Here is a 69,706-nt window from a genome sequence, read left to right as displayed (position 1 = left end):
CTACATGGACTTATGTTTCAACAATCCAGCTAGCAGCTGTTGTGGGGGTAAAAGACCAACACAAGCCCAACAACAACCAGCTCACAGAATGCTGCAAAAGCCCAGGTTCTTTTGATCTGCTTTACTAAGGAAAGCAACGTTAAGGTGTTAACAAGTCTACTTTAATTCAGCATACAAATATCATTCACTTAATTGAGGGGAAAAAGCCAGCACCCTGAACTTCGGAGCAAATACAAATTACAAACATCAACAGACAGACCAAATATAATTCATAGTTACCAACATCTAAGTTCAGCCCAGCAGCTCATAACAAGGGCTGGCCCAGAGTCACGCGCGCCACCATGGCTGTGGGTAAGAGCTCCGAAAAAGAGTAAGCCAACCCCTGGTTTTATATCTTTTTCAGGGTCAAGGGTGAGTCACGTGACCTGAAATCATCACAAAGAAGCGACTTAAACCCATGTGGTCTAAAAACCTCTGATGTCCCAAGCATGCCACTCAAACCCATGTAAACTAGGCCCTCCTCTGAGGCAAGGAGGTCACCAAGGACTCCCAGTCTGATCAAGGAAACAAAGGCCAAACTCTTCAAGGGCACTTGGTTGAACTGAGTGCTAAGAGCCCGTTTTGATTGCTAACACAATTTACAAGTGAATTCGAACAAGCACTTAAAGAACAATGAGCTGCTCCATCTATATAAATTGTCTGTAAAAGCACAAATAGAAAGCCCTTCACCAGACTCTTCCTATGAGACAAATTTCACCCAGAGAGCTAACCAAGCAAGAAATGCGGAAGGGGAAGAAATTATTTAATGTCATTAACATTGATGGAAAAAACATGAAGTTAAATAATAGCAAAGAAAACACAACAAGAAGCTAACATTGACATGGCATCTACTATGTGCCAGGCACTGTGCTGTGTGCTTTTATAATCATTATCTTGTTTGATCCTCATAACAACCAAGGTAGGTAGGTGCTGTTATTTACCCATGTTACAGATGAGGAAACTGAGGCAAACAAGGATGAACTGACTTGTCCAGGGTCCCACAGCTAGTCAGTGTTTGAGGCTGCATTTGAACTCAGGTTTTCCTGACTCCCAAGTCCTGAGCTCTGTGTCGACTGAGCCACCCATCTGCCCCCTAAAGCAATATCGTCCAAAAGATTACTATGATCGGGTTAAGTTTATGGCAGGAATGGAGGAATTGCTCAAAATTATCCAAACTATAAACATAATAGGTCATATTAATAACAAAAACAGAAAAAAATGTAAGATTATATCAGAAAACCTTTGTAAATACACACTGATGTCAAAATACAAAAAAAAGAATAAATTAAGCTATTTTACATAGATTAGATAGTTGTGCAGTCATGTTTCAGTCATGTCTGTCTCTTTGTGACCCAGTTGGGGTTTACTTGGCAGATCATTTTACAGATGAGGAAACTGAGGCAAATAGGTTTAAGTGACTTGCCCAGGGTCACATAACTAGTAAGCATCTGAGGTTGGATTTGAACTCAGGTTTTCCTTACTCCAGGCCTGGTGCTCTATCCACTGCACCACCTAGCTACCTCAATACACACACACACAGAAAAGCATGTATGTGTGCATATGCATATATATTTATGTGTGCATATATATATATACACACATTTATATATATGTATACACACATAGTGATAAACATTATCTAAAAATTAAGCTTTTCCACTAAGTGGTGAAATAAAGATATGATTGTCTCCACTATGATTTTATCTTTCTAAACATTTCTGGAAATGCCAGTGTGTGGGTGGAGGTTGGAAATAATCAATAGCTTCTTGCCAATTAAAGTAACTAACAAGATGTTCTAGCCCTGTTAGCTTTATTAGGTGAGAAGATCTCCGTTGAATCAACTGAACTTATTGGATCAGTCAATCCAAAGATGTTAAACTAGCTGCACGAAATCTTTAATCAGTTTGGAAGGGATGAAAGTGAGGATGCCCCACAGGAAGTGTCCCGGGCTTGGTTGGGAAACTCAGTCCTACTTGGGGGGCCTGGATAAAATAAGCTGGCCCAGAATTGGGATCCTGGCTCAGGGGCAGAGGCAGATTTAGCCAGGCCCCAAGAGGGAACTGCTCAGAACTGGAGGAGAGAGCCTGTTTCCTCTCTGCCTCTCCCAGCTTTACCAGAGGAAGACCTTGTGCACTTCAGAAGGTAGGAAGATTCTGGATTTCTCCCAAGTTTCTCAGAATGGTAGCACCTGCACCAGGAGCCAGGGATAAACTAGACATTCCGAGGGAGCACCGCTTCAGGATTCTACAATGGGAACTTCACAAGGATCCCATAAAGAGGAAAAAAAGATTTCCAATAATCATTACCCTTCACCATATGAACCCACTCTACCTTAGCCTCTGTATGTACCTGTGGGAGATTGTGCTCCCAGTTTGCAGGGAATGCTTTTGTATCAACTGTTCTTAACTACCTTAATTAACCAACTTAGTACTTCTAAAGGATGATTAAGTCGACAAGCTTTTATTAAGCACCTACTATATGCCAGGCACTGCACTAATCACTGTGGACATAAAGAAAGGGGACAGAGACCTCATCGCTGTTCTCAAAGAGCTCACAATCTAAGAGGGAAGCAACAAGAAAACAATTGTGTCCCAACAAGATAGAGACAGAATAAATTGGAGATAATCTCAGAGGGAAGGCGCCAAGATGGAGGATGGCTGGGAAAGGCTCCTTGCGGGGGAAGACATTTTAGCTGAGAACTCAAAGAAGTGAGAAGAGAGAGCTGAAGAAAGGAGAATGCTCCAGGCGTGAGGGATGGCAGTGAGAATGCCTGGAGATGAGACGTAGACAGCTGGCTGTCAGGAACAGCTCAGAGGCCGGTGTCATAGGATTATCTGGAGGGGAGAGTAAGGTGTAAAAAAGACTGGGAAGGTAGGAGGGGGTCAGGACTGAGAGGCCTTACAAGTCAAACAGAAGATTTTCTGTTTGATTGGGGAGGTAATGAGTCACCTGAATTCCTCAAATGGGAGAGTGACCTGGTCAGACCTGGGCTGCAGGAAGATCTATTCCATGGCCCAGTGGAAGATGCTTGAAGCAGGGAGGCCAACCAGCAGATAATCCAGGCGTGAGGTGATGAGGCCCTGCCCCATGGTGCTGGCAGTGTCGTGAAGGAAAGGGTTGAACATAAAAGATGTTATGAAGGTAACATCAACAGGACTTGGCAAGTTATTGGATGGGGGGTAAGTGGGGCAGGCAGGGCAGAGTTCAGCATGACATCTAAGTTATAAGCCTGGGTAACTGGGGAGGGGGAGGGGTAGTGTCCTCAACAGAAATGGGAAATTTGGAAGGAGGAGGGTTTAAGGAGAAAGATAGTGAGTTGAGTGTTAAGCACTTTGAGTTTAAGACAACTACAGGACATCCAGTTCAAAATGTCTAATAGAATACATTTCACATGACTTCACATGTTTAATGGGTCTCATATTGCTTGCTTTCTCAATGGGTGGGAGAGGGGGTGGGGGAGAGAATTTGGAACTCTAAATTTTAAAATGAAGGTAAAAAAAATGACCAGTAGGTAGTTGGAGATGCAATGCTGGAGGTGAAGAAGAAGCTAGGGCTGGACAAATAGATCTGGGAATTATCTGCAAAACAGTATAGCTGGAGAAGAGAGGAGGAGCCAGAAGAAAGCCTTGGGAGTCACCCACTGTTAGCTAGTGTGACCTGAAGATCCAGCAAAGGAGAATGAGGAGTGAGGTTAGGCTAGTAGGGGGAGAAGCAAGAGAAAACAACCTCATGAAAACCTAGGGACTATCAAAGAGAAGAAAATGATTGACTTTGTCAATGGCTGCCAAGGGGGACAATAATTAAGTCAGCCTGGCTAATTGATATCACTGAGGGAGCACGCTGATGGGGGTTCATGAGCAATTAGAAAGACACCTTTATCCTCTCAGAGTTGCACCTAAAGCCCTGAGGAGAAAAGTACCCAGATACTCTCTGAGGACCCAGTCTGCCAGTATGAACAGGAGTTTGGGAAAGTAGCCCTAGAGCCTGTGCTAAACTAGGCTTAGTGATAAAATAAACAAAACAAAACAACAAAGAAAGAAAGAATAATCATACGCAGAGGAGGCAAAATTACCTCTATTTGTGGATATGTTTTATGTAGAGAATCCAAGAAATTCAATGAAAAAAATTAAAGCAACTAAATAACTTTAGTAAAGTAACAAGTTATAAAATTAATCCACCAAAATTACTAGTATTTCTATATATTAACAAAAACCAGGAGAAATATAAAAGAAATTCCATTTGAAACAACTACAAAATGCATAAAATATCTGGGTGTAAACTCATCAGAGCATGCTCTATACCCATATAAATATGACTAAAAATACTCTTTACAGAAGTAATAAAGTAAAACCTAAAACAAATGAATGGCTATTCACCACTTATAGTTATGTTGTGTCTATTTAATAAAAAAATATCTAAGTTGGTTTATAGACCGTGCCAGCCAATCAAACTGCCAAAGAGTTATTTTATAGAACTAAACAGGATAATAACAAAATTCATCTGGGGGAGCAACATATCAAATAAACATATGGGTAATGATTTTTTTAAAGTAGAAACTCTAGAATAATTAAATCTCAAGCTATCTTATAAAACAGTATTCATCAAATTATTCAGTAGTGATTAAAAAATAGAAAACTTGAACAATGGAATAAACTAGGTAAGCAAGACCCAGAAGGTATTAAACATAGTAGCCTAATGCTACAAGAAATGATGAAGGAGATAGTGTCATTAAAGTCTTCATTGAGGAAGACTTACATGAATAGATGCAAATAGAAGTGAGCAAAACCAGAAAAACACGTGTACACAGTAACAGGAACCTTGAGCAATGATCAACTGGGAATGACTTAGCTCTTTTCAGTAATACCATGATCCAAGACAATTCCAAAGGGCTCATGATGAAAAATGCTCTCTGCCTCCAAAGAAAGAGCTGAGATGGAGTCTGAATGCAAATCTGAACATATATTTTTTTTTGCTTATTTTTCTGGTGTTTATTTTTTTGTCTGTGTTTTCTTTTACAACATGACTAATATGGAAATGTTACCATTGATATAATGCTTGCCTTTTCAAAATGTGGAGGAGGAAAGGTTAAGAGAATTTGGAACTCAAAATTTAAAAAAAAAATTAATATTAAAGATTGGGGTTTTTTACATGTAATTGGGAAACATTTAGTGAAGTAAAAACACTTTAAACATAGTAGACTAATGTTCAATAAGCCCAGAAACACAAATGACAAGGGGAAAATGCTTTGTCTGATAAAAACTGCTTGGAAAACTGGAAATTAGTTTGGCAGAAAGTGGGTTTAGACCAGCATTTACACCACGTATCACAATAAGCTCCCAAAAAGAGGGCAACTCATTAAAAAGACAACAAAAACAACAACTAGAAGATGGAAGGAACTACCTTTCACATCTCTGGTTAGGGGGAACTTAACTAAACAATAAACAGAGGTGCTCAAAAAAGATAAAAGGGAAACTTTTTTTTTCAGTGTTACATATTTTATTTTTTCCACTTAATAGTATTATATTATTTTCCAATTACATACAAATATAGTTTTCAACATTCACTTTTATAAGATTTTGAATTCCAAATTTTTCTCCCTCCTTACCTCCCATTCCCCACTTCCCAAGATGGCAAAGCAATCTGATACAGGCTATACATGTATAATCATATTAATTTCCACATTAGTCATGTTGTGAAGAAGAATCAGAACAAAAGGGGAAAACCTAGAGAAAGAAAAACAGACAAACAAAAAAAGAAAATAGTATGCTTCAATTTACATTTAGACTCCATAGTTCTTTCTCTGGATGTGGATAGCGCTTTCCATCATGAGTCTTTTGGAACTGTCTTTGATCATTGTACTGCTGAGAAGAGTTAAGTCTGTCAAAGCTGATCATCACAAAATGTTGCTGTTACTGTGTGCAATGTTCTCCTGCTATAAATATTTTTGTACATGTGGATCATTTTCCTTTTTTTATGATCTCTTTAGGGTAAAGACCTAGTGGTGGTATTGCTGGATCAGAGGATATACACAGTTTTATAAACCTTTGGGCATAGCTCCAAATTGCTCTCCAGAATGGTTGGATCAGTTCACAACTCCATCAACAATGCAGTAGTGTTTGATTTTTCTCACAACCTCTCCAACATTTATCATTTTCCTTTTCTGTCATATTAGCCAATCTGATAGGTGTGAGGTGAGCTCAGATTTGTTTTAATTTGCATTTCTCAATTAATAGTGATTTAGAGCATTTTTTCATGTGAATATAGATTCAATTTCTTCATCTGAAGACTGTCTGTTTATATCCTTTGACCATTTATCAATTGTCTTCTTATAAATTTGACTCAGTTCTCTATACATGGCATTCCTGAAGTCTGGACACATAAGCAAAAATGCATATTTTCAAGAAATGAAATGAATGAAATTTTCAACAACATTTTATTTGATTGGAATATTAACAAATAATATCTTCAATATGATTTCCATTATTTGTGATGCAAAGGTTAATGCGCTTTGCAAGATTCACATGAACTCAATGCAATAACTCCACATTGCCATCAATTTTAGCACATTCACTCTATGCATTCAATCAAGTGTGTTGCAGCTGTGATTTTCATTAAGCACACCTTCTCCTTTAGCATACCCCAGAAAAAGAAGTCAAGGGGGCTAAGGTCTGTTAATATGCCAATGTTCCTATGTGTCCAGACTTTAGGGACACCCTTTATATTTGAGGCCTTCATCAGAAACACTGGCTGTAAAAATTGTTTCCCAGCTTTCTGCTTTCCTTCTAATCTTGGTTGCATTGGTTTTGCTTCTGCAAAACCTTTTTAAGTTTAATGTAATCAAAATTATCCACTTTGTATTTTATAATGTCCTTTATCTCTTCTTTGGCCATAAATTCTTCCCTTGTCTAAAGCTCTAAACTATTCCTTGCTCTCCTAATTTGCTTATGGTATCACCCTTCATGTCTAAATTGTGTACTCATTTTGACCTAATCTTGGTATATGGTGTGAGATATTCATCTATCCCTAGTTTCTGTCACACTATTTTCCAGTTTTCTCAGCAGTTTTTGTAAGATAGTGAGTTCTTATCCCAGAAGCTGGAGTCTTTGGGTTTATCAAACAGTAGATTACTATGATAATTCACTACTGTGTCTTACGTACCTCACCTATTCCACTGATCCACCAGTCAGTTTCTTAGCCAGTATTAAATAGTTTTGATGATTGATGATGATATGAGTTTTGATGGTATTTATAATATAGTTTTAGATATAGTATGCCTAGGCTACCTTCCTTTGCATTTTTTTTTCATTTATTCCCTTGATACTTGACCTTTTTTTCTTCCAGATGAATTTTGTTATTTTTTTTAGCTCTATAAAATAATTTTTGGTAGTTTGATTAAAATGGCACTGAATAAGCAAATTAATTTAGGTAGAATTGTCATTTTTATTATATTAGCTCAGCCTATCCATGAGCAATTGATACTTTCCAATTATTTAGATGTGACTTTGTGTGAAAAGTGTTTTATAATTGTGTTCATATATTTTATATTGTCTGCAGTTATTTTAAATGGAATTTCTCTATCTCTTGCTACTGGGCTTTGTTGGTAATAGATAGAAATGCTGATGGTTCATGTGGGTTTATTTTATATCCTGCAACTTTGCTAAAGCTGTTAGTTATTTCAAGTAGTTTTTTAGTTGATTGTCTAAGTATACCATCATATCATCTGCAAAGAGTACTTTCGTTTCCTCATTGCCTATTCTAATTCCTTCAATGTCTTCTTCTCTTATTGCTAAAGCTAACATTCCTAGTACAATATTAAATAATAGTGGTGATAATGGGCATCCTTGTTTCACCCCTGATCTTACTTGGAAAGCTGCTCAGTTATCCCCATTACATATAATGTTTGCTGATGGTTTTAGATAGATATCACTTATTTTAAGGAAAACTCCATTACTATGCTCTCTGATGTTTTTAATAGGAATGGATGCTGTATTTTGTCAAAAGCTTTTTTGGCATCTATTGAGAAATCATGTGATTTGTTGGTTTTGTTATTGATGTGGCCAATTATGCTAATAGTTTTCCTGATGCTGAACCAGCCCTGCATTCCTAGTATAAATCCCACCTGGTCGTAGTGTATTATCCTCATGACAAATTGTTGTGATCTCTTTGCTAATATTTTATTTAAAATTTTTACATCAATATTCATTAGAGAAATTGGTCTGTAATTTTCTTTCTCTATTTTGGCTCTTCTTGGTTTAGGTATCAGCACTATATTGGTGTCATAAAAGGAATTTTGTAGGACTCTGCCTATTTTTCCAAATAGTTTATATAGTGTTGTAATTAATTGTTCTTTAAATGTTTGGTAGAGTTCACTTGTAAATCCATCTGGCCCTGGAGATTTTTTTCTTAGGGAGTTCATCGATGGCTTGTTAATTTTTTTCTAAAATGGGGTATTTTATTTCCTCTTCTGTTAGTCTGGGCAATTTACATTTTTGTAAATATTCACCCATTTCACTTAGATTGTCAGATTTATTGGCATACATTTGGGCAAAATAGCTCCTAATTATTGCATTAATTTCCTCTTCATTGGTGAATTCAGCCTTTTCATTTTTGATAGTGGTAACTTGGCTTTTTTTTTTAAATCAAATTAACCAAAGGTTTATCTATTTTCTTGTTTTTTCCCCTCATAAAACCAGCTCTTAGTTTTATTTATTAGTTCAATAGTTTTCTTTCAATCTTATTAATCTTTCTTTTGGTTTTCAGAATTTCTGTTTTGGTATTTAATTGCGATTTTTCTAGCTTTTCCAGTTGCATGCCCAATTCATTGGTCTCTTCTTTCTCTATTTTATTCATATCAGCATTCAGAGATATAAAGTTTCTCCCAACAAGTGATTTGGCTGCATCCCATAAATTCTGGTTTGTTGTTTCATTATTGTCATTCTTTTTGAGGACCTATTGATTGTTTCTACGATTTGTTGTTTGACCCACTGTAAGGTCCAGAGTTTCCTTGGCTGGGGAACCCTGTGTCTCCCTCATAACTGTAGGGTGAGTTTTGATACCAAAGGAAGAGGTCAAGGAGCACAAGACTGGATATAGAAGTTTAATCAATCTTTATAATTACTTACAAAACAGGGGCAATCTGGGGCAGCTGCCAGAGAGTTCAGTGGATCCCCCCAAAAGAAAATCCCCATGGTGATTATAGAAAACAGACAAAGGGCAGAGGAGCTAGAGAGTGCATCACTACTGACAGGTGGACATTTTGGGTTTTCTGCTTAGTAATGAGCTTGGGCATTAAGCCAATGTTATGCCCAAACAAAAGTCCTGGTTACATATGGGTCATGATATTCTTGCTATGGCTTTCATAGGTCATAGTATCTAAGTTTTGACTCATTGTCTAAATTATGATTCAGTATCTAAGTTATGATTTTTAACAGGTCATCATATTTCAGCTTCCACTTTTCACAGCATTTAAGTTTTTATGGCTTTTCCCAGATCAGGACCACCACACCCACTCATTCTTTGGGATTAGATTATTTAATTGCCAATTAATTTTAAATCTATGTTTCCATGGCTCTTTAGTACACATTTTTATTGCATCATGATCTGAAAAGAATGCATCTATTTCTGCCTTTGGTTGTGAGATTTTTAATGCCCTAATACACAGTTGATTTTTTGTGTATGTGCCATGTTATCTCTGAGAAAAAAGGTATGTTCCTTTCTATTCCTATTCAGTTTTCTCCAGAGGTCTATAATATCTAACTTCTCTAAAATTCTATTCACCTCCTTAACTTCTTTCTTGTTTATTTTGTGATTAGATTTATCTAGTTCTGAGAAGGGGAGGTTGAAGTCCCCCACTAGTATAGTTTTATTGTCTATTTCTTCCTGTAACTCACTTAACTTCTCTAAGAATTTGGATGCTATACCACTTACTGCATATATGTTTAGTATTGATATTACTTTATTGTCTATGGTACCTTTTAAAAAGGTACCTTTCCTTGCTTGTCTCTTTTAATTACATCTATTTTTTGCTTTTGCTGAGATCAGGATTGCTACCCCTGCTTTTAACTTCAGCTGAAAAGTAATATATTCTGCTCTGGCCTTGGATCTTTACTCTGTTGTGTATCTCTCTGCTTCAAATATGTAAACAACATATTGTAAGAGTATGGTTTTTAATCCACTCAGCTATCTGCTTCCATTTTATGGGAGAATTCATCCCATTCACATTCATAGTTATGATTGCTGTGTATTTCCCCCCATCCTATTTTTACCTGTTCATACTTTTCTCTCCCTTTTCACCCTGTCCCTCCTCACCAGTGTTTTGCTTCTGACTACCACTTCCCTCAATCTGCCCTTTTATCAACCCCCCTCACTTTTCTTTCCCCTCTCCTCCTACTTCCCTATAAAGTAAGATAGATTTCTATACCCAACTGAGTGTGTTATCCCTCTTTGAGCCAAATCCGATGAGAGTAAGGTTCAAACAATGCTCACCCCTTCCCTTTTTTCCCTCTACTATAAAGGTCTTTTATGCTTCTTCGTGTGATGTAATTTACCCCATTCTGCCTCCTCCTTTCCTCTTCTCACAGTACAATCTTTTTTTTTTTCACCCCTTTTTTTTACATCATCACATCAAGGTCAACTTATACCCACACCCTCGGTCTATGTATACTCCTAACTGCCCTAATAGAGTTAGAGTTCTCAAGAGTTACAAGTATCATCCTCCCATGGAGGGATGAAAAGTTTAATGTCATTGAATAACGTCTGTTTTTTCTTATTTACCTTTTCATGCTTCTCAGTTAAGTTTTAAAGTCTTGTATTTCATCGAATATCCATATTTTTTCCCTGAAAGATTATACTCAATTTTGCTAGGTAGTTGATCCTTGGTTGAAATCCAAGATGTTTTGCCTCCCAGAGTACTTTATTCCCCAGTCCTTTAATGTAGAAGCTCCTGTGTAATCCTGACTGTGGCTCCTTGATATTTGAATTGTTTCTTTCTGGCTGCTTGCAGTGTTTTCTCCTTGACCTGATTGGGATTTTTCATTTTGGGATTTCTTTCAGGAGGTGATCGGTAGGTTATTTCAATGAATATTTTACCCTCTGGTTCTAGGCTATCAGGGCAGTTTTCCTTGATAATTTCTTGAAAGATGCTGTGCAGGCTCTTTTTTTTGATCATGGCTTTTAGGTAACCCACTAATTCTTACATTCTCTCTCCTGGATCTATTTTCCAGATCAGTTGTTTTTCCAATGAGGTAGTTTACATTTTCTTCTAATTTTTCATTCCTTAGATTTTGTTTGACCGATTCTTGATGTCTCAGAGTCATTAGCTTCCACTTGCCCAATTCTAATTTTTAAGGAATTATTTTCTTTAGTTAGCTTTTGTACCTCCTTTTCCCTTTGGCCAATCCTTTTATTTTTTTTCATTTTTTTTTTTTTTGGCAGGGCAATAGGGGTTAAGTGACTTGCCCGAGGTCACACAGCTAGTACATGTGTCAAGTGTCTGAGGCCAGATTTGAACTCAGGTCCTCCTGAGTCTGGGGCCAGTGCTCTACTCACTGCGCCACCTAGCTGCCCCTCAATCCTATTTTTAAAGGAGTTGTTTTCTTCAGTAGATTTTTTTCTATTTGGCCAATTGTATTTTTCTAGGAATTTCTTCAGTCAATTTTTGTCTTTCCTTTTCCAACTTGTTGACTGTCTCTTGCATTCTCATTTCTTTCCCCAATTTTTCTTCTCCCTCACTTACTTGATTTTTAAAATCCTTTTTGAGCTCTTCTAAGAAGACTTTTTGGTCTTACGACCAATTCATATTCCCCTTTGAGGCTTCACATGTAGGCATTTCAACATTGTTGTCCTCTTCTGAGTTTATGTTTTGATCTTCCCTGTTGCTATAGTAGCTGTGAAGGCTCTTTTTCCCCCCTCCTTTTTTAGGCTATTTTGTGACTTTTAAAGTTGAGCTGTTCCTGGGACACAAGGGCCATTGTCCCAAGCTTCTTGTGCCTGGTCATGGGTTTTCTGTGCCAGGGCCTCTGGGGACTGGGGCTTGCCCACTGCACTGAGGTAGCCCAGCCTAGTGACACCTGTTGTGCTCTGTGTTCTGCAGCTGGCAATTTGCCTGCTGCACTAGGGCTGGAGGCCTCACACTGGTCTGCCAAGCCAGGACCAAGGGGCCTTGGTTGCTGATCTTTGCTGTGGCTAAGAGCCTCCTGCTGGGCTGGGCTCCCCTTGTACCCAAGTGAGACAGATCTTTCCTGAAGTCCTTCTAAGTTATCTTGGGCTGGAAAATTGTTTCACTCTGTCTTTTGTAGGTTCTATCACTCCAGAATCCATTTAGAGGCTTGATATAATGTTGTTTCCAAAGGAAACTGGGGGGAGCTCAGGCAATTTCTGGATTTTTCTCCACTACTTTGGCTCTGCCTTAAAATAGAAACTTTCATAAGTTTCTTTTCATGTCTTTTCGTGAACAAAATCGGACAGTTAGTGACACAGTGGATAGAATGCTGGGTCTGAAATGAGGAAAACCTGCATTAAAATCCAGCCTCAAACACTTACTGTGAGACACTGGTCAAGTCATTTAACCTCTCCCTGCCTGTTTCCTTAGTTATAAAATGAGGATAATAACGGCAGCTACCTTCTAGTGTTATCATTGGGGGTCAGATGAGATATTTGGAAAGGAGTTAGCGTAGTCCTGGCATGCAGTAGGAGCTTAATAATGTCTGTTTCCTTCTTCCTTTACCACCCTCCCCTTCCATGCAGCCAGGATGAGAAAGGGAATTATTGACTGGGAAAAAAAATTTTTTCCCAGTAAACATCCTTAAGAAGAGAATTGATCTAGCTGTACCAAATCTCAAACTGTTATAAAGCGGTAATTATCGAAACAATCTGGTCCCGGCTAAGAAACAGTACTGGACCAGTGAAACAGATTAGATACACATTCCATTACAGTAAAATAACCATGGTAGTCTAAAGAGTGATAAACTCAAGAAGCCAAGCTTTTGGAACACAAACTCATCACCTGACAAAGCTGTTGGGAAAACTGGACATCGGTAAGGCAGAAACTAGGCATAGACCAACACCTCAAACTGTATGCCAAGATAAGGACAAAACAGGCACATGATTTACACATAAAGAGTGCTAGCATAAGCAAATTAGGAGAGCATAGAAAATTTGTCAGATCTACAGGGTGTCCATAAAGTCTGGACACATAGGAAAATTGACAGCAATGTGGAGTTATCACACCAAGTTCATGTGAATCTGGCAAAGCGCATCAACCTTTGCATCACAAATGACGGAAATAATATTGAAGATGTTATTTGTTAATAGTCTAATTAAGTCAAATGGGGTTGAAAATTTCATTCATTTCATTTCTTGAAAATATGCATTTTTGCCTATGTGTCCAGACTTCAGGAACACCCTGTATGAATAAGGGAAGAATTTAGAACCAAAGAAAATATAGAGCACATTACAGAATGTAAAATAGATAATTTTGATTATGTAAAATTAAAGTTTTTGCACAAACAAAACCAATGCAACCAAAATTAAAAGCAGAAAACTGGGTAAAAATTTTTGCATAAGTATCACTGATAAAGGCCTCATTTCTCAAATACATAGAAAACTTGAGTCAAATTCATAAAAATACAAGTCATTCCCCAATTGATAAATGGACAAAGGACATGAACAGGCAGTTTTCAAATAAAGAAATCAAAGCTATCCATGGTCATATGAAAAAGTGCTCTAAATCACTATTGATTAAAGAAATGCAAATTAAAACAACTTTGGGGTACCACCTCACACCTACCAGATTGGCTAATATGACAGAAAAGGAGAATGATAAATGTTGGAGGGGATGTAGGAAAACTGGGACACTAATGCTCTGTTGGTGGAGTTGTGAACTGATCCAACCATTCTGGAGAGCAATTTGGAACTGTGCCCAAAGTGCAATAAACTGCGCATATCCTTGGACCCAGCAATACCACTACTAGGTCTGTATCCCAAAGAGAGCATAAGAAAGGGAAAAGGACCCACACGTACAAAAATATTTAAAACAGCTCTATTTGAGGTGGCCAATTGGAAATTGAGGGGCTGCCCATCAATTGGGGAATGGCTGAATGTGGTGCATGGTTGTGATGGAATATGATTGTGCTGTAAGAAATGATAAACAGGATGATTTCAGAAAAACCTGCAAGTCTTAAATGAAATGGGCAGAGCCAGAATAACACTGTACACTACGTTTGGTAATCGGCTGTGAAAGACTTAGCTCTTCTCAGCAATGCACTTGAAGACAAGCCCAAAGAACGACGCAGCGCACTGTCTCCAGAGAAGGAGCTGTTGTTTGAATAGATTGAAGCGTGCTGTTTTTCACTTTCTTCTTAAAAATCTGTCTCCTTGTAAACGTTTTACATGATTACACATGTATAACCTCTGATTGCTCAGCCTCTCAAGGAGCGGGGAGGAGAGGGAAGGGGGTACGGATGGAATTTGGAACTCAAAACCTAAAAAAAACCCTATAAATGTTAAAATTGCTTTAACATGTAATGTGTGATATATATTTATATAAGAATTCATACACCTAAGTAAGAAAAACAGCCTTTCCCTAAAACTGGTCAAAGGAAATGAACAAGCAGTTTTCAAAATCACCAAGAATAAATGCACAACCCTGAGGTTTTATCTGCTACCCATCAGAAGATGAACAAGTCAAAGAATGAAAGTGGTCAAAGCTGGGGGCGGGGGGTGTGACTCTGGGAATACAAGCTCACAGATGTTTATCTGGTGGAATTATGAATTTGTCCCAACTGTTCTAAAAATGATCTGGAATCATGCCAGAAAAGTCATAATGAAGTTGTTCACACCCTCTGCCCTGGCAAGATGCCCAGTTGAGTCCACCCTTGCCACGTCCCACACTCCCGCAGCCCTTGGTGGGCCCTGGGACCCCTGTGGCAATGCCTTTGGTAATAATCCCTTGGCTGCCTGGGATGAGGGGAAGGGTGTCCCACTACCAGACTTCATGGAGGGCCCTTGGTTCCAGGCACCCTTGTCCTGAATTGTCCCACTCTTAGCACCCTGGACCAGGTGTACTCCGTGACCCTTGGTAGATGGAGCATTAACTCCTTGACAGTTTCCCCAAGGTCAAGGCCCCATGACCAAAGCAGGTGGAAGCCAGCTCAGTCCTGAGGGGCACAAAGGAGAGGAGGTGGTTGTGAAACTTGGGGGACAGTAAAGTGCAGGAGAGGGAAGGGCCCTGGAGAGGCAATACAGGAGGAACTGGGCAGCCAGAGATGACAGACAGAGCCAGTGGGGCCCCCTCACCCCATCCCCTCTGCCCAGCAGCCCGGGGCTACCTCCATGCAGAATTAGTGCTGCTGTTTGTTAGTCAAAGGGAGGACTGAGGAGACTGGCTGGAAATGACCGGACTTCTGGACGACGGAGCTGGTAAATGCAGAGAGGAGGCCCCATGAGAGTGGCCAACGTGTCTCCCTGTTGGTCTGAAGGTAAAGATGGGAGTGCCTCAGAGAGGCCGACGGGCAAAGGCCGTGGAAGGGAAGGTATCCTGGGAGGAGCTGAGGCGCTGGACTAAGGGCTCCCGATTAAAAAGCAGTATACTGAGTCAATTAAGTTAGCCAGGTGGTGCAGTGGATACAGCTTTGGACCTCAGTTCACTTATTAGGTGGATGACCCTGGGCAAGTCACTTCTGTGTTTCCCCATCTGTAAATTGGGCCTGAGCTCACTTATCTCCCACGGTTGTGAGGCTCAGATGAGGTGTCTGCACAGTGCAATCATCGTCATCATTCTCTCTCCTCCTCTGCCTGAAGCTGGGAGGCCAAAGCGGGGAGTGGGCAGAGGAGGGAGTGCCTGCTGCACCCCAGAGGGCTCGGCTGCCCTGTTCTGAGAAGGAGCCGCCACAAGACGGAGGCATTAACTCCAAAACCATTTATTTCAGCTGCTTTGTGGGGTGACTGCCCAGCCCCCGCCCAGCCCTCTGATCTCATCCCGGTCTTGGCCGACCTCTGGGTCCTGCTGCTCTTCTGTCCCCTGCCAGCTTGGGGCTCTGGCTTTGTGGGATCAGCTTCACAGCCTTTCCTGTTCCCGGTGGAGAGTGCTATGAATCACAGGCTGCTGGGGGCAGGGGGCTTGGGCTGCTGTACTGGTCACTGGGAGAAGCCTCAGGAGTATCTGGACAGTCCTCTGCCTGGGCCACCCCAGCAACGGGGGGAGGGAGGGGAGGCGGGCTCTCTGGGGAAGAGCCCCCTGTGGCAGCAGCTGTTGAGCCGTTGGGATGCTCAACCCTCTCGAATAAAATCAGCATCTCACAGTGCAGGGTCTGCGGGAACAGGTCCACGGCCACAGCCCGGACTGGGCGGAAGGGAGAGCCCTTCACCCTGTTGGAGGGGGCTCGACAAAGGCTTAGGGAGAGAAGAGGGGCGTCAGTGTCCAGCTCGGATTCCTCCCCTCCCTGCATCCGGTCCTGCTGCCCAGCTCGGTGGCTTCGGGTGGGGTGGCCTCAGGACAAAGGACCCAAGCATGTGGGATGGTCGGGACAGCCAGGGAGGCTCTGGGAGTCCAGGAACCCCAGAGGGACTCTTACAGCCCCTCATTTGACAGAGGAGGCCCAGAGAGGACCCTGGCTGGTAAGAGACTGGGAAGAGCTGCCTCCATCAGGCAACTCAGGTCACAGGGCCTCAGCATGTGGGTGTGAAGGGCTGAGCATTAGCAAACCCCAAACCTGCTTTCAGTCATAAATTCTTGGGTCCTGTAGGACAAATTTGGAGATCTTCCTGATCTGAGCCCCTTTTGGGGAGAGGACAGAATGGCCCAATTGTGTGTGTGTTGGGGGGGGGGGGCGGCTAGAGCTTTCCTCAGGCCCTGCCCTGCCTTTCTGAGGGTCTGCTTCAACGATGGGGGAGGCCCTCCCTAGCCCTGAGGGCCCCATGCTCTCATCCCCACCCCCAGGAGGGGCCCAAGCAGAACTCACTCCACAAAGTTGGTCATGGCCGCCCGGGGGTTACAGGAGACGTAGATGAGTTTCTTCAGGTGCTCGGCTCTCCGGATGGCCAGGATGACTTTGGAGTCTGAACAGAGGGGACAGAGGTCAGTGAGGAGGAAGGGCAGCAGCAGGTCTGACCAGAGGCCAAGCTAAATTCCCAGGGTGGCCTTCCTTCCCACCTCTGCCCCTCAGGCCTTCCCCACCAGGCACTGCGCACTCCACATGCCCGCCTCAAGCCCTTGTCACTCACGCAGTCCTGCTCGGGGTGGATCCACAATGGCAGTCAGCCTCTGCGAGGCCAAGGAGCTCATGATGTTGGGGACCAGATCCTCAGCCTTGCCACAGTGAAACTCGATGTTGTCCAGAGCTGCAGGGTGAGTAGAAACCCCAAGAGCTAGACCCCAGCTTGCCTGGCTGTGTGGGCAGCTATCCCACCCTACTCCAAAGGCTGCCAGGGCAGGCTGGTAGGCAGCTCCAACGGTCAGCTCCGGAACTGCTGGACCCCGAAGACAGCAGGGCCACAATCTCCATTTCCCAAGTCACAGGCCACATTCAGGGGCCCAGAGGGGGCCCCTCTTCTTGCCTGGTGGCCCAGGCCACTTTGGCCACTCACAGGGTCTCCTTTTCTTTCCCTGGAGCTTAGCCTAACCTGCCCTGTCCCCAGTGCTCCTGGTCCTGCTCTTCGCAGGCCACCCTGCGGGTCTAATCCTGTTCTATATGACCACAAGGGCACCTTGTGTCCCTGGCGCGTGTGCAAACACACACAGACACACGCCCAGATCCCGCTAGGAGCCAAAGAGGCCCCACTCCAGCCTAGAGGCGACCCTGGGAGAATGGATGGTCCTCAAGCCCCAGGCCCCTCCCCCACCAGGGCTGTTAGACCAACCATTCATCTTGGCATTCACTCGGGCATCTTCCACAGCTTCCTGACACAGCTCGATGCCAATCACTTTCTTCACTTTCTAGAAAGGGGGAGAAAAGAACTCAGGATCACTTGCAAGCCTACCTGGGGACCCAAGAACCCTTCCACTGAGGTCAGTCAGTCCCATGGTCATGATTAGTGACTGGCCCAGGGCTACACAGCCAGCATGAGTCAGACTGGGGACCTGAACCCCTGTTGTCCTGCCTCTCAAGCTGGTTTTCTCTCCCCAGAACACCCCATTTCTCTGCCAGGGCCGGTGAGAAATGTTAGGCTCCAGGTAGTGCTCATGACCATTGGTCAGACATTCGTGGCCTTTCACTCTCCCACAAGGGGCCTGTGGGCCTCTCCCCTCCCTTGCTGCCACAGCCCAACCCCCCCCTCCTATGATCATTGAGGCCAACTAAACAATGACTGTGAGCCCTGGAGGAGATGCCCTTTGGGGTCTCAGAGGAGAGAGGCTTGAGCTCACCTGGGCCAGGGAGAGGCTAATGGTGCCGGTCCCACAGCAGATGTCCAGCACGGTGCTCTCCTTGTCCAGCTGGGCCCAGTCCCGAATGGTTGTGTAGAGGACCTCGGCAGCTGGTGTATTCACCTGAGGAACCACAGCTGGGATGAGTCTCCTTGGGACGCCTACCAGAACCCAGAGCACCCCCACACCTGAGGGGCCCCAAGGATTCCCGGCTGCCTCCACAGAGCCACCTGGAGAGCTGGCGAGGCCTCGCTCAGCCTCATGACCACAAAACAGGGAAAGGACCCAAAGAGGCCCCCAGGGCACGGGGAGGTCCCTATACGGAGTTCTGGAACAAGATGTGCGAAAACAACCCAGAACCAATATGTCTGGGTGAACCCTAGGAGACCATGATGTGGAGCTGCTCAGAAACAACCCAGCCCAGTGCCCCCTCCTTACTGAGCAGAGGAATGAGGCCCAGAGAGAGGCAACACCTACTATGTGCTAAGTCCCGGACAAAGAAGGGCAAAAGGCAGCCCCTGCCCTCAAGAAGCTCCCAGGCTAACCAAGGAGACAAGAAAAGCTGGAAAGGGATGGGGAGGTGACCCGAGGGGGTGTGAGCTCCAGAGCTGAGCTCATCTGAAGGTAATGCCAGTGGACAGACATCTCCAACTCAACATGGACCAACTGGAACCACCTTACCTCTGAACCCTCTCCCCTCCCCCCCCACCTTCCCATCCTCCCAGTCCCAACACAGGAGTCATCCTGGACTCCTCACTCTCAACCCCCACATTCAATATGGCCCCAAGGCCTGTCGATTCCACCTCTGCGACGGTCTCTCAAATATGCCGTCTACCGTTCTGAACCTTATCACCTCACGCTGGACCACTGCTAGAGCCTGTAGGGAGGGTCTGCTGCCTCCAGTCCTCTCCCCCACCCCCGACCATCCTTCCTTCAGCCACCAAAGGGAACTTGCTAGAGCTCATGTCTGATCGTGCCATCACTTCCCTACTCCATGAACTGCTGTGGCTCCCTATTATAGCCTCCAGGAGCAAATACAAAGTGCTATTTGGCCTTCAAAGCCCTCCCTAAGCTGCCCCCTTCTCCATTTCCTCCCCCTCACTCCCCACCACATACTCTTTGATCCAGTAACCCTGGCCTCCTGGCTGTTCCATCTTTGCGTCTCTGCATGGTTGGCGGACCCACCTAACACGGATGCTCTTCCCCACCTCCCACTCTCCCTCACAGGGGGAAGGAAAGGAAATAGGAGAGCTCACAACAAATACAGACAAGTGAAATACATTTCCACATTGGCCACATCCAAAAACACCTCTCTTGGGTCAGCGCATCTAGAACATCACTGCTCCATAGGAGGTGGGCAGTGGTCCTTAATAGTAGGTTTGTTTTTACAGAATTGCCTTTTCTTCTCTAATGAACATCTCTACCTCCCTTTACTTTCTCTCTCTTTTTTTTTTTGGAAGGGGGAAGGCAGGGCAATTGGGCTTAAGTGACTTGTCCAAGGTCACACATCTAGTGAGTGTCAAGTGTCTGAGGCCACACTTGAACTCAGGTCCTCCTGACTCCAGGGCTGGTGCTCTACTCACTGTGCCACCTAGCTTCCCCTACTTTCTCCTTTTAAGATCATGACCCCTGCTGACACTGCAGCTTTTAAGGGACACCTGTATCATTCCCTTCCCATCCCCTCCCCATGGAAATGTGAATGTTTCAGCTTTACATTTTCTGATTGTGTCCTGGTTTTAACCTTTTGTTTCTCTTTATTTCCTGTATCTGTATTTCAGTTTCTACACAGCTTCAGTCCTTCCATCAGGAATACCTGGAAGTCCTCTTATTTCATTAAAGGTTCTGACGCCAAAAGGATTAAACTAAGTTTGGAGGGATACATTATTCTTAGTTATAAAGACTTCATCTTTTGCTTTCTAGATAATCACACTCCATGCTCTCTGTTCCTCAAGGTAGTAAGTGCTAAATCTTGTGTGACCCTGACTCTGGTTCCTTTCTATGTAACCACTGTCTTTTTGGTTGCTTGCAGTACTTCTTCTTTGACCTGGAAGATCCAGATTTTGAGTACGACATTCGTAGTTTTCACTAGTGGGTTTCTTTCAGGTGGTCACTAGTGGAATCATTCTACTTTTTACTCTGATCCCTGATTCTAAGAGATCTAGACAGTTTTCTCTCAAGATTTCTTGGAATGGAATATCCTGGTGTTTTTTCTTCATGGCTTTTGGGCAGGCCACTGAGTCTCAAATTCTCTCTCCTTGATCTATTTTCCAGGTCAGTTGTTTTTGACATGAGATACATGATACTTTCTCCTATTTTTTTCAGTCTTTTGACTTTGTATTTACATTTTTTTATTTTCCCGTGGAGCCATTGATTTCTATTTGATCTATTTTAATTCTGGGGTACTTGGGTAAGTCTTTCTAAGTTTCTCCTCCACAGCTCTCATTTCTTTTCCAGTTCTTCCCTCCACCATTCTCCTTTCACTTAGGCCATTTAAAAATTCTCCCATCACTTTGTCTAGGAATTCTGTTTGATCTAGTGGGAAGTCTGTGTCTTTCTCTGAGGCTCTGCGCTGAAGCGTTAGAATTACTCCCCTCTGGATGATGCAGACTTCATAACAACCTGGAAAAACCTACATGACATAATGCTGAGTGAGCGGAGCAGAGCCAGGAGAACGTTGTGCACAGCCACAGATATATGGATTCCGTGAGGACCAACCCTGACAAACTGCGCTTTTCTCAGCAACCTAAGGGGCAAGGACAACTCCAGGGGACTCACGATGGAGAATGCTATCTTCATCGAGACAAAGAACTGCGAAGTTTGAATACAGACTGAGGCACACTACATGCTCGCCTTTTCTGCTTCTCTTTTGTTTTTGTTTTTGGGTTGTTTTTTTTTTTTGGTTCTGTTTCTTCTTTCTCATAATTCATTCCATTGGTCAAAATTCTTCTCCACGACTTGACTAGTGCATAAATTAATTCAATGCGAAGTTATACATGACAGTTATATGAGACTTCATGCCGTCTTGGGGAGGGAGGGGGGAGGGAGGGGAGAAAAACTGGAACTCAAAACTATGTAGAACCGTGCGTGGTAAACTAAAAATAAATAAAGAAATTTATTAAAAAAAAAAAAAAAGAATTACTCCCCTCTTCTGAATCTGAGTCTCAGACACTTACTGGCTATGCAGGCTTGTGTGTCACTTGGACAAGTCACTTAACCCCCACCTGCCTTAGTTTCCTCAACTGTAAAATGGGGATAATGATGGCATCTAAGTCTCAGGGTTGTTGCGAAGACTGCGCTCAGCACAAGCCATAGAACTATTCATCCCCTCCCCTTTCCTCTGCCCTTGGGCTCTCCTTCCCTTCCCCCCCACCTCTGAGCCTCTGCCAGCCCTCTTCTCCATTTAAAGAATCCTCCTGAAACACCAACCCAAGTGCAGCCCTTCACACACTGAGGAGATCCGGCTCTCACATCCTCCAAAGGCTTTGCCAGCCACGGTGGGCAGCGGGCCCAGGCCCCTCGGAGGAGGAGGCCAAATGCTTCCCTGTACCTCACAGAGAGCCCTTGGTTTCTCTCTCTGATGACTCTGGGCGAGTGTGGGAGAGCTAGTGGGGCCTCAGGGGCCACCGAGTCCAACCCTCACAGAACTTCCTTTCCCACATCCCCGCCTCTGTCCTTGTCTCTCCCCAGCTCTGCAGCATAGTAAGAACTTCACAAATCCTCCCCAAACTTAACCATTTTCTTGTCTGTCCCTTGCCATCCTGTCACATCTGCTGGAGGTCAGCCCTCTCCTAAAGCTTCCCTCCAAGGACAGGCCACGTAGGATGGCAGAGAGAGGAGCAGGAGACCTGGGCACTAATCCCAGCTTGGATGCTTCCTGGCTATGTGGTCCCAGGCCAGTGCCTTCCACTCCCAAAGCTATACTTTCCTTATCCTAAAAGCAGGAATAAGGATGTGTGTGCCATCCGCCTCATAGGTCTGCTGTGGGGAAAATGCCAAGTAGTTGCGAGTCGTTCTTAGTTGTGAGGTTCTAACCTGCAGCAGCAACGTTAAACTCTTCGATGGTGACCACGGCTGCCGACTCAGCAAATCACAGACTACATTCTCTACGCTGCGCTGTGTTGTGTTTTTATGTTTCTCAATCACATCTGAATCTCTCGGACTGACTACACGACCATCACCACTGTTGCTAGTCACCGGCCCAGCAGCGAGGTGCTTCGTGGTGCTGGCCCCTCGCCAGGGGCCTCGTGTTTGCTGAACTAATGTAAAACTGAGACACAGTGAGTGTGGGCAGGGGCCTCAGCCCGGGACACCTGCTACAGACAGGGAAACAGAGGCACACTGCTGCATTTGCTCCCAGAGGACCAGGTGTGAAGGTCTGAGCAACTAAGGCTTGGCCTTTGTCATTCCTGGGCCCTCAGGTCCTAAATGTCTGAGGAAATTTTGGGCCTGATCCTAGGCCTGGCTCTGGCCACCCCTTGCAAGGCGGCTTTGGATACCGCCCCTCTCAGGGTTTCAGTCCTCTCATCAGAGACCGTGCCCAGCATGCCCTGACTGCCAGCGGGCCACTTTCTCCTCAGCTGCCCGGCACGACCCACCCCCACCTCTGGAAGGGGGTATCGGGCTGCCCTACGGGCTTCCTCCTCATCCCAAGGAGTTCCCAGACCACAGCACTCCAGCTGCTCCATAGGTCCCTCTAGAAGGGTCTCGAGGGTCCTCTCAACTGTAAACATTCTGTGACTTCTCACAAAAACCCTCATTCCACCTCCAATCCATCCACACTTGGTCCCTTTGGGTCCCCTACGATCCAATGACATGGACCCCCCCCCAACACAATTTCCAGTTCCTCACCCAGGGCTGAAGCATAGCCCCCTCCTTGTCTCCTGGCTTCCCTCAAACCTCAAGAAGCCCTTCCCAGTGGTTCCTAATCTTAATGCCTTCCCTCTGCTGATTTCCTCCCACTGTCCAGAACTATGTCCATGTTGTCTTCCCTCTTAGATTGGGGGCTCCTCAAGGGCAGGGGCTCTGCCTTTCTCTGTATTCGCAGTGCTTAGCACAGTGCCTGGAACAGAATGCAGCAGGCGCTTAATAAATACTTGCTGACATACCTGGAAAAATGCGTGAGGGGAAATGCGGAACTTGAGCCCCAGGAGCTCCTCATGAATGTACTTGTCCCCCGCTACGTGTTCCAAGGGCAGGTCCTCCCGGTTGGGAGACTTCCTGAGGACAGAAGACAGGAAGATGCCTCCAGCACGGGGCTGGGCAAGCGTCTGCACAGGGTCCCCTCCTGGGCCATCAGCTGTCTTCAGAGAAGCCACAGAAGAGCCACTGACCCGCAAGGAGCTCCTCCACTCATGGAGGGACCCCAGGTCTGGGCCTCACCTCCTTCGCCACGCCCCTCTCCTGCCCCGGGCTCTGGCCTCTCCCTCTTCCCCAGACTACCTGGGGCCTTACCTCTGCCCTTCCTCCACAAAGTAGAGAGAGGTCACCCCGCTGAGCCGGCCGGGCTCCTCTGTGAAGTGCTGGCCAAGGGAGGCTTTCAACTCCGCCAGTTCTTCTTTACTGAGTTTCTGAAGGGCCGAGAGAAAAGGCCACCCTCAGGGGCTCGGACACTCTGGCCTGACTCGAGGGGAGCCTTCGGCCCAATCTGATAAGGTCAGTTAGCCCTGGACAGCGCTCCGTGGGGAGTCATTGCCCCCAGGCAGAATCAGACAGGTGCTGAGCCTAGAGTCCAGGCATCCTGGCTTCGGGAGCAGCTCAGAAGCGTCAGGCCTTAGTGGACAGTGACAGAGTGGGCCAGAGTCAGGGAGGCTTAGCTAGGAATCCCACCTGGGCAAGTCACTTGTTTGTTTCCTCATCTGTAAGTTCTACTTGACTCCCCCCTCTCTGACCTTGGCTCCTCCTCCAGGTCACACCCTCTCACTGCAGGTGTCCCTCAGGGCTCTGTCCCCCGTACTGCTTCACGGGGTGATCCCCTCCCCTGGATTCAGTGACCACCTCCATGCTGATGGTCCTCAGACCTCCCTGTCTCCCCCGCCCTCTGCCAATGTCCCATCTCCAACTGGATGCCCGGGAGACCCTTCACACTCAACATGCCCAATACTGAGCTCATCCTCTTTCCCCCTAAACCTCCCACCCTCCTCCCAGTCCTCCAGGCTCTCAAACCTGGACCCTCCCCATCTCTCACCCCCATCTCCAATATGACGCCAAGGCCTGTACATTTCACCTCTGCAGCATCTCCTTCTGAATCCGCTCCCCCCCTCCTCTGCCCCACCCCCACCCTGGTGCAGGGGTCCTGCCTACCCCCAGTGGCCTCCATTCAGTCACTAAGGAGATTCTCCTAAAGCTCAGGATCTGATTGCGTCACCCCCAACTCAATAACCTCCAATGGTTCCCTCTTATCTCCAGGACAAAACACAACATGGCATTCGAAGCCCTCCACAACTTCGCCCTTCCTCCCCTTTCCAGGCTTTCTACACCTTCCTCCTCCTCAGGGCTCCCGGCTGCCCCTCCCCCATGCTCTGACCACTGAGCTTCCAGCTTCCTCCACTTGACTCCACTGCCTTCTCCCTGCTCTTTATCTCCTGTTTATCTGCTTGTCTCCCCTTGGACTGCAAGCTCCTGGAGGGCAGGGACAGTGCCCGGCACACAGTAGGTGCTTCACAAACACTAAAGCACGGACTTCACAGGAGGACTGGGAGATCACGCCTGCAGAGTGACGCTGTTATCACTGCTACGATAATAATCGTAACACGTGTGATTGTATGCGACACAGTGATAACAACTGCTAGCATCGACACTCCTGCTGCGTGCCAGTGCCAGGCCCTGTGCCAAGGGCTTTACGATCACTGGATCCTCACAACAACCCTGGGAGAGAGCAGCCATTATTATCCCCACTTTACAGACGAGGAAACTGAGGCACACAGAGGCTAAGCAACCTGCCCAGGGCTGCATTTGAACCCGGGTCCTCCTGCCTCCAGGCCTGGCGCTGCGTCCATGGCACCACTGAGCTGTTGCTCCCGTTGGTCTCTTAGCCCCCCACATCCCTCCGGAGCACCCCCCGATCACTCTGGGGCCTCCCAAGCCCAGCTCATGCCTCAATCTCCCAGGGGTGGCTCCCAGCATCAGCGACAAGACTGGAGCCCGAGCAGATGAGCCTGATGTGCAGGATGGATGTCCTGGGGCAGGGTCTGGCTCACCCAGGGTCCCTCTGCCTCCCAGGGGCTGACCTCCTCAGGAGGTGAGAGAAGTTGCCATGGATGCCCACCCCCAGACCTCCCAGCTCAGTCCTCCCTCCCCAAGGTCTGGCTGGAATAAAAGGGCCCATGGAGCCCTTCGGCTCTGCCTGAACAGTGCCAAGAGAGCAGTCCCTTCTCCTCTGTACCTTGGTTTCCTCATCTGTAAAGTGAGGGGCTTCGCTCTGGCCCCTCCAAGGTTTTCTTCCAGGCCCAGACCCAGAATCCCACCCACGTCCTGGCTCTGGGACCCTCCTTGAGTGACTTTCTGCCTCGCTGGCCTCTGCTCTTTCATCTGTGCGTGGAAGGGGTAGAGCAGGGGGCCTGAGTGGCCCCTTCCAGCTCTCTCTACAACTTTCCTTTGCTCCCCTTTAAGGACTCAGCACCCTGTGAGAAGGGTCATCCAAAGACCATCCCCATCTTATAGAGGAGAAGACAGAGGCACAGTGGGGGCACGTGGCCGGGTCAGAGATGCACCCCAAGAACCAAGAACCGAACCCTCCTTTTCAAAAGGGGAGAACAAAGCAGCCTAAGGAGCTGCCAGTCCCCGAGGAAGAGCACCAGGAACACAAGCCCTGGGCCAGGCCCCTTCCCCTCGGTGCCTCTGTCCTTCCATCTGTAAAGTGGGGGCTAGAATCTTCAAAGGTGTCTCATGGGCCTTCAAATGCAGCCGCTCCAGAACCGCTACTGCCCCTCTTCTCCGTGAGGCCTCTGGGGCCTGCCAGGGGAAGCGTTTAAAGGTGGAGGCACAAGGGCAGGTACCTGGGGGTGGAAGTAAATGATCGCCATGACCTCTCCGCTCCGGCTGGTGCGCACTGTGAGTTGCCGCCAGTGCCCCTCATACGTCTCCGGGCTATACACAGAGTAGGGCGTTGACCTGCAAAGAGCCGCCCCCAACGTCAGTAACATCACACATCCCACTGGCCCCCCGAGACTCCAGAGAGCGGACCTTCTCGTTTCACTTCAGGCTAAGCCACTGCCCCCAGAGGGCTGGCTAGCTCCTGGTAAAAGTGATCTAGGTAGAGACAAAGAGACCCAAGACCCAGAAATGCCTGACATCAGCCAGTGAGAGACAGAAGGAAGCTACGTGTCCAGCCACAAGCTCCACCAACAGGTGGCAGCAAATTTGGACATGCCCAACTGCCCTCACTCATCTCTCAAAAGGGCATCTTTTCATTTATCTTGGAGCAGATGGCGCTTGCTGAGCCTGGAGCTGGCTGGAAGGTGCATCCCCATCATGTCCCCTAGGGTCCACTAAGGGCTCTTCTTGTCCAGTCCCCGCTGCAAAGGGCTGAGTGGATGTGGGGAAGGACCTCCCTGCCCCCACTCCCTGAGCCACATCTACCACCTTTGGCTGTCAGGGGTTAAGAGGACTGAACCAGGGGTCCTCGAGGGCCCCACTCTGCTAATGGGAGGGGGACACACGCAAGTGCTTCCCAAGCTTCTTCAAGGAAAGGGCTCAGCTTCCATAGGCCTCACTCACCGAATATACTCCTGGAAAGCCCGGACCACACGCTTGGTGCCTGATGGGATGTGGACAGTGTCAAAGGGCTCCACCACTGCACACGTGCCGCCCTTGTACTTGCCCAGGCGGCAGCCCACGGTCTTATCAGCTTGGTCCACACCCACACCAATCAGAAACTCACACTTGTTGCGGTATTCAGTCTGAGGAAAGAGAACGGACACATGGCCAAAGTTTGCTTCACTTCACAAGAAATGCACTGAAATCCTGGCTTGAGTTCAAGGCACCCATTCCCAAGCGTCTGGTTCAGCGTGACCTTGGCCCAAGCGCGCAGACAGCATGGCCTGGACAGACAGCATGAGGACAGAGCACAGTGGCCCCGGGTCCCTGTGCTCAAGACCCCCGGTCTCCAGGCAGCCCACAGATGCAGCAGCTTGTCAGGCAAGCCTAGGCCAAGAGCTGCCCAGCTGGCACTTGGAGCTTCGATTGTTAAGTTTTTGGTTTTAGGTAAAAACACACACACACACGTATATGTACAAAACACATGTGCCACACATGCATATGCATATATGTACCAAACATACACACACGCACGCACGCACCAAACACACAGATCATCTTTTGCTACTCTATCCCTTCTTATTACAAACCTATCCCTCCTCCTTGCCTTCCACAGAGGAAAGATAAAAAAGAAAGGCAGCAAACCAACGCCAGGCAGAGTGTGTGTGTATGCAAGGCTCCATGCCCACAGTCCCACGGCTCCACAAAGAAGGGGAAAGGTCTATTTTCTCCCTTTCTCTGACGTGATTTAAAGTACCAACTGGGTATTTGGGAGGGAGGGGAAGGAGAGGTGTGTGGGCCAGCGTCCTCCACAGCCTGGAATGATGAGAAAGACCCTTGTCAAGCTATCAGGGGACATGAAGAGTAGAAGGGGTGCCCTCTAGTTGGACGAGGGCCTGGACAGTGCCTGGCCCTGCCCACCAGGCATCGAGACAACAGGATGATGAGCCCCAACCCCAGGTCTGCCAGGTTCTACCACCACCCTGCTGTGGCCCTGGATGGGTCACTCACTCACCCGCCCAATCAGTCAAATGAGAGGACACGTGTAAAATGTTCAGCCCTGTGCCTGGTATACAATAGGCAGTCTATAAATGCTTGTTCCCCTTCTTATCTGTAAAATGAGGGAAAGAAACCTCACGCTACCTGCCTGCATTCCTCTTATGGGTGATAGGAAAGCCCCTGCCCCCAAGACGAAATGACTGTTGCCATCCACACCTCGCCTTGCTGTGCTGGTCATGGGGCCGAAGGGCCAATGGGTGTACTCTCTTGGGAAGCCTCCCAAGCCTTCCCAGGTCCTGCCATGTGGTCCGAGGACACAACAACTGGAGTCCAAACGCCACAGGTGCCACCTCTGACCACGATGGCTGGGCGACCTTCCTTGAGCCTCAGAAGCCTCACCCATAAAAGGAAGCTGACCTCTGCTGTCCTCCCCCCATAGGGTCAGGAGACTCCAAGATGACCCGTGTCACCTCCATCAGTGAGACCTCAGAACCAGCCCCAGTGCTGAGCCAGAGGTCGCTCAGGAGCACAGGAACAGGGATGAGGAGGCGGGTCATCCTCCACCACATGTATGATGCAGGAGGCCAGTGTCCCCCAAAAGGCAAAGAACAGGAGAGAGTCAGCCTGGCTCACGCCTGGAGGACAAAGATTCGATGAGAGTCACTGAGCCTTAGCGCGCATGTTCACACATGCACACACACTCATATACACTCACACATGTACACTACACACAAGCATGCCAACACACTCACATATACCCCTCCACATGCACACTCAGTCACCACACCACACATGAGCACTCACACTCACACACACACGCTCACATACACACATTCTCATTCACTCACACACCACTCACACCACGTGTGCACAAGCACACACATACACACCCCACCCCACTGCCCGGCTTCATCCCCATTTCACAGAGGAGGAGAGGAGGCAACTTGGCCCTGATAATCCAGGTGAGCATCTTCAGCCGGGGTGAAGTCCGAAGCTCTGGCCCCTCTGCCAGGGCTGGCATCCATCGGAGCATGCCAACCTGAGCCTTGGTGGACACAGAGACCAGGGAGCAGTAAAAGGCCCGGCCCCAAAGCGTGTGACACCCTCTCCTCCTGAGCCAGGGGCAGCCCTGTGGCCTCACCTGCAGCGGGGACGCTTTGACGCCTTCCAGGGGGCAGCAGAACCTGTTGAATTTCTGCTTTTGCATAAACAGCCACGGCAGTAGGGCACGGTTGTTGTTCCCGATTTCCCTGGAAGACGACAGACAAGGGGATGCTGAGGGCATGGACACAGGAGAGCCACATCCCTTCCCCCTGCCCCGCCCAGGCTTTAGGGCACCATGTCCCAGCTCCTCCTTGTCGCCAGGGGAGTCTCCAGGTTGGAGGGAGGAATAAGTGCAGGCAGAGAGGGGGACCAGACCTGCCAAGGGTCCGGCACTGTGCTGGTCACAGAATAGTCCAGAGACCCCAGGGCGATGGGAGCCACTGGTCCCCAAACTCCAGCCCTGGCGGGACGTGACCGCAGGGTTCAGGGCGCTCATCCACAAGGGTTTGACAACCCTAGGAGGGCAATGTGGCACAAGAAGGCTCCTAAGAATTAGGTTCAAATCCTGCTACCGACACTGGCTCTAAGTCACTGGACCTCTCCCAGCCTCAGTTTCCACAACTGTAAAACAAGGCTAAGATTAGTCACGTGACCTCCAAAGAGAGTACTTGTGCACCACATTCTGCAGGCTTCAAAGTGCTGTGTCAGCGGGTCACAATCCTAACTTGCCTTCATCTAACAATTCATGGGCTGCTCCCCCTCTCCTCCTGATCACAGGCCTTTGCTGAGGCAGTACCCGATGCCAAGAGGGACCTCCCACAATACCTCAGGCGCCACAGGGGTTAGGGCCCTCTCCTCCTCCTCCAAGAAATAACTCCACGGGGAGCTTGAACTTCCTGCCAGTGGCTGCGTTTCGGGACCTGCCATCTCCGGGCATTCCCGTGGCCCCTGAGGCAAGGGACCAGGGTGAGGACACTTTGCCTGAACAAAGGGTCCTGGAGCCTCCAGTCACACACACCAGAGAAGGGAGCTTGGCACTGCCAACTTGCTTTACTGACGGAGAAATGGAGGCGCAAAGAAGGGCAGTGATCTCACCCTCTCAGAGGTATCTAGCTATGAATAGGGCCCAGGAGATGAACACACACACACAACACACAGGCACATACAAACATACAGATACAGGGGAGATGCCAGGAGATCTTGCCAGCCAAGAAGGACAGAAGCAGAGCCCCAGCCATATCCCACGGCACTGAGAACAGGACAAGCAGCCAACAGATGTTTGTTGACTGAATGAGTGACCGTGAGCTGGGGGAGCTGAGGTTATTCCGTCTTGCCCTGGGCTTCATCAGGCAGAGTAAGCACTAATAGAGGATTCTTCCTCGTCCCCTGGCTCACAGAGGGTACCGAGCTTGGGCTTGAAGGGTTGCCCAGTCCTTTCCACCCAGAGTCTCTGGACTTCTCCCAGCCCCCCAAGAAGGCAGCTCCCTACAACATCATCACCTCCATTTTGCAGATAAGAAAACCAAGACCGGTGTGAGGCAATTTGTCCAGAGACCCGGTCAGCGAGTGTCTGCGGCAGGGCTGGGACCCGGGCGTCTCCTGACCCCCCCCACTCAGTGCCTGTCAAATCTGAGAGAGGCGGGGGTGACCAGGCAGCCCTGGGCCTTTCTCTAGTGGTCTTCGGGGGCAGGGACCACACCTGTACCCTCCCAACATACTGGGGCGGGGGGGTCACAAATGTGCTGCCGGAGGAAGTGGGAGCTGAAGAATGTGGGGAGCAGCCAGGGCAGATCCTGGGGTCAAGGGTAGAGTCGAGGAACTCAACCCAAAACGGGTGAGAAGGAACCAATTTGTCCAAAACAGAATGGGCTGCTAGGGCAGGTAGTGAGCCTAGCAAAGGCCAGATGCCTCTTGTGGAGAGAGAGCTGGCCTGGGAAGGTGCCTCTTCCCCTCTCAGTACCAGGGAGCATCCTTGTCCAGGGGTCACTGCCCCCGAGGAGAGAAGCTGGAGGACCTCAGCCCACTCATTTCATGTGGCGATTATCAGGGGAAGCTTGCTGGGCAGCTGCCCCTTGCCCTCAGGCCCAGGGAGCAGGCTCATCCAGGGGTCATGTGCCCTAAGGCGGGAAGCTAGAGGACCTCGGCCTGGGCGGCTGCCTACTTCCCCTCAGGCCCAGGGAGCAGGCTCATCCAGGGGTCACGAACCTGGGCCGCCCATCTCCCGGGTTGGAATGGCCAGCGCCCCTCCAGCTGCGCTCCCCTCCCCGGCCCGCACTCACCTGGTCAGTTTCTGCAGCACGTGCTCGCACTCCCGCTGCTTCTTCTCCAGCTGCTTCTCGTACGGGACGCTCCAGAGCGGGGTGACCACGTCGGCGATCTGCTTGGCCGCGGGCTCCTCGGCCGCCGCCGGGGCCGGCCGCTTGGCCTCGTCCGGGCCTCCGTCCTCGGCCTCCCTCTTCCTCTTCTTGGCCATGGGGTCGGCCTTCGGCTTGGCCAGCCGCAGGCTCAGGCGGCGGCCCTTCCACAGCGCCCCGTGCAGCACCTTCATGGCCTTGTCGCGCTCCTCCTCGCTCTTGAAGGTCACGAAGGCGAAGTTCTGCCTCCCGAACAGCTTGGTCTTGTGCGGGTGCAGGCCGTGCTTGGCCAGGAACTTCTTCACGTCGTTGAAGCCCACGTAGCGCGGCACGTTCTGGATCTCCACCTTGTAGATCTCGGACGTGAACAGGTCGTCCTTGATGTAGCGGTACATGCCCGGGCCCTCCTCCGCGTCCGGGGGGGTCTCCTGCGCCTCCTCCAGCCCCTCCGCGGGCTGGGCGGGAGGGTCTACACCGGCCGCGTCCTCCTTCCCTTCCATGGTGTCCGCGTCTGCGGGAGAAAAGAGGCTTCAGCTCAGGCTGCCCACCGCGGCGGCTCACCGGCATCTGTGGCTGGGACGGGACAGCCTGTCCTGGGAAGGGTGACCAGGGGCAACTCTTGGGGGGGCCCTTGGAGGAGGAGGCCCAGATTGGGGGGGCGGAGGACCCGGCCTCAAGCCCCAGCTCGGCTCCCCCGGCCTTTGGGCAAGTCCCCCCATCCCTTCCAGTGCACAAAGGAGACCAGGCAGGAGGCCAAAGGCGACCACCGCAGTCCCCGGATGAAGCCACCCTAGTGTAGACGGCCTCTGCCACTCTCAGATCTAGAACCCCACAAGAACTACATGGGGAAGTGGGGCACTGGAAGCCAGCCCATCCCCCTACCCCGGGGAGGGTCAGCTCCGGGGTGCTCAGTGCTGGGGACGGTCAGGGACCCTGGCGGGGCTGGGACAGGGACGACGGGGCACCAAGAGATGCCTGGGGCCTTCTTGGGGGTGGGCGCGGGGATGGCAGGCTCGAACCTCGCACCTTTTCTGGCCTCAGGGCCGCCAACCTGCTCTGGCCACCCGACTGGGGCTCGAACCCGTGGCCCCAGGAAGAGGCCGCTCTCGACCCTCACCCTTAGGACCGGGACACGCGGCCCCCAGTGCGTTCGGGCTACGCCTCTACCGCGCACGCGCGCCACAGCCCGGCCCCGCGCAGGCGCATCACTGCCGCCATCGCGCACGCGCACCACCTCTCCACGCAGTCTCACGTCTCCAGCCCCGCCTCCCGTCCGCCCTCCCTCCTCTTTGAGGCGGAGCCACGCCGCGCCATTTACGTCATCACGTCCCGCCCCTGACGCACCACCGCCTCCCTCCGGTCTTGGCCTCTTCCCCTCCTCGTAGTGATTCTCCTCGGAAACCCGCCCCGCTCATTGGCCCTGCTCCCGCCCCCGCCGCTCTTACCCCATTAAAGCCCTCGGGCGAGAAAGCGGAAGTGGGCTATCACTTTCGGCGCGGCCGGAAGTGGGCGCGGCCTTCGCAGTGGCCGTCGGGAAGGCGGGAGCTGCGGCCTGGTTGGGGCACAAAGCGCCCGGCGGGGCGGAGTGGGGCGTTTCTTGGAGTCGGGGACGCGCCCGCGTGCCCGAGGTCCGGCGCGCGCGCTTTGGGCGGGAAGCCGGAGGGGGCGGAGAGAGCAGGCGGAAGGAGGGGCGGGGCAGGACAATGGCCTGTCCTCCGCCTGCGGCTCCGGCGCCTCAATAAAGTTGCCTTGGTTTTGAATGCGCGGGGGCGGGGGCGTGTTTCCCGCCGCCGCCGGGGTCAAGGGGCCGGGGTCGCGCGCTCGCGCGCGCGCGCGCGGCGGGACTGAGCTGAGGTAAGCGCGGGGCGAGGAGGCACCAGCGCCAGACGAGGCACGGACCGGACCGGACCGAGCGCCGCCGCACCGCCGGGACCAACCACCGCCTCCGCCGCATCGCCCCCCGCTCCGATGGCGGCTGCTAAGGTGCGTACGAGGCCCGCTGGGCCGGGGCCGGCGCAGGCGACTCGGCCGCGGCGCTGGGTGCCCCTGACAAGGCCAAAGGCGGCGGGCCGCGCGTGGTGTCTCCGGGCCTCCGTAGGCCTCGGTCGGCGGCGGGGTGGGGGAGGGGTGGCCCTGGGCGGTGAGGCCGTGCCGGGCCCAGGCCTCCGACGGATCCGCGGGCTGTGCGCGGCGGGCGGCGTGGCCCGCGCCGGTCCTGCCCGGCCAGCCTAGGCCGGCTCGGCGGGGCCTCGGCGGCCACGTGGGCCCCGGGCAGGGGAGGCACGTGGGCGGGGAGTCGGCCGGGCGCTGCCCAGGCCGGGACACGTGAGGAGCCCCCTGGCGGGGCCTGGGCCTGGGTTCGGCTTACGAGAGGCGATGGGGTCCAGCCGGAGCCAGCACAGAGGAGGGCCCCGCTCCCCCTCCGGGCCAAGGTCACGCGGTGGGGTGGGAGCCGGCACCAGATCATTGCGGGGGGGATGGGGGAAGCGTGGCCGAAGCTGCGGGGAGCTATCTGCGGTGCCTACTGTGTGCGGGGCTCCGGAGGGACGGCGAGGCTCATTTCGGTTGGACTTGGGGTTTCTCGCCGGGAGTTCCCCGGGCCCATCCCCCGCCCGAGGCCCGGCTTTTCCGGGTCGGGCTCACCCCGGCTCCGCCGGGGATCTGGGTTTGGCCGAGTCCCAGGAGTTGGGGCCGCGTTCTTCCTTCACGAACCCCGGGTCTGAATCCTCCGTCTAAACTGCCCCCGAAGGTCGAGACGCGGCCTGGTAAGGTTCTTCCCGGACACAGAAGGACTCGATCCTTGTGATTGAAACTATGAAGCTTTGGAAAGGTTGTTTCCAGGAAGGAGTCGTCTCTCCTGGACTGGCCCGAGAGGGAGGAAAAACGCCGCAAAACCCTCCACGCACGCTGCTGGAATCGCAATTCAGTGGTTCGTCATTGCCCCCATGGACACCTCTGAGGCCCGGGGCTCCCCCAGCGTCCCTGGGACTGGTCACAGGCGGGTCGGCCCCTATTAACAGAGCTGGGGGGGTGGGTACCGCCTTAATCTTTACGTTTGCGGCCCCCCCCCCCCGTGCATCGTGAGCCCTTAATAAACGCTGGATCTTTCATTCATTCCCGGGAATTTCTGACATAGGGAATAAAAACGCCTCCTGTTCTTAGGTGCCTAGTCTGTTCAGATCCTGGTGCTGGGGTTTTTAACAATCCCTGTTTGCCAGGCAGGTGGTGAGGAGAATGCAGTCTGAACTCGGAACAGAGCAAAGCTTAACTGGCTTTCTTTTGAGTTAATCTGATTTGTGGATTATTTATGGTAAATTTTTAATCCTAGGGCTATTTTGCTGCCTTCTGTCCTGATTCTTATACCACCATCACCCGCCTCCCCAACCAAACCTAGCTCAGTGTGTAGCTTCCGTGGAAGGGGGCCAGTGACTTTGGTCAGTTGGAAAGCTCGCTGGTTAAGGAAAGACCACCAACCTGAATCCCTTAGGAAGGTGGTCATTTTAAACAAAGTTCAGACTAGGGGGTTCATCTTTTAAAGCAGCTTTGTGAGATGACACTGTCATCTTAGAGATGAGGGGAACGAACCCCACTCTGCTATGGTCCTGCACCTGCAGGATTTTTCCACGCCCCCCCCCCTTTTGTATGTTTTCTCCTTTGAGTGTAATTGCTTATTTTAATGATGCAGCATCATCCACCAAACCTATCCTACCCTAGGAGGTGCTGGGCTGCACAAACTTTATGAAAAACATTGTGTTTGTTGTATCCAGAACTATTGGAATTAATCATTTTAATTTTTTTCCTGTAGTTTTTTTTAAGGGGGAACAGCCAGCATCCTGAGTAATCAACCTATTCTTTCTTACCCATGTTAAAATTGCTGAAAACGTGCCCGTACTTTCACATGTTCACCCTTTTGGTAACAAGATTGTGTGTAAAAGAAACCCCTAGAGAACTCTAGCAGGAATGTTTCCTACTACTTTCCCAAGCTCTCAGTGTTGGCTTCTCTTTCCTCGATGTCCTTTGTAGGATGGTAACTATTTGGGCATGTTCCTTGGCTGAGCATCCACAGCCTGATGCCCTGCTGAGTCTGGTGAACATAACCTGTGTGGGTTTAACGCTGTATAAAGTGGAAATGGAGGTTTGTTTCTTTTCCTTGGAGATGTGGACTTACTCATTAGACTGTGAACTGGTTCATTAGAATGAACATCTGGTGCTCCTTGGAGTAAAGTGGTTCCATTCTTTGTACTTGTATCCCCACTGTGCCTAGCACAGTGCCTGCAGAGAGCTTAACAAGTGCCTGTTGTGGCAGCTAGGGGGCGCCACGTTGCATAGAGTGCTGGGCCTCTACTCAGGAAGGTCTGAGTTCAGTTCTGGACTTGGACACTTAACCAGCTACATGAGCTTGGGCAACTCACTGTGCCTTTGTCTGCCTGTTTCCTCGCACCTTCTTCCCGGGCTTGCTGAGGATCAAGTGAGGCCATGTTTGTAACGTGCTCTCTATAATTATCATGGTTGGTATGGGGCTGGTTGATCATGGTTCGTTGGCACTCACAGGAGCATTTGTCGCTGTTCTCTTCACAGGAAGCTCATGAGGAGCATGACACCTCCACAGAGAATGTGGATGACTCCAACCACGATCCGCAGTTTGAGCCCATCGTGTCTCTCCCTGAGCAGGAGATTAAGACCCTTGAGGAAGATGAAGAAGAGCTCTTTAAGATGTAAGGGGGCAGGGGCTGCATTCCCATGCAGGATCTTAGACGTGGAGCTGGAAGCCGCGTGTTACTCCAAACCTTGTGTTACACATGAGGAAATTGAGTCTCAGAAAGGGGAAGGGCCTTGCCCAAGTCACATGGGCAGTAATAGCAGTCCAACTCCAAATCCAGGGTTTATTCCATTACCTGGCCATGTAGACTTGTGTTTCATGATGGTGCTGGTCAGTTTTACAGGTGATGGTGATTCTGGGAGCACAGAGTCAGTGCTTCTTAACCACCCTGTGAGGTAGGGAGGAATGCAGTGATGTGTCCACAGCCACCTAGCTAGCCTCGTGGAACCAGTATGTGAAACAAAGTGCTTGGCGCCCCCCGCCCTCCTCCGGCTGTCCAGAGCCAGCTGGAGTGTGGACAGGTCTGTACACTTGGCAGCCAGAGCCCTCTCTGTACCTGGTAAGCTGGCTGCCTCTGAGTCTGAAATGAAAAGGGAGTTCACAGAGAGCAGTTGCAGAAGGCACAGGCTGGGATGAGAGCCGACCTGAATGGAGGGCCCTTGTTAGGAGGACTGGGGTGGAGCTGTCCCATCTGGCTGGTCCTGAGGGGTACTTTGAGCCAGAACTGGATAAAGAAACCGGAGATAAACAAGAAGGGGAAGGGGAAAGGAAGTGGAGATTGGACAGAAACTGTGGGAAGTTCCAAGGGTTGGGGGAAGAGAGCCCAAGGAGCTTCGATCGGTGGTGGGGTTCAAACCCCTCGTTTTACTTGGGCTGCCATGACTCAATGGCTGGCTCGAGGGAATTCCACCCCAGGTCTGTGTCGCTTTCCACTTGGTGGTGCTGCCTCCACCATGAGAGAGGTGGCTTAGGATTGTCCAGTCCAGTCCAAACACATGGATTGGCATGTGGCTATCCTCTCATTAGCTTCCATGGCGTGGCTGCATCTCCAGCCAGAGCTAGGGAAATCCCACGGCATCCGCCCAAAGCAGAACTCCTTTCTCCCTGTGGCCTTCTGGGCAAGGCGTGCCCCACCACCTTTCCAGGCCCCTCGTGGTCATCAGCTCCTCACTCTTCTCCAGCAGATAACAAATCATGGCACTTCTGCCCCTATACCATCTCACACTTGTTGCATCTCCCCTCAAACAGGCCCTTCTGGTTGGTCCCTTTGCTCTGCAGTATGGTTTTGGCCACATCACCCAGTGGTCCTGGCCTAGCATAAGCTAGAATCTCCTGGCCTTGGCCTAGTCGGCTTTTTCAGACTTGACTCCCTCTGTGTCCTGGGTGGTCCAGCTGTAGCCATTCATCCTGGCTCTTTCTCACCCACCACTCTCCCCAGGTTTAGACTGTCTTCTTCCTTGCCCCAGTTGTTCTCATCTGTCATCAAACAGCTGTTAAGTGCCTACTGTGGGATGCCCCTGCCCCCAAGCACCAGTGGGTTATTACCCACAATGTTATTTCAAATCAACTTCGTGTATTTGTGTGCTTTGTGTAGTGTTTCCTTATATCTGTGTGTCAGCTTCCCAGGAGAATTTAAGCTTGGGGGGGCTGTTTGGCTTTGTATCCCTCTTTCCTGTGCCTGGCTCACAGTAGGTGCCTGCTTGCTTCATTCCTGTTCTTGATATCCTCAGGATTTTCCCCATTGTCTTATGAGTTTGGGCCGCTACCAGCACAATGTGTGGTACCTGGCTGGGCTCCTTTTCTGTCGCTCACCTGGACTGTGCATCTCTCTGTTGTATTTTGGGTGTCCTGTAAACTTGGATTCTTGAATGACTGGGATGGGTTCCATGCTTCTGTGATAGGATCACCCAGAGAATATCGCTGTCCCAGAAAGATTGGCCCGTTTCAGGAAGAAGTATGGGATCGTTAAAAGTTCTGCCATTTAAAATAGGATCCAGCCCCCTTTCCTGTTCTCTTCTGGGCCTGCTTCCTAGTGGTCATCCACCTGTGGGCTGAGGGACAGGCTCCTCAGGGGGCCTTCCCTCCAGCTGCAGCTTTGGTTCCAAACAAGGAGCAAGCACTCTCTGTGTGCTGAACCTGCCCTGTGGATCCTCCTTTATTGAAAGGATACAAATCTGTTTGAAGCATTATTTTTTAACAGTTCATCACAGCATTCTGAATTTTCTGATGTAGCCTTTCATCAGTCCCTCTGATTTCATCCCTAAGTCTTCAGCTGCTCAGGCTGGTGTGGTGCAGGGCATGGAAGGCCTGGCCTTGGTTGTGACAGCCTTGGACAGAGTGCCTTAGTTGTCAATTCTATAAAATGAGGAAACAACATTCATAGGGTTGGCATGAGCATAACATCATACAATAGTTTTCTAAATGTACTTTTGTCTAATGTATTAGGATCATTGCTAATCACTAATTAATAAGGACAAGCAAATAAACTGCCTTTTAATGTGTTTATTGCCCAGCCAAGTAGATCCTCTCCTTGAGCAACAAGATGGGCACGGTGTTTGGGGCAGAAGCTCGCACCCAGTTCTGTCCACTTTGTGAAGTAGTTTCCCAGGAGCCCGTTTCTCTCGCCGAGGGGAATGAGGCAAAGAACAATATTGTTGTGTCCCAGAAGGAGAGCGCGCAGCTGGGCCTGTCTCTTTTTTATCACACCAGAGTCGTAAGTTGTATTACACAGTATCATACCCTGTCCTAACTCAGTGGGTCTCTCCAAAGGCGGGCCAAACTGTTCCGATTTGCGTCTGAGAATGACCTTCCAGAATGGAAAGAGCGAGGGACGGGTGACGTGAAGCTGCTGAAGCACAAGGAGAAAGGGACGATTCGCCTCCTCATGAGAAGGGACAAAACCCTGAAGATCTGTGCAAATCACTATAGTACGTACCCCCTTTCTGCTCTGCTCCAGATAATGCTGTGGTGGTGCCAGTGGCCTGTTTTGCCTAAGTGTTCATGCAGGTAGTTTAAAATCTAGAGTTAGGATCTATTTTTAAAGATTGTTCCCTGGATTAGGAGCGTCTCTGGATGTGGTGGGATTAAAGTTGAGAATGATGCCAGCTAGGATGGCAAAACCAAGCCAGGGAGGGCGACAATGGGGGTCTTGTGTGAGCCTGCAGGGTGATAAGCTGCCTTTTGGACTTCTGTTTAAAAAAAGAAAAATCCATCTTCCCTGGGTAGAAAGAAAGAGACTTGCCCAGTAGATGATCTGGCTATGTCCCTCAAGCTGACAGATGTTGGGGGTTGGAGAGACCTCTGTGGGGTGGGCACCATGGCTGTGTAGACTTTGAGTCTGGCTCCCGAGGCAGTGGGCAGACGTTCAGGGTTGGCCCTCGCTGGAGTCGGGTGTGAAGAGCCGCTCCCTTGAATGAAGCTGCAAGTGGGGAGCCCCAGTGTTGACCAAGAAGAGGCTGGAGGGGGCTGGGAGGTGGCACTCCTCTCCCCCCCCTCCCCTGGGGAGGCAGTCACGCCGAGACTTGGGGCCAGGACCCAGTTGAATGGTTTCTAGTCTACTGCATTTTTTTTTTTTTTTTTTGGCCATTTTACTACCTAAGAGTTATCTTTGTGTTTTTGGGCAGGTCATGTGACCCTCCTGAATCTCAAGTTTCCTCTTCTGTAAAATGAAGAGGTTTGGGATTTGTCTTTCTCTAAAGCAACAACATTAAAAAAATGCAGCCCAATGATGAAGGATCCCAGATTTCCTCTGGTCGGTGGGGGTGGGCCCCCTGCACCTCCATTAGATGGTTTGGTGAGCTGCTGCAGAACAGTCAGTGGCTGCAGGTTCTAGCTGGTATGGGAGACTGGCCAGAGAGCCCATGTCACAGGGAGGGTCACGTCAGAAGGAATGTCGTTTCTGCTTTTGAGTTTATTGAGAGGTCTTCTTTTGACATCATAGACAATTCCCTAAGTGGTTTACTGACAACAGGCTGTCCCCAACTTTGACCTCTTGGAATAGCGTGGACTGGTGTGTCTGATGGGAGTTTGGTTCTGGGTGTGCTGTTGCTGTGATCTGTGCTTCAGAACAGTGGATTCAGTGAGAGAGAAGGAACTGCAGTGTCGGGTTAGGGCACAGCCCTGACTCTTTCCTGTTTCCTGCTTTTAAATGTTTTTGCATTCGAAGTCAGTGTAAATGGTGTTTCGGGTGTGCTGTGGGATTTGTCCATAGTTGTTTTCCTGATCCACTCTGTTTCAATTTCTATTTTAAAAACAAATGTCTTCTCCGTATAAGAGACTGTGCCAGGACACAGAGATACAGAGATAGACTCAATAGGCGCTGCCTCAGACACAGCCTCGCACCTGCGGCCCAGGCCAGAGGTAGCCTCAGGGCTAGGCTTGTCCCCCAGCCCCCCTGGAGCCAGCCTGCTGCCACTGCACACCAAGCTTTTCCCAAGTAGAACCAGGTGTATGTTTCTGTTGAGTCTTTGTTTCAATATGATTGAGGCAGCAGGTGAAAATGGGAGCTTCCCATCCTGTCCCTACAGTGCAGGGCCTGCGTAGAGAAAGCGGACCAGGAAGCGCAATGATAGAAAGCCTGCTGCCTTCTTCAAAGAGCAGGCGACTCTGGCCCCGTGGGAGCAGCCAGCGGGCCAGACGGTGGCCACATGAGGGATTGTGGGGGAGTCTGTGCCTGGGAGCGCTAACCCGTCTTCTTCCCCTTTCCTTCTGCCAGTCACACCGTTGATGGAGCTGAAGCCCAACGCAGGCAGCGACAGGGCCTGGGTTTGGAACACACACGCCGACTTTGCTGATGAGAGCCCCAAGCCTGAGCTGCTGGCAATTCGATTCCTAAACGCAGAAAGTAAGTGGGCTGGTGGTCTGGAGGAGGTGGAGGTTTGCAGGGGGCGGCTTTGCCCTGTACAGTGTGACTGTCCGCTGAGGGCTTGTCTAAGCTGGCCTTGCCATTTTACAGGTGAGGGAATGACTTAGCCAGGGTGTCACAGGCTCCCAGTCCAGCTCTTACACAGGCGTCTCGCTCTGCTCCAATTCTTATGTCCTGACCAGGGGCCAGAAAGGCCATATCCCTCACTCAGAGCTAAGGAACGGGGCAGGATTTCCCCCGATTTGATTACCTGCCCTCCATCGAAGGCTGGGCACGCCTAGGAAGGACTGGGTGGCTGCCTGCGCTCCTGGGCCTGCCACTTGCCTCAGTGCTCCTGAATGATAAGTCAGTCCTTTGAGCAGCCAGCTCCTGGTGGGGCTTTCCACTCCCCTTCTCCGAGGGCTCTGCCCAGCCTGCCTGGTGGCTGGGCCTTCTGTTAAATGGCAGTAACAGCCACTGAGTCTCCTGGGCCATGGGTTCAAGAGCATTGAAGTTTGGTTGGTACAGTGTTAGTGTTGTGAGCACAGCCTGGTGATTATTCCTCAGTACAAACGGCCTTGATGGGCCGGTGCTTTCTGGCCAGGGGACTCGGGAGGGACTTCAGGAGCAAAGTCAGGTTGCCCTTAGTCTGACTGGTGCAGAGTCAGGAAGACCTGACTTCAAGCTATATGGCCCTGACTAAGTCACTTAACCTGTCTGCCTCTGTTCTCTCAGCTGTAAGAGGAATCAGTCACCAAACCTTTGTTTAGTGCCTGCTATGTGCCAGATCCAGTGCTCAGCTAAGATGGAGGGGATAGGGCCTGCCTGCCTCCAGGGAGGTCACAGCTAGGAAAGCGCCTGGCACACAGTAGGCGCTGTATACCTTTCCGCTCTTCAGTTCCCTGGGTACCTTTGGGCACCTTTTTTCAGCTCTGGGCCTCAGTTTCCTCTAGGTAGTTTAGATGGTGTCTCAGTCCTCTTTCTACTCAAGAGTCTGTGGCCCCAAATCTCAGTGCTAGGGTATCCTGGCTATTTTGTTCTCAAGATTTTAGTGGTCAGGTCACTTCATGTTGGAGCTTCAGTAAAATGGGAATCAGCTCCTTTTTGGGATTGGGTGAGAAGCTCCCTTTGAAAATCTGAGCCCTGGAGAGCCAACAGAGCAAACAGAACCTGTGAGGGCCCTGCGGCAGCCCTTGAGCATCAGGCTGTGGGCTCAGCTCACTGAAATGGAGGGAGGGATATAGAGGGAGGGAGGGAGAAATGAAACCTCTTTTCCTCTTGTATCTAGATGCCCAGAAGTTTAAGGCAAAATTTGAAGAATGCAGGAATGAGATAGAAGAAAGAGAAAAGAAAGGTAAGGCTCCCCTTGTTGGCTTCTTGCTGCCCCCGCAGACTCACTCTGTACATGACTGCCTTCCTCAGTCTTGCTGCTTTTCCAGTCTGCTAGAGAAGTGACCCATGGCGGTGCAAACACCTTTCTCTGGTGAAAGGCCATTGCACCTGCTTGGGAAACATCCTGGAGCCCGGGTGAGACTGTCGGCGAAGGCTCTTCGGGAGTTTCCCTGGCAGATTCCATCGGCTTGCCGTGGCTGGGTGATTAAGAGGCTTGCATCCTCTTTTTCTTTTCCTGTGTAGCTCAAAGAAACATTAGTTAGGGGACTGAATGGATGCCGATTCCAGGGCTAAGAGGGCCGGCTTCTTTGGAACCTTGGATTTCTGTGGTTTTGTGTAGGGCTGACAAAGGTGTAGTGATCGCTTAGTAATAACTTCACTTTCTGTTGGCATGAAGTAGGATTTTAAAAGTGGTTTACCAGCTATCGAAGTTGATGGAACAGCTTGATTTTTGCTTCCAAATCTAGTATTTTACGTGGTAGTTATCTATTTGGAGAACATGTTAAAATATTAAACATAGGCAGTCAAGCCTCTCTGCTGGGCTTCAAGTGAGCCTCAGGGCCAGCTTGTGTCAGGCCCCACTGGGGCCGTGTTTAAACTCTTCTATGGTCTCTGATCGTTCAAGTCCCATTGGGTTCCTGACCATCCAGGGCAAGGAATGGCCTCTTAGAGAGGCCCATGCCAACCACTTTTGGGTAGCGGAGCCAAAGACCCTGGGGTCCAGACCAGGTTCTGAGTCCCACTCTGGCACCTGTGCCCGCTGGTCCTCGTCATGTCAAGGCTCTGGTGACTGCTGCTGACTCCCCTGGTTGGTGTGTTTTAGCAGGAGCAGGCAAAGAAATCACCAACAAAGTGGTGGAGAAATTGTCAGAGCTGTCGGTGAAGGAGGAGAAGGAGAAAGAGAAAGAGGAGGAGGAGGAGGAGGCGGGCAGCCAAGAGCCTGGGAGCCCCAAGGCGCCTGAGAAGGAGACCAAGGACCAGGATGTGTTACTGCAATAAATCATCTCACGGGCCTCGCCTGCTTTCCTTTTATTTTCTTTATTTTTGTTTCATTTTGTTTGTTTTGGTTTTTTTACAAGGGACTTTATATAAAGAACTGAATTCCAGCCTCCAGGTTGTTTTCTAAGCTTTTACCCTTTCGAAGATGTCTTCAGCAAATCCATTCCCAGTCACATGTACTGCGCTCATAACATTCTTTTCCATAGTGGAAACACTTATTTATAGCACATCCAAAAGTGAATAAAACGTTTGAAAGCTGCCTCCAAGGACAGGACTGAGTTTTATGTGTTTACTTAAACACGTTGGTGGCTGTAACTCCTGGCAGTGGTTGTTGTCCGGTGCCTTTGTCTTTGTGTTGGTGACTTAGGGGGTTTTTGGGGGTTGCATCGTTAAGTTCGATGGTATCATTGGCAAGCTTTGATTGGGAAGGCCCCCATTCCTCCAAAGGTAGATGCTTCTTCATTCATGATGTACCAGCAAACCCAGCACAGTTGCAGCGTTATCTCCTGGGGCACAGTTGGCATTGCTTGAGTTGTTAAGTCGTCCCATGGACCCTTACCCTTGGGAAGCCATGGAGTAGGGCACTGTGCTTTCTGGATACCTTAGTGTTGTGGCCTTGGCCAGCCTGGGAGTTGAGGGGAAGTTAGGGGAAGCAACTTTTGTATGGCCTTTGTTTGTGGGTCACGGCTTTGGGAGCTCCCTTGGCAGGCACATGGGCCAGATTGGGGGTTCCACGCTTGGTCCTTGTTCTCTGTAAGCTGCACCTATGTGTTTCACTCCTCTGGCATAAGACACTTCCCCCAAAGGCGGCCTCCCTGCACCCAAGACACTTGTCCTGGGCCTGTGGAACATTCCTAGTGTGGTGGGTCAGTACAAGAGTCGGGCTTGCTTGGCAGAGGACACTGCCTGTCACCTACAGGAGCTAAGGTGACGCCTGGGCTCTAGCAGCCCAGCTGAGTTGGGGGGAGACCCTGGTGATGGATGGGTGACACCTGCAGCCTCTAGCGGAAGGAAGGATAGGAGGAACAGGCAGCGAGGCTTCCCAAGTTTGTGGTGCTGCCCAGGGTGGTCCAGGTCTGAGTGGAAGAAAGGCATGCTTAGTGTCCTGCATGGTCCTGAGCACTGCCTGGGGGGTGGGCAGCCTCAGGCATCCCTTCCCAGGAGATGAAGTCTGTCATTCCCCAGAAGTGAAGAATACCTCAGCTGCCTGCATGCCCTCAGGGAAGTCAGCACTTGGGTGTGGCTGTGTGTTGTCCTCTCTGCCTGCTTGCTCTCTCTGGCTGCTCACCTGAAGTTTTGCCCTGGTCTGAGTTTTAAGCCAAGAACTTTGAGCTTGCTTAAAATGAAAGGCCTCCCCTAGGGATGATGTTTTTACAGTTTAATTGCTGAAGGTTTTAGGTTTTTTAAACATTTTATTCTGTCATAAGCTTGAGAAATGTCGACTGGCCGGGTACCCGGCGAGAACAGAAAGCCACCCAGGCTGGAGTTTTATTTCCACTATTCACTGTGAGCTTTGGAAAGCAACACAAACGGTTGAAAAGCATATTAGTCTATAGTGTTTCTTAGTAGTAGTAGTCACAGGACTCACTTCAGTCAGATTTTTAATCTTGGCAGGTTCCCTTCAGTTGTTTTCCTTCCCCCCCACCAAAGGTGCTTTATTTAAAACAAAGAAAGCATGTCCGTCTCCCCTGCTGAAGGTCCTACTTAGCATCTTCCACGAGTTCACCTGTGTTTATGATGTCCCAACTATAGATGTTAACGTTATGACTTGGTGTTTTCCCTCTTTGGGTCTGTGTTTGTCCATTTAAAAATACCAGCCCCTGGTCCCTTCTCAGTGGAGTGCCCTTCCAAAGGAAGAGTATGATTGTTTTAAAGGGGAAAAAAAATACAAACTGACTAACCGGAAGCTTCCTTCTCCAACTGCTAAACTTTTGTTCTTGTAAAACACGGTGATTCAGACCATGCTGGGCAAGTTGGTGAAGGAGGAGGTCAAAGACCCCTTCAGAAATCAGCTTTAGCGCAATAAAGAGTTAAGCGATTGCACATGAAATCGAATGTTCTCTTAATGCTCTCTGGTGTTGATACATTGGAAACATGAAACTGTACTCCATGAATGTTCTGTTGGCTTTGTTTCTTCCTGTACTGTCCCCACTGGAGTGAGATCTTGGGGAGCAGGAGGGTATGTTTTTAAATGCTTTCATTGAAGTTAATGTGTGTATGAGGGGATGTGTGTCCCCTTGAAACGGGAAGCCAGGGAGGGGTGTGGGGTTTAAGCGTACCAGGCACTCAGCCTTCCCCTTCCAAAAAGAGATCTTGTCTCACTGTAATTGTTTTGTGTTCCAATAAAGTGCCACTTAATGTATTCCTCCAGGGATTGTCTGCTTGGTGTTGTCGAAATGGAACGAAACTGAGCTGGCTCACTTGTCCAGCCTGGGGGCTTATAAAAAGCTTGTGGGAGTTGCCTTTGGGAAGGCATATAAATGTAGGTTCCAGCCTCTGCCATCATCTGTGGCTGTGAAGCCACAAGGTCACGGAGTGGAGTCGCTGGTTTAGAATTGGAGGCAAGGATGGAACTAACAATTCCGAACTGAAATGTTTGAAAGATACTGTAGCTATTTTATTACTCCTTTGAGGAAAGAGAAAAGATAAACTGAGGCCCAGGGATATTATAACTTGGCCAGGGTCGCACAGGTAGGTTAGTTAGAACCTGGGTCCTTTGACTCCATGATGTCTGGATGAGAGACTGTCAGGTTTGGAAGTCGGGGATAACAGGACATTGAATTCTGACTGACAGTTAATAGCTGTATGATCCAGGGCCTGATGCTGAACCTTAGTGACCCTCAAGTGATTAGAGCATGGGGACCTGTCCCTTTGGGTCCTGAATGAGGAATTGGCACATCCTCTGAATTCCACACTCCACAGAAGACCACCAAGCGGCCACTTCTTGGTTCTCTGTCTCAGCCACAGTGCATCTGGGTATTAACTGGCATAGAGAGAAGAATGGGGATTGTGGAGTTGGGAGGCCTGGGTTCGAGTAATTGGTTACCATTTAATCATCACGTAAAGCCTCCTGACCTCTCAGGGCTGAAAAACACCATACAGACAGTAACTGGTTTCCCTGGTGGGGAGCACAGACTCCCTCCTCACGGCATTCCTGCCCCCTGGTTTTATAGGAAGGGAAGATTCTGGGGCAGGTCCAGCAGCAGGAGGGAGTAAGAGGAGGGGTAGAGAATCGGAAATTTGATGGCTACCTTAAAAGTTCCCTGTTTCAGAGTCTGTGCAGGAATTGATTGAAGAGATATTTTGAAAAAGCAGCTATGAATTGGATCTTTCTGGGAAAGATGCCGAATATTCTTTGGAAAATAATTGTTTTGAACTTGACTCAGTAGTACGGAGGTCTGTCTTGCTGTCTCTGGATCTTGAGTTCCAAACTTGTGGGTCAAGGCCCAGGTTAGTGAAGATTTCCTGTAATGTTCTACTGAGCAAATGGAAAGTGCCTCCTTCCCTACCTAGCACTTCCCCTCCAACATTCATTCCACATTGATTAAACGCCCATGATGTGCAGGCTGTGGGGGAAATAGGAATGAGATGACACCTAGTCGAATCCCTTCCTGGTCAAGACTCCACTCAAGGATGTGCCCAGCGAGCGGTCGTGTAGTCACTGCCACGGTGAGACAGCCTGAGGGCAGCCCAGTTCCCTCCGTTCTGCCCCTCTGCACCAACATCGGTTCTGGTTTCATTCTCTGGGGGGCCAGACAGAACGGTCTAATCCTTCCACAAGGCGGCTCTTTAAATAAAGGGAGTGTCCCCCACCTCATCCTCTCAATCAGTCATTTTTTAAGCACTTATTTTATTCCAGGCTTGTTCTCTAGGGACATACTATGCGTATGTAGATGTATATGAGAGAGTCCACCTGGGATTTCCCTGGTAAAAGATGCTTGAGGCAATGGAAGATTAGTTGATTTGTCCAAGGTTACCCAAAGAGAGACTCCAACTTGGGTCTTCTTGGCTATAATGATCTTTCCACAATATTACCCTGCCTCTTGTGGATACCATATGCAAAATTAAAATGTCTTTTGGGAGATATGGGGGTGGGGGATGTAAACTAGGCAACAGGGGTTCCAAGAGAAGGGAGTGTGTTCAGTCATAGAGGAAAGCCTATACAAACATGGAGTTGTGGGAGGAAGGGCAAGAGGCCAGTACGGATTAACTGTAGGATTCATGAAGAGCAGTAACATAGCTAGAAAGATAGATTGAAAATAAGGTAGACAGGAAGTTGACTATAGACACATTGTTCTTCAAGGGCACCTTTGGAGATCTTGGTTTGGCTGAGCTGGAAAGGAAGGTCTCGTTCACTGTCTTCTGCCCCGTCAGACACAGTTTGGCCTCTGGTCAGTTCTGAACGTCTCAGTTTAGAAAGAACGTTGAGAAGCTGAAGGTGTCCAGTTGAGGGCCATCAGGATGGAGAAGAACCTTGAGCAGCCATGGAGGAATTGGGGATATCTAGCTTAGAGAACGGTATGGTGGATGGGAGTGCTGGTCTCATGTTTGAAGGAAAAGTTGGGGGAGCACTCCCCTGGGGAATGTCCAAGAGGGAATTGTGGTTCTGGCCTCTGAGGACCCTGCCAACTTGGAGCTGCTGGGATTCTGTAACTTGCACCAAACCCAGGACCCACATTCCTCCTACTTTATTGCCTTGGAACATCAGTTTCAGGCAGATAAATATACCTGAAGTTAACGGACTTTCCAAAAGCCAACATCAGTAACCTTAGTCCAATTCAGCAAGCAATTATTAAGCCCCTATGGTGTTCCAGGCACTGCTAGGTACTAGGGTTGCAAAGATAAAAATGAAACGGTCCCTGCCCTCAAAGAGCTTATCATTGACCAAAAGGAGGGGATGGGTACACGAAAGTAAAGACTAGTAAAGAGAGGTGTGGGTGAGGACTGTTCACTGGAGGCCATCAGGAAAGGTCTGGAGGTGAAGCTCTCTCTCAAAGGAAACCAAAGTCCATAAGGTAGAGAAGAGTAGGGCATCCCATGGATGGGCACTTTTGACTCCAATGGCAAAGTGGAGTCCTGTCTGTTCCATTAGCACCATCATGGAAAGATTCTGACATGATTTTCAGTTTTTCAGTAGCCCTCAAACACACCACAGCCTGGCTTCTAAGGATAAAACTTGAAACTGAGTTTATTTACAAGTTTTCAGTATGATGGTCCATGCAGGGCTAAGCATGAGAGTCAGGAGAGATCTGGGGGCAGATCCTGGCTCCAGTACTTTATAACTCTGTGCCCACAGGCAGGCCACTTCTCCCCAAACCTTTGTTTTCCCATCTCTAAAAGGGGGGAATTGTGATTCTCACCATGGCGAAGATACTGGGCTTGGGTGATAGGTCCACAGGTTTAAAGATGAAAGGGATCTCAGAGGCCATCTTCCTGCAACCCTCTCATTTTATAGGTGAAACTGAAGCCCACAGAGGTGAGGGGGCTTCTTTGAGATCCCCCTGGGGGATCTGAACCTGGTTCTAGGGCTCCAGAACTAGTGGGTGCCCTTTGTTTTGTGGATATTTACTAAATCAGTGTCCACACAAATCTAAGAAAGTCTTTATGAACCTCAAGCAGCAACAGGATTTAACTACCAACTTAACCCGTGCTGGAGCTCCAAACCCAGGACCAGTATCCTTAACACTCCATCGCTTCAAAGAACACTTTCAGTAAATATGCTGGAGGTGGGGGTGGGCTATGCCTTCCAGAAGCCAACATCAGGGTCAGTGGAGGGAATCCCCACCCGGGGAGCTCTCTAGACATCCTTTTTAATCTAGTTAGCTTTTATTAAGCACCTACTATGTGCCTAGCCCCTCGCAGCTTTGTGTATAACTATCCCACTAGGGGCTGTGTGAGCACGAGCAAAGATACCTACCTCTGCAAACCTCCCGTTAAAAGGAAGATGAACAACATGTGTCCAGCTTATTCCCTCAGGGTGATGACTGGACCCTGTAAACCATGAAGCAGATGTGATAGCCAGGGATCCTTTACCCAAGGATGGATGGCCACATTTTAGGAAGGATCTTAGTAAGCTGGAAAGCTCCTGGAGGAGGACACGTAGGACGATGTCTTAAGGGACTCAGTTAAAGGACCTGGCTGGGGGAGGTATTAGCTTTTCCCTGCTTGGGCCAGAGAGTAGAAACTAGGAATCATGTGGGTGGGAAAGGGGAGGTGCCCGAGGGAAGTCTGATGAAACCAGAGACCACGGAATCACAAAACCCTAGAGCTGGAAAGGAGTTCAGAGACCGTCTGGTGCAGCCCTCTCGTTTTACAGATACAGAGACTGAGGCCTAAGGAGGTCGGCTTCAACAAGGTCACATAGGCTTATCGATTCCGAGTTGGAACGTTGAGCCCAACCCCCTCACTTTTTAGATGAGAAAACTGAAGGGAGGTTGTGATTTTTCCTAAAGTCACACAGAAGGTAAGCTTCAGAGGCAAGATTTGAACCCAGGTCATCCGACTCATATTCTTGCTAATACTTGAGGAGATTCCCAACATGTAGAAAAAAGATCAAAGCAAAAAAGAGAACCTGAATGAGAGTGAGCTCCCTCTGATCCTCACAAAGCCGTGCATTTCAGACATTCTCAGCTGAGGCCGTTGCTCAAAGGGTCTTGATCTGGGTTCCTGAAACACCCTGGGAAAGTGTTTGGAGCAACAGCATCAGAGAGAAATTGGGTCATGTCAAAAATAAAATGCCAAGGGCTCCGGCTGTAATTAGGTTGAATTCAAACCCACGAAAAGTGACTTGCTACTGACAGTCTCAGAAATTGCTGGTGCTAGGGAGAGCCCAGCCCTGACGGGCTGTGACTCAGCGCCTGGCATCATGAACATAATGGCAGGGCATCCCAGCAATAGAGCCGGAAGGTCGGCCGAGCCTTCCTCACCACAGCCCCGCGAATATTGAATGTCACCTCCATCTTACACTCCAGAAAACTGAGTCGAAGAGAAGTGAAGCCATTTGCCCAAGATATCCCCACTAATAAATGGCTGAGGCACCATTCGAACCCAGGTTCCTCCTGGCTCCAAGCCCTGCACTCTGCCCCTTCTGTACTGAGACACTCCAGAGCATCTGGTCCAATTGGTATCAGAAGACTCCCCGGGAAAATCAACAAGGGGCCATTTGAGGGAGGAGAAGTTAGCTTTGTTTTGCTTGGTCCCAGAGGGAGAACCAGGAGCTCCAGAAGCAGATGGGATCTGGACCCTAACTCTAACCCTTTTCTTTTTGAAGGGAGGAAGACAGGGCAGTTGGGGTTAAGTGACTTGCCCAAGGTCACACAACTAGTAAGTGTGTCAATTATCTGAGGTCACATTTGAACTCAGGTCCTGCTGACTCCAGGGCTGGTGCTCTACTCACTGCGCCACCTAGCTGCCGCTCTAACCCTAACCCTAACTGTCCTGCGGCCCCTCCCAGCCCTGACATCCCCTGTCCTGAGGCCCCTCCCAGCCCTGACGTCCCCTGTCCTGAGGCCCCTCCCAGCCCTGACATCCCCTGTTCCGAGGCCCCTCCCAGCTCTGACGTCCCCTGTCCTGAGGCCCTCCCAGCCCTGACACCCCCTGTTCTGAGGCCCCTCCCAGCGCTGACACCCCCTGTCCTGTGGCCCCTCCCAGCGCTGACACCCCCTGTCCTGAGGCCCCTCCCAGCGCTGACATCCCCTGTTCTGAGGCCCCTCCCAGTTCTGACATCCCCTGTTCTGCTCCCTTCCAGCTCCCACAGTTTGGGTTCTAAGGGCTGACTCTGTTAACCCACTATTGATCTCAATCCAGACCCTTCCTTCCTGTGCCTCAGTTCTATTCTCTGTAAACCAAGGGGGCTGATGGAGACAGCCTCTGGCTGTCTTCCTGTCCTGGGTCCTGTGCACAAAAGGCAGACAGGGAGGGGAGGCTGTGGCTTCAGTCAGTTCCACCTTAAGCCCTTTGCCAGCCTGTGCTGATGGGTGGGATTTCCTGCCTAGCCGGTGGGCTCTGGGGCTGATTTCCTCCAGCCAAGTCCCTCACTGCACAGCTGCCTTATAAATGGCCCCAGCAGCCAATGGCAGGCTGAGCCAGAGTCAGCCCAGTCTTTTGCTCAGAGCTAAAGCGAGGTTGCTGCAGGTGGGGCCGGGAGTGTCCCCAAAGCTTCCCATTGCCAGAGGGAGGGCAGCCCCCATTCTGCCTTCTCTGTGCCTCTTCCTGGGAAGAGCTGTGAGAGCCCATCTGAGCCAACTCCATTTTACAGAGAAGAGAAACTGAGGCCCAGAGAAAGGAAGAGGTTTGCCCAAGGTCACTCCACTAATTTGTGTCTGGGCCAAAGCTAGAAGGCAGGTGCCCTGATTTCCCCCCAGGTCATTGCTTTTCCATTATCTCCAGCAATGTGGAAAGAGGGAGGAGCCCAGATAAGGTGCCGGAAAATCACAGAAAAGATTGCTCTTGGGCAAAGCAAGTTGGGAGATTAACGGGTAATTAATGAATATTAATAAATAATTAATGAGATTAGAGACAGATTTGGCTCTACTCTGAACTCCGTTTCCTCTTCTGTGAAACATGGGCTATGGACTCTATGGTCTTTAAGGTCCCTTGTGGAAGAAGCCCCAGGGCTCAGTCAGGAGAAATTGGAGCTGGAATCCACTGCCACCACTTACCATTTATGCTGGCTGTGTGACCATAGCAAACCACTCATTTCAGAGCCTCAGTTTCTGCAATAATCAGTATGCTCTGGGGGCAGCTAGGTGGCACAGTGAGTACAGCACTGGCCCTGGAGTCAGGAGGACCTGAGTTCAAATCTAGCCTCAGACACTTGACGTATTTTCTAGCTGTGTGACCTTGGGCAAGTCACTTAACCCCAATTGCCCTGCCTTCCCCCCTCCAAAAAAATTGATAAATAATGAGTGTGCTTCCCTTTCACAGGCTGCCATGAAGAAGTCCTTTTGTAAACTGTAAAGCTCCCAAACTACTCCAGGGATATATGTTCATTCAATACAGTGCCGCATAGCTCCTCTCCTCAGGAAGCTCCAGGGGCTCCCTATTACTGCCTCTAGGATGGACAACGCTCTCTTTGGACGCTTTTGTTTTGTATTTTTTTTATCCAGTTTTTATTTAATTCTGAATCTTCTTCCCCAACTATTGAGCAGGCAAAAAGCAAGTAAAGAAAAGACCGCGATACACCGAGAAATACGTACAACCACGTCAAATGAGTTCCTGCTCCGAAGGTCAAACAGCAGGGTTGACAGGTGTGGGGGTGGGGCAGTTATAGAGGCAGAGATTTACTGTTCCTACAAAGGACATCAGAAGCCATCTGGACTAACCGCTTTCTTTTACAAATGAAGAAACTGATTTCCGGAGAAGTCGTGAGTTGTCCAAGATCACTTGGGTGGCAGAGCCAAGCCCTGCAATTCAACTTCAAATCCAAGTAGCTGTCCACCGTGGCATGGTGCCCGAGGACTCGCTGAGACATCACCTGTTGGCTAAGACAACCACCACCACCACAACAACAATAATAATATTTGGAGACCATGGGTCTACTAATATTTCCAAAGATCACCCATGTTAAAAGAGCAGGGCTGGGATCTGACCCCAGGTCCCCGATGCCACATGCAGCTTTTCCCATGGTACTACCAGCTGCCTAATCAGGAGGGCAGTCATTCTCAGAACATTGGGAGCTCTCCTCACTGACGGCAAACCTTGCTGTTCAGAGCTCCATCAGTCACCTCATGGAATCATGGGATCTCAGAGTTTGAAGGTGCCGAGGGGTAGAGGTGGGGGTGGGCAGGTGGGAACCTCTGCATTGTGTTTAGGGTCTATGGGAATCCAAGACTGATTAAAGCATTTGCTTTCGAGGAGAGGAATCTCCCAGGGCTACCTCATGCAGGGCTCTATGGATCAGACACAATTGGGTGGCTTTGTATATCTTCAGCACAGATCTGAGCAGCTGTCTGGCACAATATCTCTATGCAGAATTATAAATCAAGAGGGAATGTGTCTCTTTTGGAAATAGGGAAGTGATTCAAAGACCTGTTTATGGTGCTGAAATACCAGGGCTATCTCTCACCTCCTCAAGAGCTTAACAGCAAAATCCCTAAACAAACAGCTTTAGTTTTATTTACAGGCTCAGGATAAACAACCGCTAGGTTCGTGCGGTCACCATTTCTACCTTCTGCAGTCCAGCGCAATCTAGAGATACACACACCCACACACACAAAGTAGTTAAGTCCATGTCCCTAGTCCCTGGAGAATATAATCCACTCCTTTTAGGAACTTCTGTCGTGGGATGTAGAGAATGGTGTGCTAGTAAACGTTTAACAACCAGACCTCCAGAAAACAATGCACACAGGACACACTTTTAAGTTTAATCTGTATTATTGACACTTGGTTTGTCACCTTATTAAGTCTAGACAATAAACACAATAAATCAAGCACTAATTTGTGGCATTTGTCAATTTCTGAGGTGTAACGTTGGAGTTATCTCTAGTTCACCCCTGGGTCTAACCCTTTTAGTTGGTAACTGCTGAGTCAGTGAGTGTGAGCTAGCCCGCTTAGCCCCATGTACTTGTTAGCTGTCCCCAGACACTAGCCAGCCTTCCATCTGGGCCACCTTAGGCCAAGCTAACACCCTCTGGCTCCATTCAGCATCCCAGTGACTTCCCAAACCAAAACATCTCTCCCAGGCCTTCATTCTCTTGTATGTGTTGTCTTTCCCTATTAGAATATAAGTTCTTTGAGGACAGGGACTGTCTTGCTTTTTGTATTTGTATTCTCAGTGCTTAGCACTGTGCCTGGGACACAGTAGGAGCTTAATAAATGTTTTTGCTTTTGTTAACGACCTCAAGCATTCCCATCACCTTGGGCATTTGCTTCTCCGGATTATCAGTGTTTTTCCTAAGATGTCAGAGAAGATGAAAATTCATCTTTGGTCCTGAGATGCTGGTCCCAGAGGGGACTTGGATTTACATTTCCTGGGTCTTTCTGGAGTCCATCAGGCACTGGGGGAGTGTGGCTGAGTCCCAGCCCTAGCACTGACCTCACAGCTCTGTGCTCACCCCAGGAGAATGCAGCAGATTATTTCCAGATGCTGCCAGAACCCAGGGTTTTCTCCTCCTCTGGAGCATCTGGAGAGGAGTTCCTTGTGGGAGCCACTTTCCTGGCAAGATGCCAGTGAAGCCAGCGAGTCGGGCATCTGTCCCTCAGGCTCCTCCCCTCTGCCTGCTCTGGTGATGGTGAGCGGGCAGGGGCCCCTCAGCAACAGGAGTGACGACAACAGCTGGTCTTTCCTTAACACTTACGTGTTTGTAAAGCCCTTTACATGTGCTGCTTATAGACCTGCCCCCAAGTCCTGCCCTTGCACAAATAACCGTCAGTCTCAGGGGCTTCTCAAAAATGCTTTTCTTCAGCTTATTTTTCCTGAACACACAAGTTTCTCCTGGTCACTAAAGGGAACAGTTTGTGTCTAAATCTTCCAGGTGTGATATGTCCCTTCATTCTCCAGCAAGCCCCCAGCTCACTAAACAAACAGACAAGCAAACAAATATATTTGTGTATAATACATGTATTAGATTTATATATTTATACATAATGACTCCATTTATGAAATATATAGCTATATAAAAATGCAAGACAGCCTCCCCTCTTCCCCCCCAGAAAGAACTCACAAATAAATTCGTCGATATCAGTCTTTACTCCAGTGAGTCTCACCTTCCCCTGCCCGCCCGGGGGGCAGGGTGTCCATATGGTTCTCCAAACTCATAGCACCACATTTGTAGTTTGGACTTCCCCCTGGAGAGAAGCGAACTCCAGGTCCCTTGTAATTCTAGCTCTATGATCCTGTAAAATCCCACCTTTGGGGAAGCCTTCCCCAAACCCTCTTAATTCCAGTGCCTTTCCTCTTCCAATCATTTGCTATTTATTCTGTGTAGATAGCTCACTTTTTATATATTTGTTCGCATGTTATCTGCCCCATCGATTGTAAACTCCTTGAAGGCAGGGACTGTCTTTTGCTTCTCTTTATATCCCAAGCACTTAGCGTAGTGCCTGGCACATAGAAGGCACATAATACATGTTTATTGATTGAGTGCTTAAATCAGGGATGCCAGTACAAAGGCAAGGTAGTCCATGCCCTCAAGAAGCTCACATCTAATAGAAGACACATTTGTAAGAAGCAACGGCCAGGGAAGAGAGTTTGTGCCCTGGAGATTGTAAGTGAAGCCATGCCAGTCAATCGTCCCATCTTTCCACTAGCATTGAAAGCGGTAATTGGATTATCATTCCAAGAGAAAGGAAGAAGGTAGGAAAGGTAGATGACCAGATGCCCGAGATGGGTTGGCCAAGGTCCTCACCTGCCTCTGCTCCAGATCTCTCTCTGTCTTTCTCCGCTACGGTCTGATTGACCAGCTGCCTTTTTCACAGTTCCGTCTGTCTGTCTGTCTGTCCTCGTACAGGCCCAACACCAAGGGATGGCTGAGATCCACCATAGCCTCTCCAACATTGGCACTTAATCACTGCTCCTCAGCGAGGCACGAATGGGTGCTGGAGTTGCTTTGTTCTTATTCATCCACCTGAGAGTTGACATTCATAGGATCAAGTCTTGCCTCAGATACTTGCTTACTAGCTGTGTGACCCTGGATAAATCATTTCTTGAGGCCCAGGGAGGTTTAGGGGCTTGACACTTGCAGACCTGCTCATAGCCACTTTCATTTCGGTCACAGGAGGTATAATGATCATAGTGACACATGAGGAAACAGGTTCAGAGGAGCGACACACTCATCATCACACGGCTCATATAGGGGGCGGGGCAGGAGGAGAAGGATTTGAACAGAGAGCTTTCTGGTTCCAAGTCCTGTCTCCAGGGTAGTGGTACCTCCCCGTGTGAAGTATGGACCATAGTTTTTATCATCCCCAATTTACAGGGGAGACAATCAAGACCTAGAAAGAGAAAATGTCCAAGAAGAAAAGATTCAGGCGGTTTTTGTTGCTCAGTCTTCCAGCCCGACTCTCCATGACCCCATTTGGGGTCATCCTGGCAGAGATCCTGGAGTGGTTTGCCATTTCCTTCTCCAGCTCAATTTACAGATGAAGAAACTGAGGCAAACAAGGTGAAGTGATGAGGAAATGTCTGAGCCTGGATTTGAACTCAGAAAGATGAGTCTTCCTGATTGCGGGCCTGGGGCTCTATCCACTGCACCATCTAGCTGCCCTTACTACCTGAGGGGCAGTGATATGGGAGAGAGGCCCCAGAGGGCCCAAGAGCCACGGTGGGAAGTGGTGAAGAGACTGATTTAGGCTGGATGTCCTAAAACACTTTCCCTTAATGAGAGCCGCCCCAAAGCGGGATGAGCTGCCTCCAAAGACGTGGCTTCCTCCCTGTCAGACCTTCAGAGGCAGGGAGAATGACCACTCGTTGAACAGGGGGCTGTCCCTTGCACAAGGTTCTGCATCTTTTGACTCTGGTCCTGGAATGCTTTCCTTCCTCATCTCTGCCTCCTGAGCTTCCATGAAGCCCCAGATAAAAGCCCACCACCTTCTACGAGAAGCCCCAATGCTCACAGCTTCCCTCTCTTAACCATCTCCATCGTATTCTGTATTTAGCTTGTTCGTCTGGACATGTTGTCTCCCCCATTAGGCCCTGAGCTTTTTGAGAGCTGGGGCTGGCTTTTGTCTTTCTTTGCATCCCCAGTTTGGCATAACTCTAGTCACCTAGTCACCGAATACATGCTTGTTGATGACTTCTCAGACCTGGGCTGGGCTCTCCTGCCTCTGAAGTCTCATCCCTCTCAGAAATTCTGTGATTCTGGGACTCCCAAGGTATGGTTAGGTCTCAGTATGGGGAGAGTTGGTTGGTTCTGAGCCACAGGATGTGCTGAACCTAAGAAAACTGAGCGGGTTGGGAGAAAGCCACAGACCTGCCAAGGAGCCAGCTGGTCAACTATACGCACAGCTAGCAAGTGGCTGAATCCACTTCCCCACACTTCCTTTTGTGTGTCCTAATTAGTAGCCAGGCAGAGTGTAGACAGGCCTATGGACCGACATCTTTGGGGGGCAAAGGTCAGGCATCCCCTTCCCTTCCCCCTCATCTGTTTTATGGCTCCAGGTCACTGCAGTTCATTTGTTATCAGTGATTCCGATAAAGAACGCTTCCAAGGGTCCTTGGTTTGCTGGGTGTGGGGACTCTTTCCACCAGCCGCTTCACAACCTGAATCAAACCAACATTTATCATGTGCCAATACTCCTGCATTGCCAGGCACAGTGCTAGACTCTGGAGATACAAAGATAGGAAAGGAAACAGCCCCTGCCCTCAAGAAGCTCCCAGTTTATTACAGGAAACTGTTGAAACATCGTTGTACACAGAATCATAGATCTCAAATGAGATGGGATGCCTGAGGCCATCTTGTCCAATCCCTTCCTTTTATAGATGAGAAAATGAGGTCCAAGGAAATTAAGCAACTTTCCCAAGGCCATGCGGGTAGTAAGCATCAGAGGCAGCACTTCTCAAACAGTGATCATTCCCTCCAGTGATACAAATTGCAGCCCACCCAGGCCTGCTGGTCCTGTGGGACCTTCTGCATTCACTGCTGGGGGTCTACCCAATGTTTGGGGGTTCTTCATGGAGCACATGGGCTGTCCATTTGGGGAAAACTCTTATGGGAGAGAGAAAAGGTAACTTTTCCCCTTGTCTATCAAGCGAGAGTGTGGGGGTCCTGCCTCTCTAACAGAGCTGGAACCTAAGCCTTTAGGCTCTAAACTGAAAGGGACGTGGCGGAGTCCTCTGTTCCTTTAAGGGGAAGAGATATCACCTGAGCTGAAGACTACAGTCAGGAGCTGGATGCAGAGACACTCCACAGCTTTGTACCTCAGGCTGCCATACCTGATGGTTCTTTTCGTGACTCCAAGTTTCTCCCTTACACGAGGACATGTGTTGATACTGCCAGTCTTTTTCCTGTGTTGAATCTATGTATTTGAGTCATGGAACATTCTGGTTTCCAAAGGTCTGAGGTTATCAGCCAGAAGGCAATAGAGAGGCATGTGGTGAACACAAAGAGACCACAACACTTTACAGGAGAAAGGGTATAAAGGATGTTGTCAAAGAAATGCGTGAATGAAAAAGAAAATGACCAGCTTTACCTATAGCTTTGAGTACGATAGGAGTTTCCCCTTTGGTCCCAGCAGTCAAACTTTTTGGGAACACTGAACGTCACCAAGACCTGAAGTCATTACATTTATTTTTTAAGTTCAACTTTCTGCATATCCAAGGCAAGGTCTCTGTTGTAAGACTGTATCTGACTTAGAATTAGAAAATCTTTGTAATGTCCAATTACCTAACTGCAGCCTTCCAGAAACATAGGAGGTGCTTCCTTTTCAACAAACTCCTAAGGGTTCTCTGGGTCTGAGTCTCCTAGGTTTTCTCAATCTCAGGGTTCTTTTTGGAATCTTATAAATATGGATGGGGGTGGAATGAGTCAAAACGAACAAACAACCCAAAATGGGGAATCTTTAAGGCATCGACCTATGTCTTGATTTTTTGTTTCAAATTCCCGCCTTTATTATGTATATGTGGCCACCCACAACACATAGCACCTAGTTCATTGTTTATCAGTTCATACACCTCTTCTCCAGTTTTTTAAATTCCTCATATTCCTCATTCTTCTGGTACAATAATAATCAATTACATTCAATCCATGGCATATATAAATACATGTGCCACGACATGTTGAGACATTATCCAACTGTCGGGTACCCCCCACCCTCCCAATCTTTGTTGCCAATTCTTTAGTTCCACAAAAGTCCTGCTATGAATATTGTGGTATAATGAGAAGACTGGCCAATGAGATCCCAGTCCATGGAGCACATGCAAATTTGCCCTTCCTGGTGGATTATAGAGACAACACACAATATTCTGTGTGATACCAATAAAACACATGGAACAGCTCCAAGTGGGTTTGGACCATGAGGACTCAGAGTTAGTACTACATGACAATGAAAAGTCTTCTGGCTGGTTGATGAACCAGGAGGACTGATGACCAAAGAGAAGCTGATCCAGAAGTGAGCATGCCTACAAAAGGTGTTTCCTGTCTTTCTTTCTTGGCAGATTTGAAGTAAGCTGCTGGGTTGGTGAAGGGCTCTAATAACCTGACCACCACGAGTACGTGAATGCCATCTCTGTCTCTTTTGTCTCTTTCAGGTTTATTTCTCCTGGACCTTAGATGGATGAAGTTGAGGATGCCCCCAAGGGCAGCTGAGAATTACGTGGTGGGTGCAAGCAGGCTGCAACCTACTACAAATGAGGAATTACACAAGAGAAGGGGTATAAAGAAGTTTACAAATGAAAAAGATGAAATATTTTCCCTCAGAGCTTTGTGTATAACAGACTTTTCTTCTCTAAAAAGTGACTCTACATCCAAGAGCCAAGCTTTTTGGAGCACAGAACACCAGCCAGGTCAGTGAATGAGTATCCAGAGAAGGAACTGACCAGTTTACTGCCTCATGGGCTTTGAAAGATCAGAAGAGCTGTACAAGGCCTTATCAGCAACCAAATCAGTAACAGAGACCACAGGAGCAAGGAGTAGTAAAGGGAGGCTAGGAGCTGGTGCACCTGCTTGACTCAGGCCAGCTTTGGATTGATCTGTCAGATGAGCCTGTGTCTTCAAATGCCCATCACTGACACCTCACCCTAGAGTAAATTGGGTGGAGACTTTGTTTAAGAAGAAAAGGGTTCCTCCTTGGTCCCATATGTTACTGTGCATGTTTCTCACTATCTCTTTGCTCCAAGTTGGGGACCCTCTCCCTAAGGACTGGGTGTATTAGGAGGAGAGGCTACATCTGGTTTGGAGGGGAGGCTGTTTTGATAACTTCAGGCTTTGCTATACCTTTCTGTAAAAGCTAAATTCTGTCTACTGGTTAATCCATATTAGGGAGCACATCGGTTGAGGGATCATGAGCGACAATATCAGAAACCCCAGCCCCCCAGAGTTACCAGATGATGGAACCCCGAGGGGTATAGGAGTCAGCCATCCTCTGGAGACCCAACACCACTCCAGAGAGTGAGATGAGGGAGTTTGTGTATTTGTAAATATGGGGCCCTGCTTTGTGTCTTTGACCTCCTGGGGGTGCATGCCCAGAAGTGGTATCATTGGGTCAAAGGATGTAGCAGTTTAATAACTTTGCTCCCATGATGCCAAGTTGTTTTCCAGAAAGGCTGAACCAATTCATAGCTCTACGGGCAGTTAGTATGTCCGTCTTCCTGCAGTCTCTCCATTCTGCATTATTTCAGTCTCTTCTCATTTTGCCTCCCTTTAAAGGTCCAGTTTAAAGGGCATGAGAGTGTCTGACTGGGGAGTGATTAATCGATCCTTCTCAATTATGGGGTTCAAGAGCCCAGAGGCACCCTGGGTAAGGTGAGCTCTCACCTGGATTCCAGAACAAAGCCCTTTACCTGTGCTAACCTTGTTACCAAGGAGTTAAACTTAACAAGGCAGGCAGTGTGTCAGCTTCAGCTCCCCAGGGAGGACCTTGCCACTCTCTCCACATCCCACAATGTCCAAGCTGGAAGGGATTTGTGCCTGCATGTTCGAGATCATACAGTGACCATGACTGTGCCTAGGACACACACGCATACAGAGTTACAGCATCATAGATTTACAAGGAGGAGGGCTCTTAGAGATCTTATTTTAGAGAGGAGGAAATGGATGTCTAGGGAAGGAAAGAACATGGCCAAAGTCCCACAAAGAATCGATGACAGAGATGGAAAATTCAAACTCGGGTTCTTCAGTCTCCAGATCCACTCTCACCCAGACTGAGGACCCTGCTCACTGGATCATAGACTTAGAGCTGGGAGGAACCCCAGAGGGCATCTAGTCCAACTCCTTCATTTTACAGAAATGGAAACTGAGGCTCAGGGAAGTGAAGGTATTTTGTCAGAGGCCCGACAGTAACTAGAAGGCAGGATCTGAATCCAAGGCCCTTGGCTCTGAAGCTCCACATTGAGGGCCTAGGTCTAGACTATGTGGGGTTGGGGGTTGGGGGTGAAGCCACAGAAGGGTTTGTGCCCTGCAGTAATGGGGGCAGCTGACCGTGCCCTAGGTTTTAAGGTCGACAAGGGGCTTTTATAGACACGTTCTCTTTGGGGCCTCCCACAATCCGGGGAGGCGACCCCCGGCTTTTACAGAGGATGAAACCGGAGCTCAAAGACGGTCTCCCAGCTAGGTGTCAGAGGTAGAATTGGAACCCAGGACCCCACCGACTGCATCTGTCATTCTTGCCTTTTGAGTGTTCCAGCCTGGGAGTAGATGCTAGGGTGCCCAGTGCCCGGCGCCAGGGCGCATGTGGAGGGAGCTGACAGGCAGCCCCGCCACCGCTGCCGCCGCCCGGCGCTGGGGCCTCCGTGCTACCTTAAGGGGCGCTGACATCAGCCTGGGCCGGCCCACCCCCCACCCCCCCGTGGGTGGGATTTCCTGCGCCGCCGCCGCCGCCGCCGCAGGTCAGCTGGTCCCGGTCCCTCCCTGCTCCCGCCCCCCACCCCTCCCGCCTCCCCCCAGCCTCCCCTCCCGCTCCTGCTCCCGCTCCCCTGAGCAGGTTCCGCGGCCACTCCGATCTCCTCCATCCCGTCCGGTCCCGTTCCGTCCCGTCCCGGCTGCTCCTGCTCTGCCCTGGCCGGCCCACGTCCAGTCGCCACCGCCGCCGCCGCCGCCGCCGCCGGGGCCGCTGCCAACCCCACCGGCTCCGGCTCGGGGTCCGAGGCCGCGTCTCAGGCCGAGCGGGCGGCCGGAGCGGGGCCGCGGCCCCCGGCCCTCGGCGCCCAGCCCTGCGTGGCCGCCCCTGCCGCCGCCCGCGCCCGCCGGGGCCCGGAGGGATGTGGAAGCCACAGGATGCCCGGCCTCGGCACCGGAAAGAGGTTTAAGCCCACCAAGTACATCCCGGTCTCCACGGCCGCCGCCCTCCTGGTGGGCGCCTCCACGCTCTTCTTCGTCTTCACGTGAGTGCGCCCGGGGGGCCGGAGGCTGGGGGAACCCGGAGCAGGGGGCCGGAGGCGGGGGGAACCCAGACTAGGAGGCCAGAGGCTGAGGGGGACCCCGACCAGGAGGCCGGAGGCTGAGGGGGACCCCGACCAGGGGGCCGGAGGCTGGGGGGGACCCAGACTAGGAGGCCAGAGGCTGAGGGGGACCCCGACCAGGGGGCCGGAGGCTGAGGGGGACCCCGACCAGGGGGCTGGAGGTGGGGGGGAACCCCAACTAGGGCTCCGGAGGTGGGGGGCACCCAAACCAGAGAACTGGAGGCTGAGGGGGACCCGACCAGGGGGCTGGGGAGCTGGCAGCTGGAGTGGGGGGCCGCAATCAAGGGGCCGAAGGCGGGGGGGGGGACCCAGAATTAGGAGACCAGAGGCTGAGGGGGACCCCCACCAGGGGGCGAGGCTGTGGGGGACTCAAACCAGGAGGCCGGAGGCTGGGGGAGACCTCGACCAGGGTGCTGGGGAGCTGGGAGCTGGAGTGGGGGGCCTCAATCGGGGGCCGGAGGCGAGGGGAGACCCCGACCACGGGGCCCAGGGATCCGGGAGATGGAGGCCGGGGGACTCCGACTAGGGGGCCGGAGATGGGGAACTCCAAGCGGGGAGCTGGAGGCCAGAGGCCGGGGTCTCCTTCCCGCCCGCCCTGGCAGCGGGCGCCTCCCCCCCAACTCCACCAGTCGGCCCCTTCTCGGGGCTTTCCCCATCCCTGGCCCGGCCCGGCTTTCCGCTATGGGCTGCGGACAGGGACGGGGCTGTGCTCTGCTCCCTCCCAAAGAAAGGAGGGAAAGAGATACCGGGAGGACCGCGGGATGTAGCCCGGCTGGGCCGGGAGAGCGGGGCCCTGGGGAGTGCCCCAGATGGCCCTGGGCGCGCGGCTTCCCGAGGACAGAGAGCCGGACGGGGCCACAGGCTGAGAACCCTCCATCCTCTGCCTTGCCCGGCCCCCCCACCCCGTTCAGCCTGCCTTTTCAGTGTGCACACGCTCCCCTCCAGTGTACGTTCCCCCCAGCCCACCCCACCCCATATACACCTTCGGGCTCTGGGTGCCCTTCCCGCCTTCCTTGGGCTGACCACCCCGCTCGCCTCCCCACCCCTCATTCCCCTTGACTAGTCCAGCCCACCCATCCCCGCTAACCCTGACTCGCCCCGGGTTTCCCCCTCCCCCGGCGTCCTACCCCCCATCCCCGGGAGCAGTGCCCGGCACTGGGAGGGAGTCCTGGGGGTGAGCTGCTGCTCGTTCCTGCCAGCCCCAGCCCTGCCAGCCCGGTGCCCAGTGGATGGACTCGGCCGATGGCGGCTGCTGGGAGGGGGCTGTGTGTGTCTGCGGGAGGCTGCGGCTTGTGGGTCTGGCTCCCGGTCTCTGCTGGCCTAGGTCTGGGAGAGGGGGGTTGTGCCCGTGAGGGGTTCGGCCGCTGCCGGCTCAGCTATGGGAAAGAAGGGCTTTGGGAGGCTCCGGCTCAGGCTGGGCCCGGGGGCCTGCAGAGGGCAGCCCCCAGGTCCTGAAGGGTCTGGGCTCCTGGAGCTCCTCCTGCCTGGCTTGCCTCACCAGCCCCCCACCAGCCAGCCTCTGTTTGTGTTCCATAGGCAGTGTTTTGATTAAAACAAATTGCAGCGTTCAGATTTCCTGGGCAATACTTTCTCTCTGCCATTGGTTCCTGCCGCCCCAAACGGGCTTGTCAGTCATAACTCAGAGTCTGCTGAGGCTTGGGAGGCAGGGTTGGGGGATGGGGCATGGGAGCCCCAGATTTGGAGTTGGGGTTCCATTCCTGGCTCTGTGACCTTGAGTGAGTCCTTTTTCTTCCCAGGAACCTCATTTGACCTAAAATGAGAGGGCACCTAGGTATCCCTCTGGCCTTCCTAGCTCTGACATCCTCTGCTCTAAGATTCTTTCCACATTGTGTGTTCCAAGGCCCCTCCTGCCTCTGGCCCTCTATGCTCTTCCCTGACTGAGTCTCAGTCAAAGCATGATCTTCCACTCAGAGGGAGGCCTAGTTGAGTCCTGGGTTTGGCCAGTTTGGGCCTGGAGTAGGGGAAGGCGAAAGAGAAGGAAGGGGAACACAGAGAACCTGTCATTCTAGAGAAGGAATGTCCACCTTCCAATAGCTTGGTCACTTCAGACTTACCTATGAGACACGGTGGTATCTGGCCTCTGTCTGAACACAGCTGGGTTCAAATCCCAGCTCTGACCATGGGCAAGTGTGGGCCTCAGTTTCCTCACCTGTAAAATGAACAAGGGCTTGAACGAGGGGGTCTCTTGGGTCCCTTCTGCCTTAGCATCCAGGTTCTCAAACATTCTTCCCCAGAGGTGGGCCAGTGCCACCCTGTCACCTGGCGCTACCCATCAGAACGAGCTCCAGCAGCATCCAGACACCTGCTTTGGGGGAGTGAGGGAGCTGACTGAAAGACTTGGTGTCAGGAGACCTGGGTTCACAGTCTGATTCTACCACCAACTCATTCTGTGCTCCCTGGGCAAGTCATTTCCGTCTCCCTCCCAGCCTTACTTTTCCTTTCTGGAAAATGGCACTAAGTAGTCCTCCCACTTCCTACCTCAGGCTGCTGTGGGGAGAGAGCTTCCCAACCTTTAGGTACTAGAAAAATGGGCACCTCGGAATCACTGCTGTTCTCCATGCTCCTCAAGTGACTTCGGGCGAGTTCCCCCCCACACCTCTGTTTCCTTATCTGTAAAATGAAGGGGATGGGCTCCAACGATCTCCAGATCTCTTATTCTTTATTTGTTATCACCCAGAGCAGGGAACTTTTAAAACATCAATATTAATTTAGAGATGCTGCCATGGGATACTCCAGTTTCCAAAGAGTGAAAGTTGAGGGTCACCCAAAGGACGAGGGAGAGGCGCCTGGTGGGTGTGAGCAGGCTATAGACTGTTGCTATCCAAGAATTATGCAAGAGCAGTGTTTCAAAGGCTCATCAGCCAAGGGATGTAGGCCTGGAGAAGGAGGCTGGGGGGGCTTGCCGTGGAACCAGCGTTAAGGAGAACAGATGCCCAGCCACCCTCATCAGCAGCCTAATGTCAACAGATCGAGTTGGGCAATGGGGGGATTTCTGGGAAGAGGGGGGCAAGAGTCACCCAGGACAGGAAAGGCAGGCACCAGCTGAGGGAGGGGTTGTCCTCCTCTGAGAAAGCCCTGTTTCTAGTAATGGTGTAGGCCATTGGTTCCCAACTTTTGAGTCGGAGGACGCCTTTTAAAATATAAACATTTCTCGGCCTTCCCTCTGAGCAGAGTTTTACTTAATACCTACTGACTGAAAAAATCCACAACCATGAAAATTACTACGAATTCAAGAATGAATTTGTATCTTCCCAATCATGACGAAATCCCAGAATCTCAGAGCTAGAAGGGGCCTCAGAAGCGTCTGACCCAGCCTGTACTTGAACAGGCCGGTAGGCAGACACCCGGCCGCTACCTGAAGGCCATCTAGATGGATTTCAGAAAGAAAAATCTTTGTGAATGATGATGGTGGTGGTGGTGGTGAGGATGGCTAACATTTTATATGGCACCTTCTAGAGACTGTCTCATCTGATCCTCATAACAACCATGGGAGGTAGGTGCTATTGTGGTCCTCACTTTACAGTTGAGGAAACTGAGGCAGAGAGAGCTTAATTGATTTGCCCAGCTAGTGTTTGTGTGAGGATGGATTTGGACTTACATCTTCAGTACTAACTGCCTTGGGAACCAGAAGACCTGGAGTCTAATCATAGTTACTGTTCCATTCCTCCCTCTGAGCCTCCCCTTTAAACTGGGGATCACAACATGTCTTTGGGGTCCAGTGGCTAGCAGAGGTGCCAGCCTGTGGTTAATCACCGCTGGCTGCTGGGTTTCTGCAAGGCACAGAGGATGGGCGCTGACTCAGGTACCCCAGGGCCTGGCATAAGGGCTCACCTCCAGGACTTACTAGGTGTGTAACCTTGAGCAGCTTACATTTCCTTTCCTGCAAATCGAAGGGCTTTCTAGAGGTGGCCTCTGAGGTCCCTTTAAAAGCATTCAGTGAAGTCTAAAACTCTATACAGATGTGAGGGCTATTAAGCCCTTTGGCAGATGACAGATTGAAGCCTGTTACAGATGTGAGGGGGCGCCAAGCTCCTTTGCACATGGGAGACTTTAAACCCTATTGCAGATGTGAGGGCCATTAAGCCTCATTAGAATGGGAAATTTTAAACCCTATTATAGAAAGATATGAAGGACATTAAGTTTCTTTGCTGGAAAGGGTACCAGGCTAGGAATCAGGAGACCTGGTTCCTCTGCTGCCCCACACAAGGACAGTGGCACCTTGGGCAAGGCCTTTGAGCCTCAGCTTCCCCATCTGTAGGATGAAGCAGTAAGGAGAGGGCAGAGTTTCAGCCGGAGGTGTGAATCTTTAGTCAGGGTCATATGGGGAGAAGGAATCCATTTTGAGGGTGGGCTCTTTACAGGTGATTTGGACGGTGGGCAACTGATGTTGATTTTGTCGCTCCTCAGACACATCAGGGCTCCTAGCCACGTCATCTCTGAACCTCAGGACAGCTCTGTGCAGAACAGAATCTAGTATTCTTATCCACATTTGACTGGTTAGGAAACTGAGCCCCGGAGGGGTATAGGGGAAAGCAAACTGGTTCTGAGTTCAAATCCCATCTTTGACCCTTACTCCTCATGTGACCTCAGGCAAGCCTTAATTTCTCTGAGTGACAGTTTCTCCCTGTGTAAAATGACAGTATGGAACTGAACCGCCCCGTGGTTGGCTTCCAAATGTACAATACTTTGGCCCTCTGTATCAGAGTTGAGATTTGAACGCAGGCCTTTCTCACTCCATCTGATGACCTTTCCTTGTTCCTCCCAGCTCCCTGGATGAGGGGTTTCCCAGGTCTCCCCATGGGCCTCATTTCCATTCCTAGCCAACCAAGGCTATGGGTGGGCTTGGCCACAAGCTAGGCCCCCCAGGCCACAGGCTGCAGTATCTGGCCTAGGGCCATATTGCTTGAGGCTAGCCTGGGAGCCATGGGGCTGGGGACTCTGGCCACCTCTCCAAGCCAAGGGCCCTTGGATCTTTACGTGGCACCCCAATGGCACCCTGAAATAGGGAAAGCTGCCAGCTGATGAATGATCATTGTGCTAAGGGCAGACCTTTCACAAGGTCTCACAGTTAGTGAGTAGTAATAATGGGCATTTACGTATTTGCAAAGTACTTTGTGTATATTATGTAATCTCCCCCCAAACCTAGCAGGCAGGAGTGGAGAAGACTGAGACAGAGATTGTTTCTTGCCCAGAGTCACATAGCTAGTAAGTGACTGAGGCTGGATTTGAACTCGGATCCTCTTAACTCCCCCAGTCCTGGGTTCTGTCCACTGTTCTGAGCCACAGTCCTTAAGGTGCTTTCTTCGAGTCTGGGAGGATTCCGGCTTTTCAGATTATTCCCACTCTCAGTGCCTTAGTTGGAGCAGAAGCCATATGTCTCAGTTCCTTAGGGCTCTGATCAGTATTTACCCATGGTAGAGCTGGGTGTCCCGGTGCTTACCACCGGGAGGGCTATAAGGTTCTTGTGAGATGTAGCCACAGCCTTCCAGGAGTCTAGGAGAGTATACACCTGGCCAGGTCAATACCTCTAGGTCTGTGAGTTTGGCCGTGTGGAAATCCCAACCCATCTATGATGAGTCTGAAGGGATTCCCTCCCTGGGGCCTGAAAAGGTGAAATAACCGGGCCAGGGCCATCTAGCCAAATATCAGAGGCTGGATTTTCTTCTAGTTAAAGCTGCTCCCAAATGGGCTGGGCTGATTCCAGGCACTGGGTAGGCATGCCAAGAAAGGCCAAAAACCAGGGTCTCAGCCCCAACCCCCATGGGGGAGACAGCTTGCAAACATCCGTGCCTGTACAAGACGCATGCAGTGTAAATGGGAGGTCACTGCTGAGGGCAGGCACAGTCTTTAGACATGTTTTCTTCCCCATTAGAAGGTCAGCTCCCAGAGGGCAAGGAGTTTTTCGTTTCCTTCTTTGTATTCCCAGCTCTTCAGCTTTTAGACCTGGGGAGGCACATAGTAGGTGCTTAACTTAATACGTGCTTGTTGATTGATTAATCGATTGGTAGAGCCCAAAACTTCTGAACCCTAGGTCTTTCACCCTCTTAGGCCACTCCCTGGTGCCCTCCTTGGATAACTCTAATATGCAATCATTCAATTCATGCCTGCAAGGTAGAAATAGAAACAAACAACTCTGTATGGTCCCAGGAAGGGAAGAAACAAGCTTTCATTTAATGCCTACTCTGTGACAGGCACTATGTGAAGTGCACTTAGGGGTACCATTGTTATTGTTTGAAGGGTGGAGTGGGGGGTGGCTTCCTGGAGGCAGTGGCATTAGGTAGGGCTTCCCGTGCTTTGAAGGGTGATGCCACCCTAGACTTGGAATGTGGCTTGAATCCCAGCTCAGCTGACTGCTAATAGGATTATGGATAAGCCTCTTGCCCACTCTGCCTCAGTTTACTCATCTGTAGAATTAAGGATATTGAGCAAGTTGACTGCCAAGGCTTTTTCTGGCTCTGAATTTCTAAATTCAGATCCCAAGTCAGCTCTTGCTTTCAAAGGGCTTCTGGTCTAAATGGGGGAAAATATTGGTCACAAGGAAGCTGGTGGGGAGGGGAAAAAGGCCAAGCAAAAGCTCATGTCCATTCTGGGCAAAGCCCTTCCCTTCTTGGGGCCTCAGTTTCTCCATCTGGAAAATGAGAGTTTGGACTGGAGGCTTCTGAGGTCCCTAAGTTCTATGAACTTCAAGCCGTGGAGCCCCTGAATTCAGGGCCCCTCAGGCCAAGGCGAGCAGGCTGGGGTTCCCAGAGGGTCCAGCTGACTTCCAAGTTGTGTGTGTGTTTGTGTCTGTGTGCGTGTATTTGTGTGTGTGTCTCTGTGTGCATTTGTGTGTGTCTTCGTGTGTACATCTGTGTGTGTGTGCATTTATGTGTGTCTGTGTGTGAATGCATGTGCATCTATGTCTGTGTGTGCATCTGTGAATGTGTGCGCCTCTGTGTGTGTACATCTGTGTGTGTGCATCTATGTGAGTCTATGTCTCTGTGTGTGTGAATCTGTATGTGTGCATCTGTGTGTGTTTGTTTCTGTGTCTGTGTCTCTGTATGTCTGTGTGTGTGTGTGCATCTATGTGTCTGTGTGCGTCTGCGTGTGTGTATCTCTGCGTGGGTACGTGTGTGTGTGTTTGTTTCTGTGTCTGTGTCTCTGTGTGTCTGTGTGGGTGCATCTCTGTGTCTGTGTGTATGTCTGTGTGTGTGTGTACATCTGCATCTGTGTGCATCTGTGTCTCTGTGTGCGTGTTTCTGGGTGT

At 50.0% G+C, this 69,706-nt stretch overlaps 2 protein-coding genes and 1 non-coding gene across 5 annotated transcripts; 2 read left to right on the top strand and 1 right to left on the bottom strand.

Annotated features, from left to right (window-relative positions):
- Positions 1 to 15,940: 15,940 nt before the first annotated feature.
- TRMT2A (tRNA methyltransferase 2 homolog A) lies at positions 15,941 to 33,186 on the bottom strand. 2 transcript variants are annotated; one of them, XM_036757821.1, is made up of 12 exons: positions 32,997 to 33,186; positions 31,477 to 32,062; positions 29,295 to 29,403; positions 27,116 to 27,297; positions 26,395 to 26,509; positions 23,852 to 23,967; positions 23,506 to 23,617; positions 18,401 to 18,523; positions 17,896 to 17,971; positions 17,260 to 17,376; positions 16,998 to 17,094; positions 15,941 to 16,428 (listed from the first exon to the last, which is right to left on the bottom strand). In XM_036757821.1, the coding sequence occupies exons 2-12, from the start codon at positions 32,049 to 32,051 to the stop codon at positions 16,125 to 16,127; spliced, it is 1,926 nt and encodes a 641-aa protein (XP_036613716.1). In that variant the 5' UTR covers positions 32,052 to 32,062; positions 32,997 to 33,186; the 3' UTR covers positions 15,941 to 16,124. The 2 variants fall into 2 exon arrangements, with proteins under 2 accessions (XP_036613716.1, XP_036613709.1); XM_036757814.1 differs by lacking the exon at positions 32,997 to 33,186 and adding an exon at positions 32,578 to 32,809.
- Positions 33,030 to 45,747, top strand: RANBP1 (RAN binding protein 1). 2 transcript variants are annotated; one of them, XM_036757832.1, is made up of 6 exons: positions 33,030 to 33,534; positions 36,130 to 36,266; positions 38,921 to 39,078; positions 40,866 to 40,994; positions 42,283 to 42,348; positions 43,210 to 45,747. In XM_036757832.1, exons 1-6 carry the CDS (start codon positions 33,520 to 33,522, stop codon positions 43,383 to 43,385), a joined length of 681 nt encoding a protein of 226 aa, XP_036613727.1. In that variant the 5' UTR covers positions 33,030 to 33,519; the 3' UTR covers positions 43,386 to 45,747. The 2 variants fall into 2 exon arrangements, with proteins under 2 accessions (XP_036613727.1, XP_036613733.1); XM_036757838.1 differs by having other exon boundaries at positions 33,343 to 33,534; positions 43,213 to 45,747.
- LOC118835098 lies at positions 42,383 to 42,511 on the top strand. The gene has a single exon (XR_005009447.1). It is a non-coding gene; the product is annotated as a small nucleolar RNA SNORA77 (small nucleolar RNA).
- Positions 45,748 to 69,706: the final 23,959 nt, after the last annotated feature.

Source organism: Trichosurus vulpecula, chromosome 1, assembly GCF_011100635.1.
Source record: "Trichosurus vulpecula isolate mTriVul1 chromosome 1, mTriVul1.pri, whole genome shotgun sequence".
Lineage (NCBI taxonomy): Eukaryota > Metazoa > Chordata > Mammalia > Diprotodontia > Phalangeridae > Trichosurus > Trichosurus vulpecula.
This window is presented reverse-complemented; position numbering and strand designations above follow the sequence as displayed.

Bases quoted from the DNA above. Each gene is read 5' to 3' on its own strand.
- TRMT2A (XM_036757821.1), bottom strand. From the start codon at position 32,051: ATGGAAGGGAAGGAGGACGCGGCCGGTGTAGACCCTCCCGCCCAGCCC. The intron at 26,510-27,115 runs GTGAGTGAGGCC...GGCTCTTTGCAG, and splicing joins GCTTTCCAGGAGTATATTCG to GTCAACGCCCTACTCTGTGT. The intron at 18,524-23,505 runs GTATGTCAGCAA...GTGGTTCCTCAG, and splicing joins CCCCTCACGCATTTTTCCAG to GTGAATACACCAGCTGCCGA.
- RANBP1 (XM_036757832.1), top strand. The intron at 36,267-38,920 runs GTAAGGGGGCAG...GTCTCTCCAAAG, and splicing joins GAAGAAGAGCTCTTTAAGAT to GCGGGCCAAACTGTTCCGAT. The intron at 40,995-42,282 runs GTAAGTGGGCTG...TCTTGTATCTAG, and splicing joins TCGATTCCTAAACGCAGAAA to ATGCCCAGAAGTTTAAGGCA.